This window comes from Chelmon rostratus, chromosome 14 (genome assembly GCF_017976325.1).
Source record: "Chelmon rostratus isolate fCheRos1 chromosome 14, fCheRos1.pri, whole genome shotgun sequence".
In the NCBI taxonomy this organism is placed as follows: Eukaryota; Metazoa; Chordata; class Actinopteri; order Chaetodontiformes; family Chaetodontidae; genus Chelmon; species Chelmon rostratus.
Window position 1 is genome coordinate 7317517 of NC_055671.1, and position 60948 is coordinate 7378464.

Below are 60948 nucleotides of genomic sequence, written 5' to 3' on the forward strand. Positions count from 1 at the left end.
TGAGCTGAAAGATGCTAAAAGGCTCTGAATGGCTGCAGGAAACTGCATAGTTGTGTGATAATTATCACTGGAACTACGAGCGCCACCTTTAACACACAAGCAGTCATTTGATCCATTGTTAATACACAAATATAGATTGTAGCAGCATGGCTGCATTTCAAATACATGCAATGCAAACCGAAGACTCTTTTAGCTGATCAGCTGAACAAAATGTCAAAAATGTCAATTCAGGGACATTACTCTCCATATTTTTATGTTTGCAATGAATTAATGATTGAGCATTTCCTTAATTTAGTAATTCTCAGAAAATTCATTCATTTTCAGGTTCATCATCTGATATATTTGTTCCCATGACAACTAACTCGATGTCTTTAAGGCATGTCTGACTGGGATGTGATCTGGAGAAGACCCAGATCACACCTGGAGGGATGAAATATCCAATTTGGCCTGGGAGAGCCTTGGAATGTCCAAGGAGGTGCAGCATGTGGCTGGGAGGGAGGACTTTTGGCCTACTTATCCTTCTTCCCACACAACCACAGTTTTGCACATGCAATTACAAGCATAATCTCAAATACTCAAATAATGTCACAATGTTTTTATCACATATATGATATAATCGCACCTTATTAACACCACTCCCTGTCTATGTACTGTGATGATAGGTGTTAATCAAGTGTGCATAAATAGTGTGTAAATGTGGAAAATGCCAAGGCAATAGATTTACCTGAAGGAGCTGTGAAAATATAAAGAGCACCAAAACAATTTTACTTACTTGTGAAAAGATAATCAGGCATTAATTTGTGTGTAAAAACAAAATGAGTCACCTGATTTATTCTGTATTTCAAAATGAATACTAAATATTCCAGTTACTATCATAGGTATAACTGTTTACTGGAACAGAACGAGGTTAAATGGTCACACTCTGTTCAGAAAGATTTATTATTATAAATTAAAAAAATATATATGAGATTTACACCAGTTTAATGTTCAGTGTTTTCAACTGCTTCTGTTTCATCAAACCTGTTCACCAACCCTGTTAATTCTACTCTCTTCAGTTAGGTCCTATCATTGCTGAAAGGGATTAAAATAGGATACCGATTATCTATCATTGAAATATAATAGGGAAATCAAAAGAAAAGCCAAAAACAATTACGATCAGGTAAATGCTTTGGAAAAACTCTCAAACTATGATGTGAGGAACTGTAACTGTAAGATTGAGATCATGTATTGTGTGTCAAAAGTTTTCTGTGAATCCAGAAGACAAGCTACATCTCAAACGTGTAGTAGATTTACACTGATAGTTAATAAAAATGACAGCACTGCGTCCAACATGCACCGACTTCGATAAATAACTGACAGACGAGACAAGACCAGAAAAACCTTACTGTGACACTGAGTAAGAACAGAATCTCACTCAAAAGCCAAACGCTGTTAACCACGACTTCTTACAACGGGTCAGCACGGAGGAAAACCATCTCTCAGTAGTCCTTGTGCAGAGGGCAAATCTCAAGTGGTTAGAAGGAGAGGGGAGATATTGTAGGTGCTGCAGTCCCCGGGGCTCTGACCACTTATCATAGGTTGGAGAGGAGATTAAAGAGCCAACAGCTGCAGGACCATCATCTGCTTATTATTAACTGCAAACAACAAAGCAGTATCTGTCCAGACTGGCCCTGGAGTTTTTCTCTCAGAAACTGTGAGTGGGAGTGAGTGTTTTTTTTTTTGGATTGCATCACAAGATCAAGCTTTTCATCATCACCTGACCTAGTGGGAGAATAGTGAAACTGTTTTGGCTTGCATTCAGCGAGAGGACGTACTGTAAGCTCATTGTTTCCTAAATCAAGGTTGTGCATGCCGCTCCTGTGCCCTTGGGTCGTAACAGTTGAAATTCGGCAGGAGGTGGTATATGGATGTAAGAATGGAGGATGACTGGTTGAATGCTTTTGATGTGCATTCAATGAAACTACATCAAGTCAGCTTTATATGAAGGGTTATACTGCTAATCCTCCCACACCACTAGGCAACCTTCAGGAGAAAAAAAAGCAGAAGAGGCTATAATATAGTCAAATGTTAAGTGTTTATATTAAAATGCTAACAAATCTTGGCACTACTGTAAATCTTAACATCATCTTAAATTAAGCCAGTGGTTATCAAACTGGTGGGCATAGAGGCACGACTGGATGACCAGTGAGAGCTTGCTAATGCCACTGACCTTTATTTTACTAAAAAACTAAAACTAAAAAAAAAAAACCCTAAAAACTTTTATCCTTTTTTATTAGTTGCTTCCTCTATCATTGTCAACTATCAATAAAAATTGTAAGGTGGATGGCAAGAATTTTTTTCAGCTAGTGGGGCATGACAGAAAAAAGTTTTAGAACCACTCAACTGAACTAACCTATTTGAACTGGAACTCTAATCATCCCTGAAGCTAAACAAAAATAATGCAAAATGAAGGAAATCTGCCTCTGACATGGAAGCACAAAAGCTGAAGAATATTACATCTAAAGGTTGACAAAATACATGTACTGTATACTTTGAAAAAATCAGGTTCACACTCCATAAGTCAGCACAGATACATTATTAGATGACTGGGAGAGACAGTGCTGTAACTGAGAGTAACAAATATGTGCACCAAGGCAACACACAAGAGACTGAGTTAATCCACAGGATGCAGTTCACAGACGCATGCACGAGGAGATGACGCAGTTCCACTGCTCAGTTGTTGGAGAACAGCTCACTCTGCTGGATAAATGGTGATATTGCACCTCTGGTCATTCAAAGCAGGACCGGTTATTTAGATCATTTGTTTTGTTTTGTTTCCACACAAAGTATTTACAGAGGAAACAATTCAAGTTGGCATTAACTGTTTTTTAAAAGCAAAGGACTATAAAGGTCATAAGTTTGAATTTAATATATACTGTCATTGTCAATGCTTACTAAGTTTGAAAGAGCAATTTTGAGCATGACATAAAGGGATTTTTTAAGTGCTTTTTTCTATTTACTCTCTTTTATATATGTATAATGTACTATATATTCATGTTTATTCAGTTAATTTCTCAGGTACAGTGCATTTTAATAAACGTGTCTATACATTTCCAGAATTAGCCAAGAGACTAGTTTTTATCTGGCAGAACACAGACACCAATAAAAGCAGGGTATCATTGGCCCCAGGCTCTTAAATAAACTTACGCAGGGATAGTGTTGTAGGACAATCGTTTTGCCATGGTGACATCTGTGTGCCCAGCAAACCTCAGACAAGTAGCATTCAAGCTTCAAGTGCAAGAAAATCGAAGGGAGCTAAAGCAAACGAGAGGCTAACATCTACTACCCTAACCCTAACAGTTTGATGAGTCTTTTAATTTGCAGCGCCCACTCCCATTAACTTAACAGCTGTAGTGCCTCAGGAAAGATGGCACAACACTGAGGTCCTCATCTTGATAGCCCTCATAGGGACAGAGAGAGAAAAATATCATTGCCTGAGTCAAAGGGGTCAGTGAACAATCTAACAATCTAAGGCTAACGCAAAGATAACTTGTTTGTAAGGCAGGCAATATTACATAAGGGGTTCCAAGATAGTAAATTAACAGATTAAACCGTGGAAAAAAAACTCCACAGATTGAATTCCCTCCACCAAGTCCACCATTTTCTAATACATACAGGTTAAGTTAAAGCCCTGTTCACATCCATACTGTGTGGAGCTGCTCTGTCCTGCTCTCCAGCAACAACACAATCTATGTGTTACACTTGCCAAGTGCTATTCCTTTATTTCCTTATATTTCCATGTCCTCCTTGTGAAGATGCAAACTTTTTGCCTGCGATATGCAACTTCAGCCTCAGAGTTTCATGAGGATGAAAAATTCTGGAAGTATTCAAGGCAGAAACGCTCCATGGAAATTAATGGGAAAAAACAGGTATGAAATGTAATTGTAGGGGCATATTACAAGGTGAATACAGGCTCAGCCTGTATTCACCTTGTAATATGCAGATATAAACACACATTTTACCATATCATAAGTAGACTTTATGGTAAACCCTTCTCATAGACAATTTAGTTGAGTTGAACTTTAATTAAATGAGTTAACTCATTTAACAAGAATGACTGGAAATAGATTAACAAAAACGTCTCAGTTAGCATGCTCAATCAGGCTACATCCAACATGGCAACAAGTAGTGAGCGAAAACTAGCAGCTGTTAAGCTGTTAACAAATCATAAACTGTGTACTTTACTTTAGGCTACCATCTGCTGATTAACTGAAATATCGTGAAAAATAAAATATATTCACTCCAGTAGTGTAATCAAGATATTATTGAAAACGTAGTCAGTGCGGTCAGTTGTGTGGGCTGTACATGTGATGGGACAATGCACTGTGCATGCAAAGGGTCGTAATTTTACTCAGTTTCATTTTAATGGGATGCTGCAAAGTAATCTGTACATGTGATGGAGGAGTGTGCTGCTGAGTGCAGCGCAGGGTTACAATTCAACTAAATGGGCACGCTTTTAAGCAAAACATGTCATTAGGGCTAGTGTTATTAATACTACTGTATTGCTCTGCAGTATATAACCATAATATCAATGACTTATGTGTTGGTTTTTGCTGCCAATAACAGAGAGATCTGTATGCTTTGCTTGTAATGCAACCTTCCAAATCTTGGAGTTACCGGGGTCGGCAATATAGCGAGGAAAACAGTAGTTACTGGATGTAACTCCAGTTCCATGAGTATGTGCGTGGCCCTCTACCTACATGACGGCGCAGCCACAGTAAAGCACATTATATTCAATATGCTAAAACATTTATCACGGTAATGACGGCATTTCAAAATCCATGTTGTAGCAGAATGGGACACTGGTGATTGTGAGAAAAACTGGTATACTGCCCAACCCACCTTAACAGACATGAAACTTGATGTAAACTTGACACTTTTTTAACAACATTTATATGTTAAAATTCAATACCATTGATAAGCAAATGTTGATGTATGACAACCGTGAATTTTCATATCATGGAGGATGCAGGCCAACACATGGCTGTTGAGGCCCCATGCCTCCATCGCACTAGTCAGCCTCTGGTCAAGGGTCTGAGTGAGGAGTTCACTGCTGGACTGCATCTCGCAGTCAGCGCTGATGAAACGACACATAGTTGTGATAAAGCTTTTGTTTGTCAGAGCTGCCCAGCAGTCAGTGGTCAGAGTTAGCTTGTCTGCCCTGGCTAGCTTGACCTTAAGCTCATCCTTCTTCTCCTCAAAGTGCATTTAGTCACATTAATTGAAGGCATAATGTACTCAGGCTTGATGTCTCGAACTAGCTCTTTGAATCCCTCGCTGTCTACCACACTGATTGGCAGCATATTGGTCTCAATCATGCAGCATGCCAACTGGTTGATGGCCTCTCCCCCCAGCTAGCGGCAACGTGATGTCTTCCTTGGACATTGCAGCCGGATGCTTGTTCTTAATGTGGTACAGCATACTCCTTTATACTACTACTACTAAACTGAAGAGCAGCATCACACAACTTAAATTTGACTTTGTTACCTTTCTGGAAGTGATGGTCCCACACCAAGCTTTGTTTAGCACTCACAGATTTTTCACACTGCATTTAACCCCAGGCTAAGGCAGCTGTTAGCCCAGGCTAAGCAAAGCCGCATTCAGTGTGTATGTGAGTGTGTGTGTGTGCAAGCAAACTACCTATAGAGCAACATGTGTAACTGGTCAAAATTATTCTCAATGGTTAACCGATTAATGGTTAACTGTTGACATCCCCACATGATAAGGATACATAAAAGTTATAACCCCTAACCAAAGAAAGATGTCCAGGTGAAGAATCAGAAATGATCTTTCGAGGAGAGTAAATAATGAAAGGTCATCCAGACCAATCTACAAGAGATGATAGAGAGGACATTCAGAAGCCCGATTCCAGATAGAAACGGTACTGGAATGATCATTTGTTCCCTATATTTAACACCCATTTAATCTCTCTCCCTCTCACTTTCCCTTTCTCTCCTTCTCACTTGGTCCCCCTCCCTGCTGCACATAACACTTTACAGTCTCCCTATCCATAGCTATGTCTTTAATAGGATGAGGGAAATCATGTTAAAGGATTTAAAACCTCTGCAGTGAAACGCTGTAGCTTTGCCAAGCTCACTCTCTGTCGTTCAGCTTCTCATTCTCTGTCTCCTCCCAAACACTCTCCTCTCTCTGAATTACTTAGCACTGGCTCATACTGCTCACTCCCACAGACTCCAGACTAATAACAGAGGTCCGACAAGGACACCGCATTAAAGAAAGGAGCGGCACTAAATGTTTGACTATTTGTGTCAGTATGTTTTCACACTTGACATACAGCAAGTGAAGGTTCAACAGACAATTTCTACATTTGTAGAATCTCAGAGAGCATTCGATATTGGAGAGAAGACTGCTGTCTCAGTCTATGTATGAAAAAAAAACAGTCTGTCTAGTTTCAAGGAGCTCGACTTGAGGCTGCTGTTGGAATCAGAATTGTGAAACACGGAGTGTACTGCATGTACTGTCGTGTCCCAGTTTCTTCATTGTATCCAAATTTACCAAAGACCTTTTTAAATCAGTTGAAAGCCACTTTGACTGGATTAAATACAGATGCTGAAATCACATTACAATATGATGTTCTGAGCAGAGCAATGTGCTACATTTAACAGTTCTATGAGTAAAACAGATGAGGGTCATCCATCGATTTTGTAAAGTAAATGACGTATTTGAATGAGTTTGCTTTCCTTCCCTCAGTTAATTCTGTATTTCCACATTGGAGGGAGAAAGTGGTGCTGCATTAAGGTCAGCATTTGTCCTCTATGTGCCTTTTATAACTAAAAAGCTCCAAATAATGCTTCCTGTCTTAATCGTTTTGATAAAAAAACAAGTTCACAGAGCTCAAGGTGGGATATTCAAATTGCTCATTTTGTGCGATCAGCAGTCCAAAATCTAAGGAAAGTCAATTTACTGTAATATGGAAGAGAGAGAAGAGGCAAATCCTGAGATTTAAGAAGCTGGAGCTTGTAAATGTTGGCCATTTTTGCAAGAAAATAACTCAAAACAGTAAATCAATAAGGAAAACACAAAGCTAATTGTCTTATTGACAAATAGTTTCAGTGTACGTCTCATTAAACACTTTGGTCAACAGATTTGAGGTGGCAAATTCTTCAGAAATAATGTTGCCTGCATTGAAAATGATCATTATTGAATCTTGTGTGTCCATAGGTACGAATTCAAAGCTAACTCAACTTGTGTCACCTTCAGGGCCCAATCAGATGTGAGAATTTCCTGGTACAGAATAATACTGTGAGGTTTATCACGATGCAGATGATACAGTTTGTCATGCACAGCGAACAACTCCCAATATGAAAGGCCAGTAATGATGATGTGTTTCTTCTTTCTTATCTTTTTCACATTAATTCAGTCTGACAGCTACGTGCACTGAATTCACTGCTCCACATTATAAAAACCACAGGTGAAAGAGAGAATAAACCGGCGTCTGGATCGAGAAATGCCCTTGCTGTGTTTTTCAAGGATGCGGCAGCCCTGTGAGTCAGTTGCGTTGTGTGTACAGCAGGAGGTGCTGGCTGACTGCGCTCCGCTCTCTCCGTCTTTCTCTAATCCGGTAGCGGCTCTGTCAGTGGGAGATAGTCACGGTCTGTGAGTAAGACTATCAAGGAGGAGAGGGAAACCAGGATCGAAGAGGAAGATGGGAGGATACACAGGGACCGGCAAGGCAAATGGTGCTTTAGTAAGGTGTTACGATGAAAAGTGGGGGTATAGGTGGGTAAGAGTTGTGTGTATGTACATGGATGGGTCTGTGCTGGTGTGCGTGCATGTGTGCTAAAGCTGCATGGGTGATCCTTAAGGACATGGTTTGGTTTAGCAGAACCACTTTTCTTCTGAGTGGCTGCCTCTCTTCTTTCTGTCCTCTTTCTCTGTCTTCCCTGACTGGCTTCAGACCAGACCTTGTTCTAATGTTACATCCTCTCTCGTGCCCCCTATGTCCATCCTCTCTCCCTCTTTCATCCCTCCCTCTCTCTGTTTGCTTCTTATCACTCTGTGAAATACTTCCTTATCCTATTCTCTCCCTAAGGTCTTTGTCTCCTGGAGTTGCAGGTGAAATTAGAGGATATAATTTCCTACAATCAGCAGAATCTGGTCCACAGCACTCCACCCCCTCCCCGCTCGCCCTTCCGCCTCCCCACCCTCCCTTCTCACACGAATCCCCGCCATGGCCAGGGGCAGAGGAACACCAGCAGAGAAGAAACCTCCCTTCGTTCTGCCTTCTACATTGGTTGGGTCACTTTCATCTTCTGATCACGGGGAAAGAACAAACCGACACAGAGGAAAAGAGGCACTAATGAGGACGGAAAGAAGATGAGCGGATCTTGATCCGGTGTGGGTGATGAAATGGAGAGAGTGTGTAGGGAAGGGCGGAGAAGGTTAGGGTCAAATACACAGAAGAAAAGAAAAAGCCGGTGAAGGACGAAGGAGAGGAGGAGCAGGAGTGATGCGAAGGAGGACAAACAAACCTCTTGCGCGCAAACATATAGGCACACGTGGGTGTGGGTCCGTGCGTGCACACACACACACACACACACACACACGCACACGCTGCATCACATCACACATTGAACCAATCTGCCATGGATAAGAAGATTATGCCTCTGAGTTTCCTGGAATGTTCTCTGCTGTACCCCCTCAACTACCACCGCCCATCCCCCACCCTCACAAAAACACTGTCTGTCTCTCTTCGTCCCTCTTGTCCGGGCTGTGGTGTGGACTCAGGCTTGGATGCCCCGATCTTCCACAGCTCAAGTTATATAAGCACAGCCCCGTCCTCTCCCGTGTCCCCAAAGCTGCCCACTGAGCACACCATCCCGGGCCCCGTCACTCAAATGCTGTTTCCACTGACCTGACGTTGCCCAGCCTGCAGGAGAGCCTGTTTGCAGTCAATTAGCCTCATACGGCATCTCAGCCATTTGACACAGTCTTCGATGCTTCAGCAGCCTCAACCAACCAGCTTTTCTTGACTGTAAACAATGCAATTCCAGGAAAAGCTTCAACTTTGTCTCTAATTTCAGAACACATAGAATTCCTGTTATTCTCTTGTGTACTGTGCTACACACGAATATCAAGTAAAATTATTTGGAAAACACCTTGAACTATGGGGGGAGGGTCTGTATGGTATAGAGGTATGAAGGTGTTTTTCACCTCAGAACGGAGTGTTTCCTTTTCCCCACCAAATGAAATCCATCCATCTTTTAGCACGTCCTTGTTTCTACCCACTCACAACGTGCCACACCCCCCTTCCACCAACACTCATGGTGGCTAATCTTTTGCTCTGCCATGTCTGTTTGTTGCCCTTGCCCATTCATCTCCATTAACACAGTGAGAGTATTAATAGTTTCTGGGGAGAAAATGAAAGGAGAGATCAGCTGGGGTTTAAGGGCAGATTACAGTGGTCACTGAATGGTTGATTTAAATTTTTTTTGTCTCTTTTTTACCTTGTAAGCGTGTGTATACTGCGCACATGGGTCCTTTAATTTTGTCCTTTAATATTGCTGTGTGTGTACAGTGGAAGTGGTTGCTGCTGGTAAACACGTAAGCTCTCGCTCTGCACCATGTTCATTCATTTCTTTTCTGCTAAAGCAGTGTCCATCTCATCAACAGAAATACTACTAGAAAATATTTGCTGATTACCTATTTTTCACAAAAGTTAAACGAAAAATCAAAAGTAACCTTTTTGATAACAGAAAGACAGACGAAGAACAGAAAGAAGAAAATGTATTCAGTTTTCCATCATTGAATAACAACTAAATGGTGTGATTTTAACATTTTTACCATTTTAATGCAAAGTCTTATTCAACAACTTGCATGCATCTGTAGAATCACACTATAGCTCTTAAATCAAAAATAAATAATAATAAAGTAAATAGTATCAACATAGCAAGCCAAAATACTATATCTCTTGCTCAGAAGTTGATTTAGCCAGTGGATCAGTTTTTCATTCTCTATCAACTTTCCATCTCTTGCTTCTTCTCTTCTTAGACTTCCACTCTCCTCTCTGCCTGTGTCACGTCTCTTCCTCTGTCCTGCTTCTTCACCAACCCTTCCTTCTCTCTGCTGCCTTTTCTGTATTATTGCTATTTGAGCAGCTCTAGTAGGAGTCCATCACTGTGATACAACATTTTCTCCCCACTACATTATTAACTAAAGTGCACCACCAGAACAGACGAATTTAGATGCCCTTTGTGATCATTCCTGCAGTGTCTGCTCATACAAGGGGTTGCACTCTGCCGGAGGATGCATAAGAGCTTGCATTGACTTTAGTGACATTTTATAGTCGCATGCATTTCATTGTCAAATGTTTAGAATCAAATTAAGGATAAACTAACTGGTGAATTTGAAATGTTCATTAGGGCTAGGGTTAGGCTAAATTAGTGGCATCTTTCACTTTAAAATGAATGCTATATAACGCAAAGAGGTAAGAAAAAGAGACACACACACAGAGTGGATGAGGCATAGACAGACAGAGAGAAAGAGAAAGAGGCAGAAAGCTTGAGAGAGAAGGAAACAGACTCCTAGTGGGGTGTGACAAATTATTCCTTAAGCCATGACGCACTAGATGGGCTGCAGTCCGAAAACAAGGGCAGTAATTAGTCGAGGAAGCCCTCTCAGACCAGAACATTCCACACCATCCAATAAAAGCAACGTCAATGTGAATAATAAAAAGGCAACGGTAGTTATGAAAAGAGAGAGCACCTTATGGCACTACATGTTTATACTTACGCATTTGTAAGACACAAACCAGGTTTGAATTCACTGTCAGTTGTAATGGAGACTGGGCTTCCTCTCTTTAGGTATATAAATTCTACTGTCCAGCAAGTCTTGAGTGTAATGCGTTTTATGGCTCCTCTTTCCAGCAATTTGTGACTTGAGATTCATCTCAATTTATAATGCTTATTGCCAAAAGCTGATGAGGTCTACTCTGGAGGCAGATTCAGTCGGCTATTAAACCCCCAATATTACCAGGATGTAAATTTTTAGTGCCTCAGTTTTAAAGCAAGAGCTGCAATATGTGCTGTTCCTCAAATAAAAGCTTCTATCCCACAGATAACAGTGACAAACAGCTTTCCGTGCTAATGCTTAGAGATCGAGGTATCAGTTTTAAATTTGCAAAGGTTACGATGCCACGTTTCATGCGCTGCAGAGGCTAAATGAAGACGAATAATAGAAAAATCTCTGAGGAGGATTTAATCCATTAACCATTACCATATCAATAGATGTCTATTGATTTTTCGGAGTCAGTATTTGCAACACTAGACCTATTCAAGTGGCCAGAAGGGAGGATTCAAAGATATGAGTTTCAATGCTACTGTATGCTTGTAAATCAGTATGGAGAACCTTAGTTTAGTGATCACCTGACTTTTCCTCTAGCATAAAAACAGGTTGACATTTTTGCTTTTTGACAGCTGTTAAATTGTTTGCCATGAAATTTGGTACAGACATCCATGGTGCTCCAACAGTCAATTTTAAGGTTAATCGACTGTCACAGATTTGATTTACCCAGTGAAATCTCTCAACAACAACAAAACATCAGACTTCAACACAGGAGACAGCTGGCCCTTGTTTGGAGGGGATGGACAAACTTTTTTTTTTTTCGTTTAATTTAGAAGACTGAATGAATCAGAAATGAAATGAGTCCAATACATTTATTTAGGACCGCAAAACTCAAGCTAGTCACACCAGCCTCGGCCGTACTTTGTGTTTAATGATAATTAGCAAATTTTAGCAACGCTTAACATGATAAACTAAGATGGTAAACATGAGAAATATCAGACCTGCTTAGAGGTAAGATCGGGCCCAAAAAATCCAGCCCGACCCGACCCAGGCCCGCGAGTATTAAAGCCCGACCCAGCCCGAGCCTGACCAATTAACGTGATTTGCAGGCCCGAGCCCGAAGCAAACCCGAAATTTCATATTTTATTTGTGAGGACTCGGGAGGAGGAGGGGTGATTTATGATGACGAAACGATAACGAAATCTAAGTTAAACAAGACTGTATAAACATTTACATCTTTTATACTTCTGTGTCTGCAGAGGTTACATTAACCGACAATTTTCCATCATTGACGGATTTTTTTAAGAGTTGACGGGAAAAATTTAAGGCCGTCCGTCATTTTGACGGGTTGAAAATTGGGCCATAAACCACAGCAGCAGTACGTCCTTAAGAATTTAGCGCGGCACTTTAAGAGAGAGAGAGGCAGAGAGACAAAGAAGAACAATGACGGACGGATAATAGACAGAGACGCAAGTTTTATCAGCGCAAGTTTCTGTAGCATTTTCAACAATCAATTTGAGGCTTTTCCACACCTCACTCTTACCGGTGGGTGTTTGCCTTTTCCATTCCCCTGTCTTTAGTTTATCCTTCACTTCTTGCTGCTCCATATCGGGGATACCAGCAGGTCAGATGCGGACTTGCGGAGGGGAAGAATTTTAAGAGGACGACGTTCACGTGCGCAGAGCATGCTCTGGCTCTGCGGCTCCTGTTTAGCCTGCTCTGTTTTATCCAAATTATTTATTTTATAACAAGTATTCCGTAGTTTAGTATCGTTTTAGTATACATTATTATAAACATATATTTATTTAAAAAAAAAAAAAAAAAAGTCAGCGAGAGAGAAGCCCGACCCGACCCGACCCGAACGTAATGATTGACATTTTAGGCCCGACCCGGCCCGAAATTCGGGTCGGGTCGGGCTTGGGCTTGGGCTTGGGCTTAAGATCTTACCTCTAGACCTGCTAAACACCAGCACATTACAGTAGCATCAGCGTGTTGTCATGCTAGCACTAGCATTCAGCTCAAGGCACTGCCATGTCTAAGGTCAGCCTCACAGTGCTGCAATCATTGCTTAAATGTGTTCCATTCCCTTCTCTGAGTCCTCCGTGCGTTATGTGCGGAAACCGCTCTGCTGATTGTATGATATGTAAATGATGCTCATCTTAAAATAGAACTTTAAAGACAAAAGAACATGCAGGAGTATGGAGGACTGACACATCCTCTACGCACGGAGCATTCAAATGTCACTGAGAGACAATCAGGGGACTCACATCCACGCTTTGGTCTCATCTGATAAGCTGACATAAAATGTCCACTTGGTCTACGTGTGTGTGTGTGTGTGTGTGTGTGTGTGTGTGTGCACGCGCGCAGGGGCACATCTGCGCTCTGTGTGCACTCACCAGACATCCACTTGTGTCAGTGTGAGAGAGAAGCATCTGTGGGGATATTTCTGCATATCTAATGGTGAGAGTAAAAGGTATCATATTAATATTTTAATTGCAGGCAGTGCCAGGGCTTCTGTTGAGAGACAGGCTTAATGTGGTGACAGATGAGGGATAGGGGTAAACAAGGATTTGGCTGTCCTCCACGGGAATTGAGAGGACAGAGTTGGGGGATTAAACTGCAGTTTTGGCTGAAAGGCACCTAGCCTGTGGCGGCATGGATGCAAATCCAAAGGCTGATTACCGGGGTCATGAGTATTAGACACCATACACTAGTTCACTACATGATCTCAAATATCCAAAGTCACATTTCAGCCTAACAAATACATATGTGATGTGTGATTCGTTCTCGGTGGTTGGAGGAACATATCCTCATTAAAGGAGCAATTGTAGCCATTAAAGCATACTGCCTGTGTTTGCAATCGCTAGGCTACATGGCGCAGGTGTTAATTAAGCTGCATTTAAAACAATTTGGAACATCATGGTGGGTCAGTGACTTGCTCTGTTGCCTCACAGCATGAAGGTGTTGTTTCCTCAGAGGTGACAAAGTGACTGTGATTAACTGTGTTAATCTGCGTTAGCCTTAATGGGACTGCCAACTTGACCGATGCATGCTGGGATAAGCTCTCACCCTTTGTAAGGTAAAGGTGGAGCATGTCGTTGTCTCATTTTTAAACTAATTTTCTTACATTACATGAAATCAGCACATAAAGTTGACAACAACAATCAATCGCTTGTTTAATGAAACTTACTGTAGCTTCTCCTCTTTAGCCTGAGTGTTTTTTTGGCCTTGCCTCTGCTCTTCTGCAGACCCGGGACTGATTCATCCATAATGTATTCCCTTAGTTCAACTTGAATTACATGAAAGGGATTGGCAGAGGCCCCCTACCAAACACACACATACACATGCAGTCAAGTTCAATTTGTGCCCTTCCATGTACCTCAATGCACCTAAATCCGGATTTAAAGTTGGCTCACGTGAGATAAATAGCCTGCTCTGGCCACTGAATTAAACCTACCCCACACTACCCCCGTGCAGTGCAAATCTCTGAGCACAGCGCTCACACTGGAGCATGGATGGTGAGTGCTGACAGAAATGTTGAACTATATAAAACCTGGCACTTATTTTGCAATCAAAAATATTTCTAACTAATCTCAAACCATGCAGGCTTAAGACCCATAAAGAAAAGCCCTCAGCGACAACCAAACATAAATATAATGTTCTCCCTGAGATTTGCCACTCAACATTTCAGGCTTAGCTTTCCTGATTTGCAGTGGCAATTATTAGGTTTCCTCTTGCATGTCATTTAATTGGGCTTCACAGGTGGGACAGTGCTTGTTCAGTGACCTGCTTGGCGGATCTGACAGAGCCAACAGGAAACTATTTTTACCACTGTCTGTGTGTGACACTGAGCACGCATGTGTGTCTTCATATCACAGCAGGCAATGAATGATCATATGCAAGCCAACTTGTGCTTGAACATAAGTGTATCTTTTGTGTCTGTGTTTTTCATGCAAAGCCAGTGCTACGTTTTCAGTTTTCCAGGAGACAGATTGGCAGATTGCTGTAATCTGTTCCTGCCAAGCAAAAGACAGAATCTAGTAACAAACTGCTGTTTACTTACAGCTTAAGACTGCAGTCTTTGCTACAACTCCAATGCCCACATGGACTCTGGCAGTCATGGAGTCTGAAATATGGACAACAATGTCTTCCTGTTTCCTGTTGCCCTGAGCATGGCCTTGTCATAACAACCCTTCTTTTACATCTGAAAAACAAACATAAGAGCCCATGGCATTGCCTCCGACTGGGCCATATGCAGGGCATGGCTTGTGTTAAGTTGATAATAACAAAGATCTGCATGGTCTGCTCACAATAGCACAAGCGAGCCCCCAGCAAGAGACTTGACTGCAATATCCATTAATCCACTGCAGTTTCCCACTGGTTCAAAGGCTGTCTTGCAGCGGAGCTCTACAACATCAAAGAGTACTCTCTTATGAAGGGTAGCAGTGAAATGTGGAACTCTCGGCTCAGCTATCTAGCATGCTGCAGAGGAGTCTCTGGGATTCACCAAGAGATGCAATTAAGACTGGGTTTGATTGAAGTGACCCCTGCATTGAAGACTTGCTAAGGGTGAAGAGAAACTGATAGTTAGCTGTTTCTGCTTCTAGCTCTCTCATGATATCACCAGTCTTTTAAGGGGACAACCATTTGGCATTAAATAGGATGTACGGCTGGCAGTCAGGTCATCCACAGTACGTTGTTACCCGACTTAGTTTTATTATGCACACCCAAGACAAAGGGCTGAAAGTGTCATATTTGAAAGCCCATACATCCATTTAAAGTGCATGCAGTATGTTTTGGGGGCATATTGGTTTTCCATATGCAATTGTATTTCACATTAACATTATATGTACATCGTCATATTTGAAAACAAATACAGTTGAGAGGTGGGAGGAATGCTATTTGGTATTCCCATTTCAGATTTTTTATTTCAGCGATATCTGCAGTGATGCTTAACACTGATTTATTGGATTTTCTTGGATAATTTAACGACTCTATAGGATTCTGTTATGCACATTAGTTTGAATTATTTCAGCTTGTTTCTCAGCAGTTTCTGAGAATCATGTTTTGTCCATCAGCTTAGCATAACGGCTACAAGCGCTACAATACCCATGATCCTTAGCAGCCATTAGAGCTGTAGTGAATTCCAAATGTTTTCTTGTTGCGGTTTCGAAACATTGTGCCACAGTTCCTGAATTCATCCTAAACTGGTTCATAATAAACTGTAATAACTGATATTGTTGGCCACTGGAAACAAGTAGTGAACACTACACTGACATATCAGCATCAGCATAAGTTGATGTTTTTTGCAAACATATACTTTTATGTACACAATACTGTATCTTCAACTTTTTATCAAATCACATTTGTTCATAATTTGTTCTGATGACTTAACAAAGAGAGTTTCATGTCCATCAAAACCATAGATGTTCTCCAACTGTGACTCACGTAACACTGTCTATGGAGAAAATGAGCAAAACAAAGCAGCACACACTTTGTAATCACATGAATTTCTCTTGACGCAACTGTTGCTTCTGCCATCTTCAATGTTCACATCAGTGTTCTCCCTAATAAACCTCATTCATACACCTCTGGTGAAATCAACTACAACAGTGTTTACTTCAGACATCTTACAGCATGTCATTTGGAGCATATGCTGCTGTCTGGGTCTGATGCTTCGCAAACAATTCAAGCCTCTCTCGTGGTCTATGACAGATTTTGGAAGACAGAGGAAGACAAGGTAATTACTTGCTTCCTTGGACTCTGTTTTGAAATGTCTAAAATCTGAGAATGGAAAGAAAAGGTATTCTTCAATTCTTAGTAAAGCGCTCTGTTTAAATTTTTAATTATTTATCCTCATGAAAGCACTTACATTAAAATAATAAAATAATGTGTTGATTTAGACACATGGGAAGGGTGGTGGTGTGAACCTAATTGAATAAATTAATCATGTGATATTCTCCGGATGATTATCTTGTCTTTTAAAGGTCAACCCCATCCGTTTTCCTCTTAGTTTTATCTCTTCCTCTCGACGCCTCACCCTTATAGCTCGCCACATCTGTAAAGGTCATGTTTGTTTCATGAAAGTTCATGAGCTTTACAGCACTCTGCCGTACTATAATCCTGCATGTGCAGTCTCACTGTGAACACATTATGTCGCCGACTGTAATCTGACTGAAAATGCCCACTGCGCTAAGCCTCACAACCGCTAATGCTTTTATATAAAGCTCTCAATATATATTTAATTATCAGAAAAAAATGTAGCAGACTTCGGGACTTTGGTTACTGTGTTGCCAAAATATAGTAAATAAACTTACAAACACAACGCACTTGCTGAAGGGACAAGTATTACTAACATATTAGCCCAGTAGTGTAGCTTAATCAGTGCCACTGACTCTGGGTGAGGGAGCAGTGTTTGCCCCTTCCACAGTACAACCTGTGAGACACCCTTGAGCAAAGCCTCAACCCCCAGCTGCTCCAATAACGCTGCTCAGTGGCCAGCAGATCAGACTGGTTACACTGGGCAGCCTCCAGGTGTGAATGCGCTGAACTGTGTGAGTGTGTCCAGTGTGTTCGTGAAAAAGAGAGCGCTGCTCTCAGTGAAACTACCCCCGGGTGCATAGAGGTTAAAAACTAAATAATGACAAACCTGCTTTCACCTAGCCTCACTTTCCTCCAACTCAACACCAGGGACATCAAAAGTAGCACTAGAAATAATTACCAAGTATGGAAGGCTTTAAGTGGATTTGTTCAATAGCTGCTGTGACCAGCCGATATGTGTGACAGATGAGAAAGACAGCTGGAAATAGAGTCTATAGTGACCATAAACAGAAGGCCATGCCAGCAGTATCAATGACACAGATGAGCTGTACACCTTGCACAGAGATCAGGGCTGGAAAAAGAACCCCACAGCAAGAGAACACTGCATCAGACTGTGGGATGGCTAAGATAATGTTTGAATAGCTTAGTTGAACTGTCATCATGTGATATTCTCCAGATGAAGCTGGTACTCAGGTACTTCTTGATGGGGAAATCCCACCGAGATGCTTCACCTGCAAAGGCATTGTTTTCCAATGGCACTGTCTGCCTTGCAAGCAGAGTCCTCTTGCGATGCATTGTGCCTGCACAGACGTTAAAATACTTTCATTCATTTGCAAATGTCACATGTTATTGTCACACTCGGTCCAGACAGCTCACATCTCACAGAATTCAAGCAGCAAAGCAGAGACAGTTAAGAGTCCTCATCCGTACTAGTGGCTCTGAGAGGCTGCACTTTGCCACTGTGGTGCTACGATCGAATTCTAACATAAGCATGCTAACATGCTTACAATGATAATTCTAACATGCTGATGTTAAGCAGGTATAATGTCAACCATGTTCTCCATTTTAGTTTAGTATGTTAGCATGCTAATATTTGCTACTTTGCACTAAACCGAAAGCACAGCTGAGGCTGATGGGAATTTCATTACTTTTGTAGGCATTTGGTCATAAACCATATTTTAACCTGATGAAAGTCAGGGTATCACGAAAGATACTACAATTCACCCAGGAAGACATCCGTGTAAACTGCTGCATTTGTATAGCACTTCAATCCAAAGCCCTTGACTCTTATTCACCCATTCACACACACACACTCAGAAATGTTAGCAAGTTAAACTGGCCTGGCCATCGTTAACTATTTGGGGTTCAGTGTCTTGCAGTGGCAAAGAACGCTTCAACATGTGGAGAGGAGGAGCTGGGGACCGAACGCCAACCGTGTGATCAGTGGATGACCTGATCTACCTCATCAGCCACCAGCAGTATGTACCACATGTGCCACATTTCATGGAAATCCATTTAATAGTTAAAACATCTCACTCAAACCACAAATGTCAACCTCACGGAGGTGCTGGAGGAAAACTTGAGGGACGTCACTGAGATTCATCATCTGCGCACAGTGGATATCTGCACCAAATATTTCAGCAATCCATTCAGTTGTTGAGACATCTCAGTCTGGACTGACCAACAGCCCATCATTACCATCCATAAAACCCCACCACTAGCATGGCTAAAACATCCGTACAAACATCTGTTCATAAGCAGGCCGGGTCAGGAAGAGGGCATGATCCATCGCCACAGACCCCAGCCATCCAGGCCACAGACTGTTTGTACCGCTTCCATCAGGAAAGCGGTCCAGGAACATCCGCACCACTGGAAACAGCTTCAGACTGAGGGAGAGCTTCTTCCCCAGAGCTGTCAGAGCTATCACCCCCAGCAGCCCCTCACTGGAGTGAGAGACTGTGAGAACCACTTTACACTTTTACACCTCCACCTCCATCTGCACCTTCTGTGTACTGAACATTTAAGTACACACACACTTAACTAAATGGTCAGCCATTTGCATTCAGTATATACATTTATTATATTTCAGCTGCTGCTGGTATATTTTATTGTTTATTGTTTAGGATATTTTATTGTCTTTGTATATTTTCATTTCTGGTGTATTTTTATTGCATTTACGAATATTTTTACTGCATGTTAGTTTATTTTATTCTAGTATCTTTATTTATTTTAGAATTTTTCTTATCTTTCTTATTATCTTGTTTCTAACATGGGGGTTGCAATGCAAATTTCATTGACATCATGCTCAATGACAATAAAGGCAATCTTGAATCTTGAATTGCACATTTGTTTAATATTCTTCTGTATTCTGAGGGGTTTGACTATGAAGAGAAAAGCACTTTTTTAAACTGCTCTTCCAGACTGATCTTAAACGTGAGGAGGTGGAGTTTGTTTGTGCCTACTTGCTGTTTCTCTGACTCACTAAGCCACTGAATCTTGTCATGGATTTGGCATGTACGCCATGAAAGCCTTTGTTTAAAAACTGTTAATGCTAGGCTAATGAGTGCAAAGCATGAAACCCTCAGCACTAGAGAAGGTGTCTGTTGGCACATTTGAGAGGAACTGAGCATGAATTGAGATAAACTAAGCTGCCCTCATTGTGTAACATAACCTTTGAACTGAAAAAAGACAAAGGAGACGCAGCAATGAGACTGTCTGACTCATATTTTTGGACAAATATTTAAATAACAGTAAAAAAAATACACAGGCAATGCTCAGTGTTGAGAGCAGGTGGGGTTGTTTCGGTGCCAGAAGTTAGTTTGGAGCCTTCTAGAGGTGTTATGATCCTAATTCAGCAGAACATCTGTGATGGGAGGTGCCCATCTGATAACCCCAAGGACATGCCAGCTTTAACCACTTCTCTCCAGCATCCACGCGGCAGTTCTACATCAGACTCTCACCCCAAACTGGAGTAACACCCTGCGTGTAAACGACTACCAGAAAGACGCACATACAGAAAGTGTAGTTTCAGTAGTTTTATCACACGTCACTTCATTTTGCCATGGTTAGGTGTCTCTGTTGTCATCAATGCCAGCAGAATGAGAAAATTCAAGACAATATGAAATAATGTGCTCTGAATCCCAAATGTGCTATTCTGAATCACTTATTCTTATGATCTGCAGTACGTGTCACGCCAAAAAGACTGACGGAACACTTGAGAGACCTCCAGAAACACAAAATCAATATTTATATTGAATACACAGCCAATCTCAAAACCCACTTATGTGGCCTCATTTTGCTGGCATAAAACTTGTTTCTGCATTGCAGCTGCTTAGCTTTGATTCTCTGTGGATCCTCTTCATATATGCATGAATACATAATAATAATAATAAAAAAAAAACCTGCAGCATTACCATACATTTGTGCACACTGCACGCAAACACGCAAACACACTTTGATTTCAACATTTCTGAACACTGTTTGTGTTTACCCAGAGCAGTTTTAGAGGGATGATGAGATTCGGCTCCAGCTAGATTAGTTCGTGAATCAGGAGTCATTATTTGAACCCAAACATTTCATTTCCACTCCTAATCCATGAAATGAAAGGTCATCCTAATCTGACATAGGCCTATTTCGGTTTTCATTCACTTTATAGAAATGAGGGATGAAGATTGTGGAGCAGGGAAAAAGAGATTGAGGATTGAACAGCAGAGATCATCCCTGGCTTGCATTAATCAGACTGAACATTACTGTTGCATCTGACTGTATAATCTGTATAATTAAACTTGTCTTCTACATGAATCCGGTGACTTGAAACAAAACAGATGAAATATTTGGTCGTTTAGAGGCCGTTTTTTTCCATGTGACATAGTTAAGAGCTTTGAAAATGGTTATCATTAGACCGAATTAAGCAGCCCCTAATGCAGTGACAGACAATTATTTTTAGTTGATAAATAATTTAACAATTTACTCCATGGTGCTAGGTCCAGGCTGGGGGTCTGAAACCAGGCACAGCTGAGAGGACAGCTCCATCAAGCTGAAAGCCCTGAAAGTCCTTCTTTAATAAGCAATATTTTTACTTAACACTATTCAAATGTTTCAACCAGAAGCAGCCGGAGTATGCTGAGCAGAATAATATATACTATAAATTGTGGTTCTCTAGATTATGACAGAGAGATGTGGAAGTATAACTTTTGCATGCAAAGGTAAGAAAAAGTTGAAGGGTTTTTAGGATGCTGTGAAGACACAGGCCAAATACAATGTCTGAAAAGTACCCCTTGTCTTCCTCTACATGAGCAGTCCTATCAGTCATCGCAGCAGTAGCTGCCAGTGGTGAAGGGGATCACACAGGAGAGAGTGGAGGGGGTTAGGGCAGTGATAGTCGAAGCCGCTGGGGTGGCAGCGGGCTTTATTTTTATTCATCAAGCAATCTTTACCTACTCTGAGAAAGGCAAGTGTAATCCGAAGCTTTACCTGCTGAGATTTTACCTCAGGCAACAGTGAAGATGAAGGCTATGAGAACAGATAACGCTCTACTTACAAAGAGAAACTGGAAGAGTTGGCTTCATTTTGCTGTTTACTGATACAGAATAACTTCAGAAAAGTTAAAGCTTTAACATTATTTTCAGGCCAAATGGTTGTAATCCAAGACTAAAATGCAAAATTGAATCTGCTCCTTGTGATGAACTGATTGGGGTTGATCTATCAGCTGCATATTTTGTGTATATTGACTCTACCGATTTCTCTTGATCTACATTTTTATAATAAAAATGTGTCAAATGACTGCATGAAATGTGAAAGGGGTTGCTCGTGGTGATGAACCCGCAGAGGATATTCACCTGAATCTGGAGTTTTGAAGCCTTACTCTTCTAGCTCACTCATAGTGTTGTTTACACCAGCAGCAGGCAGCTGTTTCCAGCAATAAAGTTCTAAAAGCCGACTGTACACTACCTGCTCAGCACCTAACGGCTGACAGACACAGCTAGCAGACAGTACATGTGGTGCACTATGTGGTCAATATATACACACTCACAATATGTTTTGTTCACACCCTGAAATGATGATAATAACTGTAAGGAAATATAATTTTGAGCACAGACAAACTTGTTTTTAGGCTAACGAAAAAAATGACGAGCATTGTTATGTTGATGTGATGTCAATAAGTCGGAAATTGGGACAAAAATACAATTAGAAAAAGAGCAACTGACTGATAATAGTTTACCGTTTCTGATTTACTTTCCCAACACAGCTGGACCACATAGAATGTAAAACAATAATGAATATGCTGAGTCCGGCATTCATTTAGAAAACCCATGATAACTGGCATGGCTTCAAGGCAAAGCATTTCAGACATGTATTGTGGCTAAAAATTAAAAAAGCCTGACTCGCAGCAAGTCAAAATCAGGAGCTGTTGTATACAGGGAGAAGAACATGCGTCTGCCTCACACACCGAGTAATTCTCACGATTAAAACCTAATTACCAGAGACTGATCTGAACAGGGCTGAATAAAGAATGAAACTGAGGATGATATGTGCTACTCAAAGTTAATGAGTAACTCACCCATGGGTCATGGACATTGGAAATATTATTTCTGTATGCAAGAGGCAGGCCTCAGATTCCACATGGTGGCATAATGGAGGGGGATTAACGAAGAATACCTCCTGTCATCTGTGGACAGCGTGATGAGCTGAGAGGGGACTGAAGGAGAGAGACAGTGATAAAGAGAGGAGGGGGGAAGAGACAGAACTAGGCCAATTGTTTTGACGTGGTTAACTCTTTGTGGCTTTTGTGTGTGTGTTTGTGTGCGCCAGTGTGTTTAGATAAACCCTTTAATTTTGGGACATTTGCTTTTGTGTGTAAGGCTGAAAATAATGTTTATTTTCACGAATGATTGATCTGCCTTTCCTTATTACTAAAGTAATTGTGTGCTTGATTAATCACGTTCATGTATTGTTTACTTCACTGTTTGCTGAATAAAAAACACACAATAGTGAGAAACAGCCATCACATTTTTGCAGAGTCCAAGGTGACCTTTTGAAATGGCTTGCTTTGTACACGCAAGAGTCAATAATACTCAATCAGACAAATGCTCATTCTGCAGAACAACTGATGCATTATTACACTTTACGTGATTGGATTATTGCATAAACTGCATTTTACTGCTGTAGCAGCTCGAGATAAAACTAGTTGTAACTCCTCATAATATGCAGCTAGGTGCTTCAGTTCAGTGGTTCCCAAGCTGCGGATTGAGTCACAAGATAAATCTGAGGGGTCATGAAGTGATTAATGCAGAAGTTCTGCTGCACAAATCTGAATTCATCTTTTGCATGTTTTTCCTATTTTTTACTCTTTATCAAACATTTGATAACTTTACATCTTAGGGCCTCGAATTATATAAATCAAACCATCCAAGAAGCTAAAATGGGAAATCACTCTCATGTATAACTGCTAGACATCTGAAACAACACAACACGTTCTCATCTCAGGTCGTCAAACACCGACGGCACTTTGTCACACTCGTGGCTTAAAGGATAATTTTCGTTTTTTACAACCTGGACTTTATTTGTAGCATTAAATACGACCATTTAGACAACCTTGATGGCATTTGGATTTGTTTTGAAGAAATTAGCCCCAGAGGAGCGGCGCGTATATCCGTACAATGCGAGTAATTGGGGCACCCGTGCGTAGCCTCTATAAACACATAATCTGCGGCGAAACCCGTTCATATTCCAATATTTTGTTAAGATATGCTGGTGCTATTCCCGCCGAGCCCGTGGTGGCATGTTATCAACATCCAGTGTCTCTAGACAACTACTTCTGATGTGGATGACGTCATTTTCGAGCGCCGCGCGCTGCGAGCAACCGGCCACAACACGGCTAACTCTGCGGCGGTCGGCTAGTTTAGCTGTAGTTTGCGACTGTTATTTTTCACAAAATGGATGAATATTTCTCAGACTCTGAGGTGGTGGACGATGACTTTGTTTACGATGGACGTCCTTACCGTTTTGAGCCAGTGTACACGGACGAGGAGCTCGTTGAAAGGAGGACGAGGAGGCAGAGAGAGGAACAGCTAGCCAAACAACAACAAACGGCTGCGCGTCCACGAGTAGACGGTAACTGGTGGTGTTCTTGTGGACAATGTTCATCGATGACAACAGAGGAGGAATGCCTTTCATACCTAATGCAAAGCAAAGGCAAAACACATCATTCTGTGTTCATGTCGGACACCATCGCTCATAGTAAGAAGCTGATTAACAAACCACGTTTAAGGACTTTCAATAGAACATTTTAAACTGTAATGGGATGAGTAACTATAGCTGTTAAAATAAATGAAGTGGAGTAAAAAGCAAAATATTTCCTTCTCAAATGTAGTGGGGTAGAAGTATGAAGCAGCATTAACACAAATACTCCTGTAAATACGATCCATACTTTCCACCACTGGGATGGATTGAGAAACACACCATCCCTCAAGCAAAAAAACCCACATTCTCTAACTCTTACGTATAGTCATCTATTCATCCCATCTAGTGAAGATTATAGTCTTTGTTAGATAACATGGAATGCACCAAAGCCTGGGAACCATTATACAGGGAAAAACATTTCAACATAGAGCACTTTCAAAGAGGATATGTTGTTAATACCCTCGGCTTCCATGTAAATTTCTATGCATGCAGGGATTGTGATACGGATTGTTTTTAGCAAAACATCTGCATTTAATCCCCTTTGGTGCATTATTCAGAAAATGAGAATTCATATATAAATACGTGACACAATGGATATTTGCTATTTTTAATTTTCTTACTTTCATTTTAATTCATGCAGATTTTATTTTACTCCACTTTACCACAGAGCGTTCAAAAATGACACCAGGGCTGAGGTAGTCCACACAGTAAATCCTACAAGTGATTAGATGCGGATTTAAGAACCTTTGTTCATATTTTATTTGGTATGCACAAATTATATTTGAGCAAAACAAAAGACTAACATTCATATGGTAATAAATTGGAAAGTAACTAATGGCAGTAACATAGAGTCCTGACATAATGGGTGTTTAGTAGTTAGATGGGGTGTGTTCATATAGGCAATAGATCTTGGAAAGACATGAAAAGTGGCTTTACTCTTAATGAGTCCACTTAGTTTTTGGCATGAAATTTCATTATAATGATGGAAACACTTTTTAACCTTGAGACTGCCTAATGTCCCAAGAATCCCCACTTAGCTTTCTTTTGGTGTAACTTGGCATGTGCCTTCGATTGGAGAAAGCAAAAAGGAGAACAACCTTTGGCAATGCGTGCAATGCGACGTCCATTAGGAGATTGATTCGTAACCCGGCGTAAGAAGACGAGCGCGTGGCCGAGGATGGTTGGAGAACGCAGGGGGAACGAACCATTAGAAAGAGAGAAAGATATCTTTTCTGTTTCCTTGTCAATACAAACTGTATTATCTCATCTGTGGTTCCCCGTCCTCCGCCCCCGCTATGCCCTCGTCCCTCCGTGGAGACCGAACATCCGCTGTCACCTGTCAATCAAGCCCTGACAGACAGTGACCTTGCATCGGCATTGTTAGAAACGATTTGAATCGACCTTGCATTTTCAAGTTGCTTCCAGTGCCGGTTTCTCCAGAAATTGGCTTGTAAAAGAGGTGCCATGCCAAATAAAATTGGATTGATTGGCTCTTAGATAAGGTGATTTATTGGGTTCGAGTCTAAGGGGCCAGACCAGAAATGTTCAGTGTGTTTTTATATTCAGTTGTGCTACTGGTTCACGGTGCTCAATGATCATACTTTTGAATGAGCTATTCAAATTATGGCCTGATTTATCATGCTGATGCATGCATCAGTGTCCTTTTACACTGAAGGAGAGCATATTTCCTGTAGAAATCTAACAATTTATGCATGACCATGACATGAACACCCACATTACATATAAGAATGCAGTTCAGACAGGTGCTCAACATGCTTTGAGAATTTGACGTTACAGATATCGACTTGCTTGATATTCCATTACTCCAAACATACTGTTTGTCTTTATTCCACCTGTCTTTGTTTTGCAGAATGAGAACGGTAAGCATAAACCTTGTTTTTGCTGCAACTCAACATTTCTTAAGATGAGAAATGCTTGACTGCAGGGCATTGTCATTTACCACAAACCGCTATTTTGTGCAGAAGTATGTCAGCATGATTTGTGCTTTCTACTGATACTGAAGTTTGCTTTGTCCCAAATTATTGGAGAAATCTCTACATCAGCCCTTGAATTTGTATCGAAATGGAAGCAGAACAAATGCATGAACACGTCCTACAATGCATGCGATTGTTTGTTGTTTTTGTGTGGGTATTTTGCAGGTGGGGTGGGGGGAGCTGAGGGAGAGCAAGGGTGATATGAGTTTGCTAGTGTGTGTGTGTGTCTGTGTTGGCAGGGTTAGCTGTCTAACTCAATCTGTCCAAGCTCATGTTTCTCTGTCGGGGTTAGCGTAAGCCAGCAGTCAGATATGTCAGACACTAAATGCCAGTTTCAGGGAACAAAGTCACTTTTTTTTTTTCCTCCATTTCACATGCCGAGCTGAAGGAAACAAATCACAGAGAGATTGTAGAGGTTACTACTGTATGAGCGGCTGACAGGGGGGAGGCGAAGGAGGGACACAATTATACAGCGGGGAAGACTCCACTACAGAATATGCTGATGTGCTGTGAGTGTATGTGCGTGCATGCGTGTGCGGATGCATGTGGCAGGAAGGTAACACATGGTGATGCTGTTCCTCTCGAGGAGACAGAGAACTGTCACAATCTGCACCTTAAGCGCTCTCTCTTTCTCCCTGTCTTCGCCTCTGGCACTCTGTTTCAGCAGGGCGGTGAAAATGACTGAGGATTTGGGGGTTTTTTTAGGGGAGATATTGCTGTAAAATAACAAAATTGTAGCCTCTACGAGCAGTGATTTTGTCAAGTGGCTGGTGCCCGTCTCTCTGCCACATTTTCCCTCCCATTCCCATTCAAGCTCATTCTCACACATCACAGCCTCTGCCCACCCTCCCTCCCCCCCCAGCCCCCCCCTTCTGTCTCCCTCACTCTGTTTTGCTCTCCCTCTCTCCCTCTCTCTCATGAATGTCACCTCTACTGATGGTGGCTGCTGGAATTCACGCACACATACTCTCACAACCACTCGCTGACTTTGGATGGGAGGAGGAGGAGGAGGAGGAGGAGGAAGGGGAGGAGGAGGAGGAGGAGGAGGAGGAGAGAGGGGGGGTTCGGTGAGGACTGTGGGAAAGGAGCGTGCCATCGGAGGCAGAAGAGGAATCTCTGTCTGTTTGTGTCCATGTCTCTGCTCTGTTCCCGGCATCATTCCTACAAAGACCGTCAGTGTCCCGCCTGCTGTTCCACCTCTGGATTTAAGTCGCCTGGATTACCGCTTGGACTCTCAGCTCATTATTCCATGCTGCCACATTTAAATGGGAGGCAAAGTTGGACCTCCGTGGACTGCACAAATGGTGACAAACTGTTTTTTTCTCACGCTTTTAAGAGCTTCCTAGCATTCAAAATGATTTCACTTTTCCTCAGTAAAAGTGTTTTTATATGTAAAATAAATTGAGCTCCGTCTCTTTGCTATTGTCTAGGTTACTTCTTTTGCTATATAATCTTTTGAACTCGGCTACTGAGGCGCATTTTGATGTGAAAGATGAGTGGGGAAGAGGGGTAGAAATATGTCCCCATCCTCACCTTTTTAAAAGTCAGTCAGTCTAACCTTGGCCTTTCTGTTATTTTTGAAGCTGGAAATGTGACTGGCACTTTTTTGTGGGCTGTATTAGAGTCAGATTTTTGTTTTTGGTCAGAGTGGAGGATTTACGCTGGACTGCAGGTGAAATTAAATCTCTTCCTGTTCTTTCCTCTCCAAGGGAACCCTCAAACTAAACTCTTCCCAGTTAACCCACTTAGACGCACCGATCTCCCCTGTGGGGGCTTCTCTAAAACGTCCGTCCTACTCTAGTTTTTTTGGGCAAAGAAAAAGCCAAACCAGCGAAGGGGGTACTGGGAAGGAAGACACCCCCCTCCCAAAGGTGAGAGGGGGGGAAGATGGCAGCTCTCGCCAGCTCTCTCATTAGACAGAAACGGGCGGTCAAGGACGACCAAACCAACCGACCGGTAGCCAACAAGCGCAAGCCCTGTCCTAAGAGCAACAAGTCCTTGTGCCAGAAACAGATCCTGGTCCTGATCTCCAAAGTACGACTATGCGGGGGTCGAAAAGGTCGAAACGAGAAAAGACCGGGTGAGTCACTGCTATCGCTTTCATCTCTCTCTGCTTGTTCCTTTTCTCACTCGTACGTCGAGATATTTGGCTAGAAATGAAAGCTGAGCAAATGTCTGTTTTAATTTTATGAGATGACAGAAAATGGAGTGAATAGGTTTACATTTTTACAATTAATAAAATACTAAATAAACCTTTATTTGAAAATGAAATAGTTGAGTTATAATAATTTCAAGATTTCAAATTTAATGTATCTTATTTATTTACAAAGTCAATTTCTCTACTTGAATAAATTTGAAAAGGAATCTACTTCATTTATTTAATCGATCTGAAAGCCGTCAGAGTGCTTTTTATGATATGATTCAGTTTTCTTTTATCTCCTGTGCATTTGAAACTACAGATCAACGTTGTAGCAAAAACACCTTTCCATTAGGAACAAAGAATCACTCAGCATGACAGCTAGTTTTTATGCACAAGCTGTTTGCCATAGATTTACAGTTATCAGCATAACATCTGTTAACATCATAGCTCATAAAAGCTAACAGTTTCACATCAGCAGTTGTTTTCAGGGCAGCCACCTCCTGCAGCTTCACTTGTCTGATACACTGACCAATGGTAGCTGCTGCACTCAGCTCTGCGAAATAGAAATAAAACAAGTTGGTGAATGAATGCAAAACTCAGCTGAAATGACTTCCCATACTCCTAATGGAGCTTTTGCGTTCCCAGACATATAATTATGCAGAAACCTGCAGGAACAATAAATTGTGAAATTAGCGAAAAACCATCAGTGGTTTTATGCACTCGACTGTCTCTTTTTGCACATCTGCAGATTGTGGAATCCAATGCAAAACACATGATAACACCCAACTGCACTTGCACAACAAAGACTCACTGAAATGTTAACAGATGCACATACACAAACCCACCGTCAGGCTGACTAGTTTGTGTAGAAATTAAGATCTCTCCTTTGAATATATTAGCTGAATTTATGCCGCATCCAACGAGTGACACACATCCAGACCAGCGCACTCACTACAGCACAAAATGTGGTTTTGGGATTGGGATATTGGGGATAAAACAGTTTTTTAAAAAATATATATATATATAATTCAGTGGATGTTGTTTGGATGAATCAACTACTTGTTTGAGTAGTGTTTGATCATTTTGTGACATTATGTAAAATTTGTGATGAAAATAACATTTCTGGTATTTTTATCACAAACAATTAAATAGGCAAATTCTGGTGGACTGGCCTCATGTACAGAGTCACATCAGCCTCCCGCATGTAAACATTTCACTGTTAAATCTCACAGTAACACTGTCGTGACACCCACACCTGCAACACAACCAAATCTGTGTAAAAAATTTCCTGTGCTGGGTAACTCTGTCAGCCTCTCTGATGTGCGTTCTCTTTGAAAGCACAACTTCAGCACTGAGGATCTGAATGGGGAATTATGTGATGTGTTGCCAACACGACCTACTCTCTTACCAATGTGCAACTTGCCAGTGAAAAAGAAAAATGTGCTACAAGACAAATTAGTACATTAAAAAGTATACAGTCTCCTTGATGTTGTGCTTGGGGGTGCAGTGTGTTGTTATATTCTTCTTACATATTTCTATTCATAAATCATACAATGTGTTGCTATGATTAACATTTAATGGAAAGTGAGCTTTTGTGTTTAATTTCTTAATAAGGAAACCACTGTGTATTTTCTTCCATAACTGTTTTTTTTTTCTAAATGCATCATTGCATTAAGTCAGGAGAGAGAATAATGTAATTTCTTCATTTATTCGTGTGGTATCCTTTCTCCGTTGGTGTGACTGATAGACTGCTGAATTATTTAATTCATGACTGAGGAATGTTTTGCTTTATACATGCACAATTAGTAGGTGTAGTATGCTTCAGTTAAATTATGCATATTACAGAAATATCGCTGAACAAACATCCGCCACATACTTTCACGGCTGACTGGGGAAGAAACAGTGAATTTAGAGCGTCGCGTGATTTCCTGTCAACATGAGAATGATGAGTTACGAGCAGAGCCTTGTGTTTGATGACGACTTTCATTTCATTCTGCACCACTCTGTTCACATACGTCTAGTGTGCTTCAAACAGCATTGTAATTCAAAAACTTTGAAGTCCACAACATGGCCAAAAGACTGATGTGCTATAGATAAGATGCTGTACTGCAGTTATTACGAAAATTGCAGAAAGCTTCAAATTCAAATCAGCTGAAATTTGTCTGGCGACGAAAAAGGCCTTGTTTATTTCGAGGCATCTGTGGTATTGTTAGGTAATAGACTTGTTGGTACTGGCTCAGTACATTTAAGTCCTTCTGTTGTTCAAGGGGAATAGCGTCTGTCTGATTACTTCTCTGGCCAATCAGAAGCATTTCAGTAGTACTGAAACCGCTATGGAAATGTCTGTGTTGCTAACACCTGAATTTTCAGACTTTGTACACATGACTAAAAATGCTAACATACATTAATAATGCAGCTTTAGTTCTTATTTCTGTACCTTATTTCTATTGGAACCACTATGTTACATCTGTTCTGCATAGTCTGGACAATCCCTGTTTATACATGAAACTGCCTGTAAGTTGTTTACATAACAATACCAGATGTTCGTCTGGTGTGACAGTAGAAAAGGGATTGATTGTGTACACAAATGACAAGGCTCTATGCTCACATGCACCACTACAATTTTATATGAATATAATCATAAGCATCTTGGTATACTCCATTTGCTGTTTGAGCTATGAGGCTCTGTGTGACATGTGGTACCTTTTGGGGTTTATAGTAATATTGAGCAGCGAACACTGGGGTACTCGTGTTAAGAATGTGTATGTTGTGCTTGTTTCTCTGCTGTAGCTAAACAGTGCTAGCTTAGGTGGAGACTACCTTTAGTTAACATTTAATGTGTTCTCATTAAAACTAAGGTGGAGATTGACTAAAAATTAATGAACAATTCTAAAGATCATTAAAGTCCGGTTCATCCTCTGGCGACCATGAAAGTCCGAACGACCAAACGACTGACAGACTTACACTGCATTCATAGAATCACACCACAAGCACGGCTAAAACTGCTTATCTGGGCAGGTGAGGTTGGTGTAATGTCAGTAAGTAAGTAAATGGTTGTAAGTGAAAACGATTTAGGAGGCAGTGCCAGTTTTGTCTGTTAACAGAAATGAAACAGACACAGATGCCAAGCGAAATGGGCTTTCCAACTGGCTCACAAATCACAAATCTAATAAGTTTATGTGACACCTGTTGTTCATATGCCAACGTGCTATACCTGCAAACGCCTGACTGCAAATGTTGCCACCTACAGGCAAGGTTAACAAGCGTTACTCTTCTTATGTAGTTTACAATTGAGGAGAGCAAGAAAAATCATCTTAATTCAAGATAAAAACTGTTGGCACTTTGCCCAGATACATACTGTATATAGAGTATACTTTAAAAAGTTCTGTGGCAGAAAAGATTTAGAGATTAGAGATTATGCTTCCACATTTATGCAACACAAGTGCATATATTCTGTGAGAAGCGCACATCTCATTTGCACAAGTTAATACCATGTTACCAGGAAATAAATTTCTACTTTTTCTCCACCACAATTCTGTAGATTCTGTAGATTCTCTACCAGCTGTTGCATTTTGAGAGGAGAGTTTTTGTCAGCCGTCATATTAGCATCACACCAGCACACATAAGCTATATTTAGTGCTGCCATGAACCAACAGGCTACAGAAATGATAGGGACGGACATAAACCCTGCTGCTTATACATGTGTTGGTACAAAGCTCGTACTGGATGAGAACCATGACAAACCACAGAATCTGCCTGATTTTACCCGTCGCTCCCCTCTTCATCATCCTCTTCTGGCTGGCCTGTGCCCTCCCCAACTATTCAAGAGACCCCTTCACGTTGTGGCCTGACTGATGAAAAAACTCTCCCTCTGTCAGTGATCTGCAGTGCTGCCCTCTTTCAGATCAATTCAGCTCATTAATGTACAGCAATTAATCAATAATCACCCTCTTAGTTTGTTCAAGGTGGAATCTGACTTGAAAAGGGAGGGATATTGAGCTGCTTGCCCCTGCGTATCACCTTTAGTACCTTTCGCTAAGTTAGATCAAATGAGCACATAACACATGTGCATGGAAATGAAAAAAGAACACACATCGTCATTTACATCCAAAATTAGCCTGACAAAGAACAAATCATCTTTAAACCATCTGGATTTCAGAAGAAGAGAAATGTCTCCAGGCTTTACAGCAGTAATACCATAAAAATACAAATATGCATCAACAATAGCGGCACTATTAGCTGAGTCATTACAAACTAATGCATGCAAATATAGTGCAGACCTAGACATCTTGTAGCATTGAGTGGGTTGTTTGGCATGGAGGCACACTGTAGTATGTTGTAGGAGTAAGCATCCGAAAGGGCCAGTCGACAGTCGGAACACAAATGTAGGCCCCGGCTGGCGAGCAGCGGACCAGGTTACAAGGAGAGATCCAGCAGAGGATAGCATTAAGCTGACCCCAAGAGATCAGGGCTGCAAACTCGCTTACTCAACAACACCTGATCAGACAATGCAGTGTTAGGTAGCTTCTCATCAGAACTTTACTGACTGTGACAGGGGTCAGAGAGAGAGACAGGGAGAAAGAGAAAGAGACAGGAGGGAGGGAGAGTCTGCGGAGGTAAACAGAGTTTAAAGAGAAAAGCAAAGCTAATACTGATGTTGGAGAAAATTGTATCAAAAGGTGGAGGTGGGTGGCAACGACGGGGGTGGACACAGATAAAGAGGTAATCAAACATACAGGAAGAGAAGTGGGGAGAGATGGCGGTGGAGATTAAAGGGAAGGTGGGTGGGACTGGAATGAGCTGTGAATCAGCCTGTCATAGAGGCAGCACGTGGAGAAGAACATGAGATGGGAAACCATGGGGCTGGATATTAACTGTCACAGCTTCCTTCAGACATGAAGTTCCTCTCTTGTTTAATAATCTGTCTAGAAAGTAGGTTGTTTTTAATTGAAAGCTGAGCATTTTTCTTCTATTTAATGAATATTGCAGGTGTTTTAGTTAAAGTTGGGTGGGTGGGTCATGTCAGTGAGTGGTGTGCTGCTTAAATATAGAACCCTGTCTCATGGAAATAATGATTATATGCTACTTATTTGTTATGGGCAATGCATTTTGAGGGTTTCTGAGCATCAGAAGTGCTATGTTATGATACAACACACATGTAGTATGGAGGTGGTTAGGGGAAGTAAAGGACCTTGACAACAGAAACCTGTGTTCATGTCCTGACTCCCATGTATAGCTAAAGACCCTCAAAACATATTTTCTCAATCAGCATCTTATTGTAAGCAATGGGCTCCTTCATAACACACAATTTTGTGCAAAGGGTGGGACTGCAGGGGTCAGTTGGTAGAAGGTGATCATAACTTACCAAACTTTTAATCAAACTCTGGTGACAGTCGGTGAGTTGCTGACGATGTTGCCAAGCCAAGTCAGATCAAACCCCTTCCACACATTCCAAACATTCCACAATCCAAGACCAGTTCGAGACCTCGATCTCTCCTTAAAGCCATATTATACCAGAATTGGTATTTTGTTTGGCTTGATCGCCCTGACATTTTCGGAGTGAAACTCAATACACTCAACTCAATACAAATTGCACTTTGACCTGTTAGTCATGATACAGATCACTACAGCAAATGTCAAGAACTTTTATCTCACCAACAACAAAAAGCCAGTCCAGGACTTACTTTTGTCCAGTCACTCTCTGTTTTTCCTCTTTTTAGCCCATCAGCATCCTGTTCGGTCTCTTCGTCTCTGTTATGATGTCCAAAATGAGAATACCGAGCTAACTTGTTCGTATATCTAGCTGAAGCTGTAAAGTTGTAAAGCCTTCTGCACAACATCATACTCACTTAACCCAAGTTGCATAGTACAAGAACAGGCACTCGGGGTGCGGAGTGGGCGCCATTCTCCCTATTGCAAGTCAGTCTACCATCAAAAAGATTCTGAAGCTGTTATTTTAACGGTAAAATAGTTCCATAATGTTCCTTTAACCTGAACCAAGAGAGTGCCTGAGCATAACTATAAAAAAATCAAATATCTTCTCACTGAGCATTTTGTAGATATGTTCAGTATGAGAATTTGCGACTGGTTGGACACATTCAACCAAGATGAGTAAAAGTACTGAAAGCTGACATTGAAGAAAAAACCCAACAACCAGAATAAATGCTGCCATTGTTCGTTTCTGCAAACCACAGATGTGTTCAAACTTCACATTTCTTCGTGTTTTTCAGTTTTATGTTGTGACAATACTGTGGTTCAGTTCTGGTTAGGTTTAGGCACAAAAATAAAGATGATGATTTGGCGTAACATACCCAGTTCTGTGGCCACAAACACGGCTCGAACAGTGGTTTGTTGCTTGGTAGTCATTGGATGTTTGCAGAAACATAAAGTGCTAACATTTTACTCTGGTGACTGGGCTGCAAATACCTGGTCAGATTTGTAATCTGGGTTACTTTTATCATACAGCTCCTGTTTAAATCAAACATCTGCCATTTTTAGGTGAGGGTCTTGTAAAAATGTAACATTTTAGCACTTCTCTGAATGAAAAACAGGGTTTTGTAGAAAACATCATTATATCTCTCAAAGTAAGGTATTGAAAAAAGTACCTCTTTTGTCAGTACTATCAGAAACTAGGTTATGGTAAAAGTGCTCATATTGAAAATGATCAAACAATATCCAGCCCTAATCAAAATTTGAGAGATTTCCAAACAACAACAGTGTTCTGTTTGTCTGCATCTAGACAAGGCAAACAAAAGATTAGTGGTTGGTTGCTATTGAGGTCATCCGATTTCTGGGGATTTTCAGATTTGAACAACCCTTATTTCACCACAGGATCTTAAATATCTAGTACCAAATGCTATCAAACGATGAGGATGGGGATGCAGATGTGTAGAAGTAGGTGATCTGTTCCTTCCTTAAATTTTTCTGCAAGATGTACACATCAGATTAAGACACAATGAAAAAAGAAGCTTTTGAGCTCGAATTTGTCTTTTCTATTTAAAGTAAAAACCCTTTAGAGATTAAGGGATGGATTTATTCTAATTTTGAAGGTTTATCTAACTTTTTGTCTCTGGGTTGCAGGCACTCTTTGCACACTCTGCAAATAAAGTCAATGGACATGAGGGGATCAGGGGAGATCAGTGACTTTTTCCATGAGTATTATTACAGTTAGTGTTCAGAGTTGGCTTGTGAAAAGATGTTGAGCTGTAGAGAGGCTGCTGACAATGGCCTTAAGTCTTATTCCAAGTGAGGTGGCGGAAGGATGTGTGTACAAAGAAAGAACACTCTTTTGTTTGCCGTCGTCCTGAAGATACCACCTTAACCTCCCACACATACCTGCTAAATTGAATCTGTGGGTGCTTTGATTAAAGCGGACTAGGATAGATTGAATTTGCCTCTCACAAGAGAAAGACAGTGAGGATGGAGGACACCTATAGAGGTAATGATGAGAAGACAAGGAGAAGGAGAGGTAGAGCGAATGAGAGAGGAAGGGGGGCTGAGATGTACAGCAAGTGAACCAGGAAGTACTCTGATTAGATACCAAGGTGTGGGTCAGTTGTGTGACATACGACAATGAACAATTGCCGCTTACATAGATTTCCTTTTACAATCAGATGTGATGACTTTTAGATTTAGAAGTATCAATAAATTAATAGTTAAGCGCAATTCGCAGTAAGAGGTCGACAGAATGAAGGAAAGAGTATTCATGAGACTGACACCAGACCACCTTCTAACTGGCCCTCACTTCAGTGCCAGGTGTTTTAGTGACAGACTGCGAGATGCAGTGCAATCATTGCATGAGTGCTTCTTTTCTGCAAGAGAAAGTAAACCATAGCGATGCAGCGTTTGGTTGCACTGCCCCAAAACAAAGTGGACAAAAAAATCACTACTGCAAACATCACATGATTTTGAAAATACAAATGCTACCCAAATGTCTGTGGGAAATGTACTGTAATTAACATACTCAGAGACACTGTGGACACAATCTACAGTTTACACGGATATAAACACAATAAGGCAGGACAAACCTTGCCATGTAGCTGTGTGAGTATGGAAACTGTGTTGGCTAAACTTAATCTCAAACAATGTTTTGCTGAAATCTACAATGGATTCCCTTGCCATTCCCCATGCCATGCTGTTTTTAGACGTCTGTACTTACGGTTTTCTTCTTCTGTGTGTAAAAAAACACACTGTAGAAGGACAATATCAAAGTGCTTCAGCAAGCAAATCAATGCAAGTCCAAATTCCGAATTCTTTGTTGTCCATCGCTGTGCTGTTTAGCTTCGTTGTTTGTTTACTTGCGTGATCATCACATGATCTGACAGAGGTCTGAACCCCTGTGGGAGTGCAGAGGAATGTTTGTGTCTGTTTGTTCTGCATATATTAAAGTGTCTCTTTGTGTCCTTGCTGGAGGGTCCGTGGGAAAAAGGATAGGTGAGGTGTGTTGGAGAGCTGTTAGGCTCAGTGGTCGTGCTCTCAGTCTTTCCACGTTGCTCATGTGAAAGCACAGTTGAGTAATTGGAGATTTTAACCTTAATAAGATTGTGTGCTACAATGTTATCGTTGAAGCTGTGAGGCTGCTGTATGTAACACATCAAACTGAATCTCCTATGCTGTCACTGATATGTTCCTGTCATAATGCTAATGAAGCACATACGTGAATATTGAACGTGTGTCAGGGAAGCACCGTGCGTCCTATTTGCTTCTGCCCGTGTTTGACATGCTCTTGTCAGCACCATTAATAAGCAGCAATAACTCTGTCTCACTTATGTGAACTGCTGCCAATGTCACATGAAATGATTTATGAGGCCTTGAATTTTAAATTAAGAGGCCATTGTTGGAGTTGCAGGTGATGTGATACACCTCATTCATTTCTATTCCTGCTTTAACCTCGCCCTCATCTTGCTACCCCTCTTCCCCCTCCTCTACAAAACCCTTTCTCAACCTGTCTTCACCCATCTGCTGTCCCTACCTCTCACGCTTGTCACACTCTGTATGTTTGTGTCGTTCTATCACTCCATCACTGCCCTTTTCTCTTGCTATCTTTCCCTATTTTATTTCTGGACAAATGTAAAGCATTCCTCAGTCTTGCCTCCATGTTGTTAACTAGTTTTCCAGTCTTCATTCCTCCCTTGCTTCTCTCCTTCTCTCCCCCTCTATATCTTCCCACAAGGTTGATAATTACTAGCAGCACTGTAGAGCTCATGGCCCAGTTTAGAAAAGGAAAAAAGGGAGGAACCATGTTCTCCTTTTATTAGAAGCAGAATCGAATGCTACACAAGAGACAGACTCCCTCTTTCTTGCATATATGCAGCGCGCATACACATAAGTGTGTGCATGCATGCCTGCAAACATACATGACTGTATGCATGCATGCATACATGAAGAGTGAGCAGGAGAGGTATGGAGAGAGCATCCGATAGTGAAAGAGAGCGTGATGGGAAGGGAGGGGAGAGTCAGGGAGTCCTGAAAATATAAGCCAAGGAAAACCCCTGTTGTTTGGTTCGGTCAGAGCAGAAGAAGAAATGCCCTTGGCTGCTCAGTCATGCAGCCCCCCAGTAATTACCTCCAACCTTATCAAGAGGAGCTGGGCTAGAGGGAGATCAGCAAGTGGCATACTGAGCTCAAATCAAGCCAGATAAATACATTAGTGTAATGATAACCAACACTGAGCCATACACTACACTGATTAGCGATAAACCTCAACAACTGCTTATTTTTCAGAGCAATTACATTACAGCGAAGGGTTTAAGTGTCCTTGATGGCAGCCGTGATGCATGAAGTGATTACCTTGGGTTCTTATGTGCACTGACCTCATTTATACAGACACACACATAATTGCAGTGTGAATGGCTGTACTATAACAGTAGGCTCCAGTCTCCCCCAGGTGATTTTCAAAGTGATTATCAGTGCTGAATGTAAACTGATGAGGGGCATCCCCTGTGTAGAGGCAGAGGTTACCACTTGGATTAGAGGCAAGCCCAGTTTAATAAACAAAATGCTCTTATGACTATAATCTCTCCTGCTTTTACAAAAGTTGCACTTGTTAATCCGTTTACCTTTGAAAATTGCGAATGAAATATTTCTCCACAACATATCAGAACCAAAAGGAAATGCCACCGGAAATCCATCAAACTTATCTACCATGTGACTGGTGGGCTCACTTTGAAATGTACTTCTTGTTACTTAAATACTTACAGAGAATTAGATTACCACTTAAACATACAATGCCTGCAATAAATTGTGCTAAAGCAAGCAATTTAGCAATAGCATAAGCATTTGTAGCAATGGCAAAGGAAATTCATCTCTGATTTCCACCATATATACTGTATCTTTTCAAGCCATGTCCCTAAAGGCACTCTCTCTACACACAAGCAAGCTTGTCTATTGCAATTCATATTTCTGTTCATGTGTGGAGAGGTCACTTGGAAATGGGCCTGCTGATGAGTCAACATGTTGTCGGGTACGCTGACAACACCTGTGCGTTGATGTACATAAACAGACAGGGAGCCCTCTTTGACCCACACTCCACTGACCTGGATAAGCGAATGTTTCCTGTCACTCAAGCCCACACGTGTCCCAGGAGTGATGAATGTAGTCACACACACCCTCTCCGCGGGAAATACCCAGGACAGTCGACGCTGCAGGTTGTGTTTCTGGCATAGTTAGTGAAAGTTTCAAGGCAGACGTAGGTGTGCTCACCCTGAAGGATAATGTGCAGTCCCGGCTGTTCTTTTAACAACACGGCGGGGGATGCACCTCACAGCAGATGTCTCACACCTGATAGGATATATATTGTAGGATTTAATCATGATTATGAGCAGCCTCGACTGGCTCAAGAGTAAATGCTGATCCATTTGCTGCATGGTCATGGTTAATCACAGAAAACCTGAGAAAAAAGTAAAACTTTGCTCAGAGAAAAAAACTTGATTTGGGAATCTAAGCCTGCTCATTTGAGCTGAAGTTAAAAATCTCATCCTCCACCCTGAGCTCTCCACCACACTTTCAAGCTCAACATTCTCAATGTCAACATTCTCTCTCATACTCATCTGAATTGATAAGCATTGAATATAAGGCAGACACCGTTTACCATGATAGCTGACACGATTAGTCCATTAATTCATTAACGAATCAACAGAAAATCTGCAACAACACTGATAATTGATAAATAATTTCTTCATTTTCTCAAGAAAAAATGCCAAATGTTCTGTTACCAGGTCCTGATAGTAAATTGGGTCTTTGGGTTTCAGATTTGAATATGTCACATTGGACTCTAATTTGTCTGATATTTTATGATTAATTGAGAAAACAGTATGCAGACTGACTCAGTGAATAATTATTAGTCATAGCCCTACCAATACATTCATGTAAAAATACTCTTACTATAAGTTAAGGGGTCAAAAGCTAGAAAGTTTGGGAGCCACTGATTTACTCTTTGACAATAATAATAATACAAAATGCTAATAATTTTATGTTACGAGCTTATTGTATGTTTTTTATCTAAAATTTAAGTTACAGAAAAAGGTCTTCTAAAACTATTTTTGCCTTTGGCTCCCTGCCATATAAAATATGCTCTCACTGTTTGAATACAAGTATGCCCTAACATGCCCAAATCACTAAACATGACCTTTGAGTCAGTAGCTTTGCGAGTTATCATCTCCTCTGTTTACCCCTGTGGAGCAGCAGAGACTACATGTGCACACTATGCATCCTCGTGATACACAGGCTTTTTGCTCATGTAAACAACTCTGTGTGCTTTGCTAATCCAACCAGAGGTAGACTGCTGTCACAGTGTGTCACTATCTGTCAGTGTGCTTCTCCAGGGCTTATGAAGGAGAAAGAAAGTTGGCTTGGCTGGTAACGTGTGCTCACTCTTGTGTGGCTTGGACACAAACCATTAAGTTTGGAGAGGCACTCCAGCGATTTTACACATACAGTTCAGCTTAGTCGTCACAAGGAGGACTACTCAGCCTGTGAAAACACTGTGTAATGTCTTCTGTGGCTCTGGAGGAAGCTTTCCAAAGTCTGAAAAACTAACCCTGACGACATCATCAGGGTTTGCACAATTACATTGTGGAAATTTAGGAGGCAGGGAAGTTCTAATGACGGATGCTTTCCAGCTGCATTATGGGAAATGTGTTTTCAGAGCTTGAGCCATGCTTTTTTAAAATCTACTTTATCGAAGTGCAAGACAAAACCTCTCCATTACCCCTTTAAGACACACACTACTCACGTATCTGGTAAAATATAGAATTCTTGACATAAATGGAAAGCACTGTTAATAATTTCACATGAATTACTGTCGAAGTGTGTAAAGGCTATACATTTTGTGAAGAATGAGAGAATATCCAGGTACAAACAGATGCAGGTCTTGTTTTTAGACCAGATTTTCCAACCTTTAACACAGATGTGTGTTTTTGTTCTGTTTGATGTACTCCAGTTTACTTTGTAATTTGATGAAAGGTGCACATTACTTAGGAGACAATGTGACATGTTTGTTGAAACCTTTATGTATTCACTCTCAATGCCAATGTACCGCAACATTAACAACAATGGCAGAAAAAGTGTGTGTGTGTGCGTGTGTGTGCTTGTGCACGCATTATGCAGACACAGATGCTGTCAAGACAGCGAGAGGGAAGCAGTTTGCAGAATACGCATGGGGATGTAGTGCATCTCTGCTATTTGATGACACTGAGTGGAGTCAGTGTTATGATTATGCACAGTTTTGTTCATTTGCATGTTGTTAAAAGCCTTGTAGCTGCACTGAACTATTACAGCCAAAGAGCCTTACAATGCTACAGTGGATACAAGCATGCATGGAAAGAAATAGCAAAAATAACTTTGTGCTAAATCTTTTACTGAGTTACTCAATTACATGTCGTCACTTTATCACTATCTACTGACCCTGTACCCGTTTTATAGTGTTTATTGCAACAGAAATTATTTTCCTTCCTTCTGTGAAAGTCCAATAATTCTGTCCTGACAAACCCTGGGACACACACTTCAAAAATATGAGGCAATGTCACGTTCAACCCCCCACTTCCACCCATTTTAATGCCTGACATCTGACAGTCACCCCAGACAGAATTGAAATCCATTTTCTCTGCAAAAACAAAGCTAACTTCTGATGCAAAAAACATAAAATTGGAGTAGGGCCCAATCCACAAACTCAAAAAAAAATAAACTCTCTTTTAAGGTGTAAATATTTCAATCATACAGACATTTCTGGTACAAAATCCTGATTTTGTGGACCCAGCTCAATAAATCAAGAATGATTGTCATTATTAAATCAGTCACACAGTAAGAGGTTTGAGATGTCACCATCAATCCTCTTCAGTAAATTTATACGTATTCAAATCAAAAAGCTCAGATTAAATGCACTCTTGCTTGCACAGGCAAATAACAGATGGTTTTCTGATCCTTTCAACAACTTCATAATTTAGTCACAGTAGTAAAGAATGAGTGCACTTCCTTTGCGTCCGAATTACTAGAATTATACTGTATAAAGACGGCACACAGACATCTAGAGCAGAACAGTTTAAAAAATATGACACTGGGCCCAAATAGTTCAAAGTTGTAATATTTGTATGGTAATAAGACTCCACCAGAGCCATATTTTGTTTTATCATCTCTGAATCACTGTTCTCATAATTTGCAGTAAAGTACAACTGTTTTTTCTGGAAGCACGCTTTCATTACATTGGATCAGAATTTATTGTGTGCTGCGATGAAGGTTTTGAAGTTAGAGCCAGCTCCTCTACGTGAAACACTCGTCTTAGTGCCCCTGACACCAGGCATGGAAGTTTTGATTGCAGCCATATTGCACAAGCTGTCTATTGAATTTCTGCCTAAATGTGCTTTTTCTTCACGCACATATAACCGTCACTCTTAATGAAATGACAGTGTCATCTCATTCACTCTGTTCCCTTGCTGTCCCTCTGCTCACCGCTCTCCTCCCTGATCCTCCCATTTCTCTTTCTTTCTCTCTCTCTCTCTCATCTCTCTATTTTTGCATCTGTGGGGACAAGTAATGAACAGCCTCCCTACTCTGATTGGATGATGTATGAAATCATTAGGTGGGATGAAAGCATACAAAACTCAAAGGATAGGAAATGGAAAAAGAGAGAAAGAAGAATAAAGTGCAGGAGTGGAGACACTGAAATGTTTTGACAAGCAGCTTTGAAAGAGAGAGGATGGGGAGTGCTGCGAATGCTTGCATGTAACAATGGGAGTAGGTCACAGTTTCACTGATGCCTCAACCCTGGCACACTTCCTCTGGGAAATTGTCGTACAGTTCTCATCCCTGCATCTTCTGCCACTCTCTTGCTCCCTGTGCTAGTCTGAAGAAGACAGGAAGATTGCGCAGTGCCCCGGGTGCCTCCCTGGGAAGTGTGTGTGAGGGCATGGGCGAAGTATAGCAGAGGGGGAAGTCCCAGACGGCCCTCGGTCCTCGAGAGGCTCCGTCATGAACTGCTCCTTCATCCATGTTTCATCTCCCTTATTAAAGCTGCACCGAAGGAGACTGGTCAGTTCACTGACCAGACTAAATGCCTGAGCTTTAAGCTAAGTCAGGGGACCTACAGGGCTCTCCTTGCTTGTTGGAGTAGCCTGGCCGAGGCAGAAAGGTGCTGAGCTAAGGGAGACAACTTAGATTTCCACAACACAGAAGTGATTCTAGTAATTGAGGTGGGCACTGGTGATGTCTGAGAGCCGCTGCAAATATACTGTCTGTTTCTTAAATGAACGCAAAGTAGGCTGCAGGGACTCCGCTCATGAAACATTCAACCTCTCTATTCACCCTTCATCCTCTCCTGCACCACCCAGCCCTCTTGATTATGTATCTTTTATTTAGCGGGAGACAGACTCTCACTTGACTACATCCTCTGGTGGACCCAGCTCTTGCTAAAAATACCACTGGTCACAAGACAGTGGACTGATGCGTTAGCTTAAGTTATAAAGGCATTTTATTTTCATCATTTTATTTAAGCTTTAGATTAGCTGCTACATAATTTCAGATTCATTGTATGTGATATATCCCTAATGTTCGGTGAATTGGTCCAAAATTGTACCCTGAGCAATCCACTAATTAACTAAGAAATTGTTATTGAATACTGAAAACCTAAACTCTCGTTTTGTGCTAAATATTTTTTATATTTTTCCTCCTCCAGAGAGTAAATCTATCACTGCTAACAAGAAAAACACAACACAAATAGCTGCATTCTCTGCATTCTACTGTGAAGCATTTTAAGGTTGGATAAATGTCCCTCTATTATGGTAATGACATCAGAGATCAATCATCTTCTGCTCTGCCGGGCATCTTCCCTCGTGGTAAAGCTCCCTAAAGTCGTTACACTGATGCCCAATAGGCTATTCATGTGACTTTGATATTTTAAAATGAGTTAATACAAGAACTTAATTAGTTTGTGCTTTTTTAATTTGTATTCTGTAAATGTAGGAGTAGACCCTAAAGTGAGGTACAACATACATAACCATACATACATACTACACTGAAGTCTTGTATGTAATGTTTCTAGACCAGTTTGATACGGCATGTTGGTAGGCCATGAGTTCTATATGCTTTAAGGAAAACGGTAGCATCAGCATGTTAACATGTTCGCAGTGAAATCACAGACAATCTTAACATGACAAAGTTTAGCAGGTATAATGTTTAACGTTTCACCACATTAGTTTCTTGTGCTGGCATGCTAATGCTTACTAATTAACACTAAACTACAACTGAGGATGATGTAATGTCGTTATTTTTGTAGTTAGTTTTGGAAAAACTCTTAACAAACAACACAATTCATTACGATTCATCCTCTGGGGAGAATGAATGCAAGGAACTCAGCATGCATCCATAAGGACTGCTTTCTCACAAACACTTCCACTGTATAAACTGGGATCTGTGTGTAACAGCTGACCTGTGTATATGCATAGCAGAAGACAGAACATTAATTACCGTCAGATTATGACCAAAGCCACGGCTGCTGTGCCATGTGCATAAACGTGCATGTCACTCTAAATTCATTGACGGACTTATAGCTCCAGCTGCTGTGTGATGCTGCAGGTGTTTCATAAAGCCAAAGGAAAGAATCCGCCAGCTGTGGAACACAAACAGAACAAAAGGACTGATGTTCCGGATATATTCAGTGACAACTGAATGACATTACTGTAAGATTCATACATTAATCTGGCATGTTTCACACCTGCCTCAATCACATTACTAGCTGCATGTGTTTGATGGACATTTCAGTACATCATGTTATAGATGCAATACTACAGAAAAGCAAAAGAAACAAAATACATGAAAGTCGGTATGTGATGTTGAAGCTGTGTGCGCACCTCTGCTGACTAAAGACAGACATGCAAACTGAGGCTTTTGTGCTTTCAGCAGTTTTCATTATGGACCAATCTCTGGGCTGAAAGGTGGAGAAAAGCACTAGAGACGACTCCACTCGCTGTAAAAATAACTTTAGTGATCTTATAATAGCTACTTCTACGACCTGCACTATGCATCTTGTTATAAACTTCAGTATATTCTCCCCCTGCCTCCGACGCTCCATGTTAAGTTCCATTCTGTTATATTAAAATACCAGTTATGAGGAGCAGAAATATGCGGGGCTAGGCTAAAAGCACTCAGGATGGAAGTAGTGGCAACAGACCCAAAGCTGCCCACAATCTTCAAACTTTAAACAGAAACTGTTCAAGATATACACACTAACCGGTGTTCCAACTTGAAATGTTGCACACAGTGAAACTCCTCTGTGGCTCATGCCTTTAAACTCTGGCACATTTGACTAACCCTTTTTTTTCAGGTTCTATGAATCAGTGGATGTCATTTCTGTTCTCAACCTCTCTCACCTGTCTAAAACAATGTTGTTTCCCTGTGCTCTCTTGTAGAGCCACAGCTGAAGGGCATTGTTACTCGGCTATACAGCCAACACGGATACTACCTGCAGATGCAGCCTGACGGCACCATGGACAGCACACGGGATGAAAGCAGTTCATTTTGTGAGTGTGTGCGTGTGTGTTTTTGTCTGTTGCCTACATGTCATTGCTTGTGGTTGTGTTGTGCAATTTTAACCAAATTATCCACAGTCTGGTCTCTCTCACCCAATGCACACCTGGTATTAAAATGGAATATGTATTCGGGCACATTATCCGGATAATAAACAACCCAATCTTGCCTTTGCATTTTTACGCCGGGTATTTTTAATGCGTTCTTGTTATCCTCATTGAGATCGGACCTCTGTCCTCCCGAGCAAAACCTGAGCATGAGGTGCTGGCAAATTAGCCCCAGACTCCCTAAAAAACATTTTGTCGTTTTGCGAGTTGAAGTTTGTGAAACGCTGTCTACAAAAAAATCTTTATCTATTTGTCTCCACTTGTAAATTCAGCGAATGTAATACCTTAGGTTATTCCTTTCTTTGTATAAAAAAATATTGTGTCACTTTGTCCTAGCGTGTTGCAATACTGATGTGTAGGGTACTCTGTAACTAGATAAATTAAATGACTTTATAATAGCAGATCAGCTGCACAGATGAGTGCAACACACACCATCGCGCACACAGTTATTTTTTACTGTATATCATTAACTCCCCATTTTTTTCTTTTTTCACACAGTCCTGTTAAATAATGTACTTTTTGGTGCTTTCGTGGCACAGAATGACACATAACCAGTAATTTGTGTCTCTTGCTCTTTAAAGTTAAACAATAACATGTGTTTTATGCTGGCTAAAAACAAGAATCTGTAGGTTGTGTACAGCTACAAACATATTGTAAGGATTGTGTACATAAAGTTCAAACACAATGTGAGCCAGACTACCTCCAGATCAGGCAGCTTTGATTACATTCCGATCATGATGCATTTACACCTTGCTTTAATATACCTTTTTTCTGTGTCCAGATGCCAAGTCTCGATACGGACCGCATGTTAATACCAGCTGTAAATGGGGTCTCTCCCTCTCTCTCTCACTAATTAGAGAAACAGTGTAGAAGCCATACTGTTCTAATTGCATGCATCACCTGCAGTTTTCACAATCACATAGCTGTATGGAACTATGGAACAGCTCATACCGTCATTGGGAGTGAAATCTCCAAGTTTGGCAAATTTAAAGCTGTACCGTACACCCTGAGCTAAACAGAACACCGTAGGTGTCACATTGTGCTATAAGGGCCCTGCGGCTGAGACTCAATGCAAAAGTCAGGATTTATACAGCTCATCTGTCATATTTGTTCCAATTGCCTTTAAATGGGGAGGAAAATCATGTCAAACTTTAATGTGTCCTTGCTCATATGTAGAAATTCTTGCCATGTGTGTTAATCCTTAAAGCCACCTATGCTGTGTTTCAAATCGCATTACTGATTCTCAGTATTTGAACTTTCACAAAATCACAAAAAGCAAGGCTGCTGCCTGAATTTTAAAGTGCTTCTTAGTGACATACTGCCACTGTTGAGATGATGTGCAAAAACTATGTAAAGTTCTCTTCCGAGTGTCATTTCTCTGTATTTCCTGATTTGACCCTCCAGAGTCAGACTGTGGTTTGAACATGACAGATTTTTAAGATGCAGTTCATTCCTCAAGCTACATTATTTCTTGATGAGTTGAGTCTTTACCAGTTAACAGGTTCAGAGCAGTTTAACCAATCTAATTACTGTATCCATTTATCCACTTGTCACTGTCTTTGCTCCAAGTTCCTTTGTGGCAGAGCATCTCCATTATGATCCAGGTTTAGAGGCAGTGCAAAGCACAGTGAAGGACATGGTGTGTTTACATAAATAAAAACTCTGAGAGATCACAGCATTTTGGCTTAAGAGAAATAGAGCACACAGCAGTGATGAAGACAGAAGAGCAGACTTACAGTATTGTAGTGTGATTTCATAATCTTCTCTGACTTTCTCTTTTCTTCTCTCTCTCTTTGTCGTCTTGTCATCTCTCCCATTTTATTCCCCAATTTAGCACAGTTCAACTTAATTCCAGTGGGACTGCGGATTGTGGCAATCCAGGGAGCAAAGACAGGGTTGTACCTTGCTATGAATAGTGAAGGATATCTCTATACGTCGGTAAGTATGCCCAAAAGATCAATCATGTGAACACAGAGGAAGACATTGACTGACTATCGGATCTGAGATCTCAGCATTCTTCCAAGTATTGGAATCGATGGGGGGCTTTTTATCTGATTGCAGAGGAATTATTTTTATAATTCCATATAAAACATTTTTATTAAAAATGTTCTACTTTTGCTCTGATGCAGCAGCCTCTCTCTGTCTGTAGTCATCCCTCTGTGGTTTCAATGTCCCTCACACAACACTATCTGATTGGTTACACGTCATGAGTTATAGTCAACACTGAAGGCTACTGTGCCATAGGCAGGCACAGAGGAACGCATTAGCAGACTGGAGCAGCTCCGGTGAGCTGAAGCTGCAAAAACACCATCTATCAAGCATGCCCAGATTCCCAGTGGCCAAATAATGCACTGTATTGCAGTGATATACAGTTAAATATGAGGAGATAATAGTTTATTTATGTATTTATTTTTTACATGTTAGTATGTTATCAGGCAGTCAACAGTCATAATAAGCTAATGTTGCGTCTGCTGGAGCTAACTTGAATGTGATAGTGAATGTCAACAAGTTCATTTCTTGATCCATAAGTTAGATAGCTGACAAGCAAAAAAAATGATAAAGGTAATTCTTGCAACTCACTTACCAGAGCCGGTCATACTCTCAGTCTCAACCCACGGATAAATGTAGTAACTGAAGTGTGTCCTGACGCTGTCTCTGTTTCTGCAGTGTAGGGGGGAAAAATGAAAGATTAAAATGTGAAAAACTAATTTTACAGCAGCTGACAGAAAGAGGAGATACAATATAAGAGATACTATACAGAGAAATATTAACTTTTTCTGTGTGAATAAATGTTAATACAGTGTAATGGCTTAGGTGTCATTCCGGAAGTTATACAGTATGTGACACATGCATATCTGTGCTGTACACGTATGTGTACCTGTGCATGCATAATAAATGGTAATAAATTCTCTACTATGTCAAACAAAAAAGCCAAGAAGAAAACAAGAAACTAATAGCTTTAGCATAAGCAGCATCATAGTTAAGAATTTTCACAAACAGAAACATACTGATAGAAAGTATGTGTGGTGTTTGTGTGTGTATGAATGTTTGAGAGAGTAGAGAGTTTAAGAGAGGTCTGGTGTTAAAGATAGTATGACAACCTGTTTGACTACCTGCATAAGTATTCCAATTAGTTTTAGAAAGACGGGGAGTGAAAACAATGATTGATTTATTACATTAATATACACTAAAACAGGTCCAGGTGACCTTCCAATCTAGCATATTATATTACAAAAGTATAAAACAGAACTGTCGCAGCAGCAGGAAGGTGAAAAGAGAAATGGGGAACTCTTTGAAGTGCAATACCAATGACAGAGTGTTACAATCGCAACTTGTTTTGTCTAATGTAGTCAGAGCTACAAAGCTCTTCATTAGCTCTTAAGTATCATTGCAATTAACGTCTAATAAAGAGGGTATCAACCAATTAGCCATAAGGGCTCCATTCAGTGCAAATGCTGCCAAACTAGCAGCAGGCATTGTCTTCATCAAATTGAGCCGTGAGTGGGAATTCTGAGGAGAACACTTGTGCGCTCACTGGACAGTTAGTTTCAGCACCTTGGATAGCTCTAAGACTAGAGACAGGGCTTGTAAAATGGCCTTTGTGTGGTAATAAGCATGATAATATTGCTAAAACACTTATATCATGTATGTAAATCTATTCTTTTTTATTTAATTTTTTACCAAGGAAGAATTGATCCCCATCTCAGTAGCTCTTGAGTCTTTCAGGGTGGGCAGTTCATCAGCAACCTGGACAGTGTTCACAGTGCTTACAAATGATAAGTGTCAAATCACTTGACCTAACTAGGGTTGCAAAGGGACAGTAAACTTTACGGAAATTTTCTGAAACTTTTCCAAGGGAAGTTAAGCTAAGGTATTTGGGAATTTTGAAAATTTTGCACAATTTCAATATAAAATCCTATGAGATGCAATATGTGTGTTGCGCCAATGTATCTCATTGGCCACCTGGTGGAAGGGGCTTTGTGGATCTAAGGCACTTTCCCCTGTTGCCTTCATCATCTTCCAGATCCACCAACATCAGCTGCCTTTGAGCACAACTCCAGTTTAGGAACACTGAACAGGCTGACCAATGCAGCAGCTTTGCATCTGACATGGGGAAATACAAACTGAGCTAATCACCACTATATTTCCATTTTATTCCCGTCATGTCCTGTTAATTCCCATGAAATCCTGTTAATTCCCATATAAAGTTTCTACTAGAATATTCCTGGAATTTTGCAACTCTAAACCTAACTATTACACCTTTTTGTGGCTGCCAATGTTATCAATCCAGTTTTGTGCAAGATACCATCACAAAAGTAACAGTTACATGTAGTCGTAGTGGCAGTAGTACTATACACTACATATATAGTACACAGTAGATGCATACTATGTAATAAAAAATCAAATCTCAAAGAGGCTGTTTATTGTGCAGCTTATTGGACACTTGTGCAAAAAGAGATGTCAGTGATTTCAGTGCATTTATAAATATACAATATATAATGTTGTATATACCTGTCAGTATATACCTGTGTTGCTTTCAACAGAATGTTTGCAAATTCTATGTGAAAGTGGTTTTATGCACATAGAGACATAAAGGAGAGAGCATCATCTGTACATGTGAGTTAAATCTTGAGTTATGGCAAATACGCCATCTCCTATTATCTTCTGAGCCCCTGATTAGCATGCAGTAGACTTTGGTGCCTTGCCTCTGTGAACAGAGACCAGAAGGGATTTCCTCAGCACCAGTCAATAGCTGTACTGCATCCCACACTGACCTCTTTCAGAGAATTTCCTCCGTCTCTCACACACGCATACAAACACATACACAGGAACAAGAATGTGTTGATATCGGCGCTGTGCAATAGAACAGCTGTCTTCTCGTGTAATATCATGCATGCCTGATTTTATGACCCCCACGTTATTCTCTATAGTGTATCTGATGTACTAATTGCTGGTGTAGGAGGGAGTGCAGGTGGCATGATATGGCCCTTTAGACATGTCGTTGTGCTCTGAGTGCATGTTCATATTTGCTTTCACATTTAAAATCATGGCATGAGAGTGCATGACACCGACAAGGAATGTTTTCATTTACAATAAATAAGCTCATTCTCAGCTCATTGTCATTCTCAGAAGGGCTGAGGTGACTGACAGTGACTAGTCCCTTCCTCCACAGCTATCTTCTTGCATATACTGCCTCTTCTGCAGCTTTCTGATGTAAAAAAAAAAATGTTTTATTCACCTGAACAACTCAAAGTTTTTCTTGCATCCCTCTCTCTGTACTCCCTACACACACACACACATACACATACATAAGTAGTGGTCAGCCTGCAGGACCAGGCATATAACAAGCAGAGGAAGTCCACCGCTGCCTTGTCTCAGACATAAATCTTAGCCTCACTTCCTGTAGGTGACAACAGGAAATGGCTGATTCTGATATAAAAATAGAGCTTGGCTCATTCGTGCCCCATTTTACAATCTATGTGCTCTGGAAAACTCCTCATAGACAGAGAGAGAGAAGATGGCTTGCGTTGAAAAAGGCTGACGTGACTGTTGACAGGCAACTTTTCACATAAACAGTTTTGTGCCAGTCAAGATTTAGACGTGGGTTTTGCCTGTCATTTTAAATATTTGCTACATTCATGCAGGTGTTTGTGCACATTTTACAATTTGAAGGTCCCTACACGCAACTAAATTCTTTGTTGCGTCAGAAAATCTCAACTTTGAGGCATGTCAGATTGGTCAGTGAACGCACAGAATTAGAAATGTTGATCCAGGCATATTTCACAGGATTGGCATCGGCCAAAATGAAACAGATCAAATTCTGATCCCTTCTTTACTGTGCTGTATTGCGTTTTGTTCACCTCAGCCGGCTCGTGTTGCAGTGCTGCTCTCCTTTTACCACGGCCAGCTCTACAGCATGAGCATTTCACTGCACCATCTAAGTGAAAATTAGAGTGTGTGATTTAAAAAATCATCTGGGTGCACCAGTGAGTGACTGTGAGTTCAGACAGACAGGATGGTAAAATGCACGGATGAGTAAACTCAGATGCTAAAGAATCTTTTTTCTCTCCTCCCTCTTTCTTATGAGAACAGAACAGCATACAAACAGTCAAGTAACAGCTTCTCGAGTTTAACCACTACTATTTGTCACTTTCACTGGTTAGAATGACAAACACTGCCGGCGGCAGGTCATTTCAGCCGTCCCTATTTACCAAACTTAACCTTTACTTTCTGGTTAAAGTGCTCTCTGCACATGATGTCTCTGCTCAACCAAAGATTGCTTGCAAGGGAAGACCCTTCACTCTGCTACACTGCCATACAGTCAGAAGTGAACTGAGTCACTAAACTTGGGGGGCAAAAAACGAAACTTAAAGATGGGCTATGGGCGAAAAGCAAAGACCTATTTTAAAGTATTACGATGCAAAATGGTACTCGGATCCCATGTTCCCCAAATTTACTGTGTCCCTGCGCAAAGTCTTACTAGGTGTAAACATGATTAATAATTAGGGATCATACATATTTAAAGTGGATTTTACATCAAAATACAGCATAAACAGTGATTTATTTTCATTATCACGTCATTCATCACCATCATCATGTCATCCATCTGCGCTGCAACACCAGCATGCCTTATTCAGACTGGATAATTTTTAAACTGAATTTGGTTGCTGGCTGTCTTTGCTCACCAAGCAGAGCTTTGCATGACCATCTCAACATCCCAAAAAACAATTTTAATCATACTGAAGTAAATGTAATCTATCCCAGAATCAAAGAGTTGTATCTGTACTTTGTTATGACCATCTATAGCTCTTAGGTAAAAGTGACAAAGTTTATACAAAGCACAAGTAAAGAACTGCAGTAATCATATCTGGTTATTCTGATCTCTGACAGAAGTTTGGTAAAATGGAAACACTGGTGTGTCTGTAATGCTAACTCCAAACTCTAACTACGTTCACCTCCAAACTGTGGTCAACTGAAATTCTGAAATACTGCAATACTATGTCTTATTTACTGTAAACTTGTTGTGCAACTGAAAAACTGCAGTTCACGGTTTAATGCTTCATGTTCCTCTGTACAGAAACTCTCAGTCCTGCTGTTCGTTTAGCTACATTAGCTGTTAGCTCCATTGGCTGTAGGCTCTGCTATCTCTATTAGAAGATTCATTGTTGTCACATACAATCATACTCAATACAACATAATGAAATTTGTTCTCTGCATTTGAACCATCCCTGAGGAGCAATGGGCAGCCAGTGTGCGATGCCCAACTCCAGCTCTAAGCCTATGCCTTGGTCAAGGACACTGGCAGGAGAACTGACCTAATGTTTTGATGCTGGGGGAAACTGAGGCCCCCAGATGAAACCCAAGCAAGCACAGGGAGAACATGAAAATTTCACACAGGAAGGCCCTGCCCCAGCCTGGGATCAAACTTATCAGCCAAACACACTGCAGTAATCCTATGCAGTATTTAGATAACAGCTAACACTCTCCTGCTGATTTCAACATGGATTATTTGTTCACATGTAGCATTATGACTGAAAAAATAGGAGATGCAGAGATGCAGATACGTGTACCCTGCAACATTACAGTGAATCAAATCATCACGGAATCAACCACAACAGTATGTTGTAGTAGTAACAGCATAAGAGGACGTACTCCGTTGTAGTCATTGCTCCGTTCAGTTTGTCATTTGCAAAGAGATAGTTACACATATACATGCATGCATACACACAAAAGTACCTTTTCAGGCCATCTCTGTTCATCCCGAACACATTTCTATCGTTCCCAGGACGACGGTACACTGTTGGTCTGACTACTCATTTAAGTTCAGCCAGCTAATTTATTATAGATATTTTAATAAATGAATGAACGATCTTGATTTACATTGTACTCTTTACAGCAGGATGCAAGATGCAGGGTTGTACATTAACCTTTCTTGCATAGCACTGGTGATCCAGAGGTTTAAAGTTTTGTAGCACAGACCATAAAATTGTAGCACAAGTATAAAACGTCTGTTATCTAAAAACCATCACAAGTAGCATTGTTAATCAATTAAACAGGTATGAAAAACTAGAATTCAAAGATTGAAGTCACTGACCACAACTAGGGTCTGTTTTAAGTAGAGGTTAAATTAACTTGAGGTCTATAAAGAAAAAAACATGAAAATTGTTATATGTCAGTCAGGTGCTGAAGATTATTTATCAGTCATCATCAATCATTCTTTTACATTTACCATGTACGAGATTAGAGCTAAATGTTAATTGTTCATCTCTCTTATGTTAACATGCAGCCCTAAGTCATGTATTTTCAGTTGTACAAAACTGCAAGATTTTTTGTGATAATGTATAACTGATACACTGCAACTCGGCACAACCCAGCTGATAGACTGGAAATATTGTATATATTTTGTACATAATGTGGACTAAAAATGTAAATTAGCTAAATGTGAATTCATTAAAAATGTAATGACAAACAGAATTGTTAAGCCTGTCTTAAATGTACTTAATCTTTTAACTTTAGTGTTTGTTGTAATTATGTCATTTTTTAAAATTAAGTCTTTACTCACTTAAAAAATTAGGAACAAAACTACATCATGGCAGCTATTTTCCATGCAGTAAGAAAAAACTATAAACCTAACCTGGCTCATTTTGTTACTATCTACATATGATAAAGTCTTTTGGTATGAAAACCATAGACCAAATAAACATGGATGTAGTCTCCATGATGTCACCCGTAGGTTTCTGAAGAGCCAGTGTGAAGCTCATCGCCACCTTGGCGGTGCCTGATTCAGTGGCCATGTCCACAATTATGTCCGCTTTAAGCCTTAATATGATTTAAACGAGTGAGTTGCTGTGTATGAAAATTCACCCCTGTACAGTTGTCTTGAACGGGATAATTAGCTATAGAGACCAAAATAATTTTTGAGGACCAGCATGTAAACATAATGTTCATTTCTGCTATAAAGTTGTTGAGGTTGAGGACTGACTCACTTTTGAAGTCAGCCTCAAGTGGCCATTTGAGGAACTGCAATTTTTGGCAATCCAGAATTGGCTTTATTTTCAAGCCCTGTATCATAAATACATGTCTGCCATTTGTACCAAACCAAAACACTCGAAAATTCAGCAAGCTATGATGATTTTAACTGTGGACAGACCTCCTGCCTCAACACACATTAGGAGGCGCCGCTTCTTTGCACCCATAAGGCCGCCATTCCCTAAGAATTGCAGGAATTGGCAGTGGATGTATGGACTCTCCACAGCCAGAGACAATAATTTTCAGCCTGCAATATACAACGATGTGCCAGTGATTCACCACACTAAAACAAGCACACAAACCCTCACCTCACATCGACAAGTGGCTCTGGCTACAGGACGATTTCATTTTAAAATGGCATTTTAAATCGAAAACAATCTCCCTCCAGATGAGCATTTTAGCACCATGTCAGACACGCGCATTGCAAAGCTGTATCACACAGGTGCTAATGTGGCAATTTCATTTATCGAACAGACCGATGTTTTCATAACATACAACAGCGCTGAGATGCATTGCAAACACACACACTAAAACAGGCAATGTTGTCTAAGCAACAGGCCTGTGTCATATGAGGAAAATGTACTGCAATTTTAGAGCTTAAAATGTCCCCGGACCCCACTAGCTGGCTACTTTTTCTCAGTGGCTGGCAACTCCATACCTTGCCAAAGCTCTGAATCGACTGTTGTGGATCTGTCTCACAGCTGGGACAGCACACAATCACACAGTGTATATGGGCCTTTAATGTATTAAACAAATACTCAAAGGACAACAGCACAGTAAACACAATTGTTTGTGATCTTTTTAGGCTTCTGATACCTGTGTGTAACAGAGAAAGAGAAAGACACAGGAGAGGGACAAAGGAAGAGAAAGAGTGTGAGACCTATTGATGAAAAGCTGTGTCCTTTCTATTCTTTCCATGGGAGGATTGCATTGAGATGCAGGACAACACCAGCAGGCAGATAGCATCACTTTTATCACAGGACAGGATAAAATGTGGACATTAGAAAAAAGTAGCAGAGAAAATAATTGGTCTGAGCTAGAGAAAAGAGATGAAGTGGGAAGATGCAATAATAAAGACAGACACTTTGCCAGGCAGCCAATTAAGAGCACTTAGGGAAGGCAAAACCTATTCTTTCTGATTGACTCATGATATACCTTGCAACGGTGCTCTCTCTCCAAAATTGCCTCAGGGATATATTAGAACGTAGTCCTATGGCGATGATGATGATACACAATCAACCACCACTTTTTGCGTCCTAGAAAATTAAAGACAGGGTGATTTCAGATGAAGGCAGCAGACAGTGTGTCACCTCCTTCATTGAGGGTCAAAGAGGCAATGTCAGCTACCACTCTCTGATACATTATATTGACAGGGGCCTTCCAGCTGTCAGTCAACACTGCAGAGTCCCCACACATTACTATCCACTATGCTGTTGTCATGCGAGCATCATGCCTCCCTGGGCTATCATAAAGCATTAGAGGCAGGCTATACATGTGTGGTGCTAGACAGTATTAACTGCCAGTCTCATCCTCTGTAAACCCCCTCTTAATAAGCACGTCTCTGCCCTATTGACTTACGTAACGTGGCGTGTCACAGTGCATCTACATCTGGCTTCGACAACAACATCAGCAGCCCTTGCCCTTGCGGTGGCGTTCTGTGTTGCATACACACATGCACACACAGATTATGTGCATGTGTCTGTGTGGATATAACAGGATTGTTGTGAATGAGCATTTCACATTGTCTTATGGGTGGGTTGCTGCAGATGTAATGCAGCACCGTGGAAATATGGTGGGATTACTGCAGCTGGGCAGATTTCGCAGCTTCCCATAGATTACACTGGGAGCTTGATGGGACAGTCAATAAATGCAGCAAGCCTGTATGACACTGTGACCCCTGCTGTCTAAATAGGGGACTGCAAATAACTGTACGTCAGATATGCTAAAACGTGTTTTGAATTCCAGGAGTAGAGCTACATTTTCAGGGGTGTTAGCTCTGATTTCATGCTTGTGCATGCACGGTGAAATGAAAGTAAACAAGATATTAAATTTTATTCATGGCTTCACTTCATCTTTTTAGTCATAACTGTCACTCCTGTTCTTATATCCTAATTATATGCAGGGAAAGACGTTAGTCAGATTTAGGGAACTCTGCCCTATGAGTGTGTATTATTAGTATTTCACTGTCCTTATTTGGTGACAAGTGCAGTGCCAGTGTATGGTGGCATGGAGAGTTAAGCTTCCTGAAGCAGGTAGAATCGATGTAATCAGATACGAGAAATGAGGAGGGGGGTGGGGGGTGGGGAACGCTGCTGCTCTGCATCATAAAATGGTTCTTCCCATCTTGGGGATTCTCAGCACGGACGCTATGTTACCCTTCTCGTCTGCTTTCATTTAAATTCATTTTTTGCTTGAGACACATGGAAGGGAAGCTACCCAAGTCTCTCAATAAGTCACGGTTGAAGAAAGAGGTTTTTATTTAATTCCTACTCCAGGCGCCCACCATTTAGATGGAAATATTCCCCCATCCCTCTTAAAAATGTGCAACCTTCAACACATCCTCAACAATTATTCATCTGTGCTGGTAAACCTGGTGGATTGAGTGATACCTTCAGAACACCATGGGTGGTCTCTGTAGTCCTTCTGCGGTTACCTCAAGGTGAGCTTCAGAGATGGGGGTTATTACAGCAACATGTTTGTATCAGTTAGGGGCACTGTGAAATATCACTTCATAGTCCAATCTTTGAATTTCAGGACATTTCTTTCATTGTCTTGTCTGCTCTCTCCGTGTAGCTTTTTTTCCTTCAGACCTTTGGAGACTTCTTGAATGAAATGCAGAAGGTGTGGGTTCTATCATTAGGCTAATTTCAGGGGACTGATTATAAAGGGTAATTATAGGATGACTTGGGAGAGGGGTTATCACTGCTGTCATTTCAGAGGTTGAGCTGAAGGGTATTTTGCTGGACTGATGGGTTCTCTTTCCAGAGGGACACAAGTGTGAGATCGTGGGGTGCTGGTGAATAAAGCCCTTATTCCTGCTTTGGTCCCGGGGGAGATGCAAAGAAGCAGGTCTCTCCTTTTCCCTCTCTTCTTAATCTCCTTTATTACTCAGCAACCCCTCTGTCCTCTTTGAGTGATCTTCTCCTCTCTTTCCTGTCTCTCCTACCTTTCCCCTTCTGTCTCCCGCACTTCCCACCCCTCTTGCTCTCTGGCCTGATTAATAATGAATGAAGCAGATCATCTATCGATCTCATCCTCTTTGTGTTAGCACAGCAGAAGATATCAAACCTGTCAGAGGATCTTAAAATAGCTCTGCGATGTAGTGATGATGGTAGTGGGAGAGTTTGTTGAGTGAAGGGTAGGGGCTTGTTGTGGGAAGGTATAAGTTAAAAAGGCATAAACTGTGGTGGAGTGGCAGTGCAGCAGTGGATGGAGAAAGGGCACAAAGTCCTGAATTGCCTTCTCAGCTAAAGCATGATGCCTCCCTGTGAAGGAGAAAGGTGATGATCTGTGATAAGTGTGAAACTGGAGGTCTCTTATACCTTCTCAATCTACTTTTGGCTCTTTATTAAAGCCTGTCTATGCCAAGCTGTGATCCCCTGGCCCTCTTCTGTTGTCCTGAGTCTCAGAGAAATTCTCCACTCAGCCATTTCTGCCCTCCTGCTCTCACTTAATCAATCCAGCAGATTGGCTTTGCTCTCTGACAGGGGAAGGACCCTGTCAAGACTCTGATGGAGACTAAGCGAGATGTATATCTGTCGCTATTGGTTAATATCACCAGTCAACATTATGCAGGGTTCAGTAGTCCTTATGTTGAGGACAGAGAGGGAGGGGAAGTGCTGCTGGAACACGATCATTTACAACTGGCTATACTGTTGGATTTGATCCAAGTTTTGCTAATTTGATTTTGAAATGTCTATTCAGATTAAGCCAGTCACGGACATTTGAGAGTATATGAGAGTAGCCTATATTAAGGGATATTTCTCTTTTGGGGGAATGAAGGAGGATGAATTTTACTCTTGTTTCTACATACCTAGATTGTGAAAAACCTGCAAGTGCGGTATGTAGCAGCGCTGAATCTTTTCGGCTTGTGACCCCTTAAAGTAAAGCAGTGCCTAGTTAGGACCCATAATCACAGGTCTTAGATGTCCATGAGTTGGGAGCAGTTCCACCAAGCAGTCAGCTTTCTAAACTTTTGTTTACTTTTCCACCCTGATGAAGACCCTTTTCAATCAATATGCCAACTAAATAAAGTCTTTCAGCTAGAGTTGACACGATTAAATCTATCAATCATTTAACTGGTCACCTTAATCAAATAAACTAACAACAACTTTGATAATCAAACAATCATTTCAGTGTTTAGTTTCATTTCAGTATAAGCAAAAATAACATGATTATTGAATGTGACTGTTTGCTGGGCCATCTGTGGTACACAATGCAGCTTAAGTCACTAAAGTCACTATTTTAACTACAAACAGAGCGATAACATATGGCACTCCATGACCCCCACCCCCAATTTTCCTCTGCAGCAGAATCGCACCAGTTGCATCAGGCTGCAACTTGAGCTGGACACTTACAGTGACTATTATAACTCACTGCCTGTAACATGTACTTTACAGTGGCCGTGATAACATGCAGGCACTCTTCACTCACTCACACGACACAGAGATCGACTTCCCACAACACCCACGTCACACCCACAGAGGATAAAAACAAGCAGATATTTTTAAGACAAGATGAAGCATGAACTATTCTTTTTTAAAAATATATTAAATGACTATTCAATAATTTAAAAATAATATCCCATCTTTATTCCTAATACTGTTATGTTTTGAGGGATTTTGTTCATAAACACCAACCTTTAAATGTCCCAAAGACCGAACCAGGATCTTGTTCATTACAGGCTGGCCAAGTTGGTTTCCTGAACTCAGGATGCCTCTGAGCAGTCACTGCAGTTTGATGTCAGAATTTTACATGTTTATTTACATGTACGGTATGCGATGTATGTTTATAGATTAAATTTGTTATTGTTTTGGTGTGTGAGTGTTTCAGTGCTTTTCATCCTCTCTGCTCTTTACCTTTGGGAATGGGTTATGTTTAGCACAGATGTTAATCCTATTTCTCAACATATAGTACACATCCTTGTCTTGCTGGTCCCAAAGGAGTGGGATGTTCATGCTTTCAAAGAAAGACAAGTCCAGATATAATTCTAGCCATCCTTTCCCTCAGGAAACAGTCATCTAATTAGTGTATTTCAATGCTTGTGTCCATGTATTTATTCATATATTATATCAGTGTGTGCTGACCTGTAATGGAGTTCACATTCAAAGACTCTTTTTTACATTTTTCTCATGATATTTGCACATTTTTATTCTCTTGTTTTGTTTGCTAATATGGACGCATCCCTCCGCCTTTTTCCCTTTTGCATATCTCTTTTCAGGAGCACTTCACTCCAGAGTGTAAGTTCAAGGAGAGTGTGTTTGAGAACTACTACGTTACATACTCCTCCATGCTCTACCGCCAGACCCAGTCTGGCCGCTCCTGGTATATTGGCATCAACCGTGATGGCCAGATCATGAAGGGCAACCGCGTAAAGAAGACCAAAGGAGCTGCACACTTCCTGCCTAAAGTTATAGAGGGTTTGTGCCCTTTGTGTCACTTTAACACAAGTCAAACCAGTTTATGTTGGTTTATTCACTCCGTGATTATTAACCAATAACTTCTATCTTTGTCACACAGTTGCGATGTATAAGGAGCCGTCGCTACATGAGCTCGCCAGTGAACCGGTGAGTCCTCCTCGGAAGACAGTGAAGACGTCAGACTCGCCGTCCCTAAAGAATGGACGGAAAGAAGCTCCCAAGGCTGATGCCTCATAGCACAGGAGACTGAGGGTGGGACGAAGGGCAGCAGTGACACTGGGAACACAGTCGCCCATTATGCACTGAGGGTGGCTGAGGGAATGGCCCTCACTGGCCACCACATTCCAGAGGTGCACTACAAGATGCTGAGGGATGAAAAGGGTCAGCAGTCCATCAGCAGCCGAGAAGGCCTGAGAGAGGAGTCCCCCCCTCACCTGTCGCCACAGAAAGAAAGCCCAGGGCCTGAGCGAGAACTACTACCACCTCCCCCTCCCACTGATTGTGTCAGTCTCTGCCCCCCGTGATTTCCTAATGCACAGTCTCCTTCATTTCTCTGTTATGCTCAAGCTTCTTTGTCCCACTGACAATTTCATCTTTTCTATGCCAACCCCCCCGTCTGCCCTACTGTACTGTATATTCACCACTCACATATTTCCAGCGCTGACTCGGCATCATAA

General features: G+C 41.1%; 1 protein-coding gene across 1 annotated transcript; it reads left to right on the plus strand.

Moving 5' to 3' along the window:
- Nucleotides 1–28226: 28226 nt before the first annotated feature.
- Nucleotides 28227–60508, plus strand: fgf11b (fibroblast growth factor 11b). The gene is made up of 5 exons (XM_041953060.1): nt 28227–28419; nt 45378–45488; nt 47437–47540; nt 60073–60271; nt 60372–60508. The coding sequence occupies exons 1-5, from the start codon at nt 28227–28229 to the stop codon at nt 60506–60508; spliced, it is 744 nt and encodes a 247-aa protein (XP_041808994.1).
- Nucleotides 60509–60948: the final 440 nt, after the last annotated feature.

Excerpts from the sequence above, each read along its gene's own strand:
- fgf11b (XM_041953060.1), top strand. The coding sequence starts at position 28,227 with ATGGCAGCTCTCGCCAGCTCTCTCATTAGACAGAAACGGGCGGTCAAG. Across the intron at positions 47,541-60,072 it reads AAGGATATCTCTATACGTCG|GAGCACTTCACTCCAGAGTG; the intron begins GTAAGTATGCCC and ends ATCTCTTTTCAG. Across the intron at positions 60,272-60,371 it reads CCTGCCTAAAGTTATAGAGG|TTGCGATGTATAAGGAGCCG; the intron begins GTTTGTGCCCTT and ends TTTGTCACACAG.